Source organism: Capsicum annuum, chromosome 9 (assembly GCF_002878395.1).
Source record: "Capsicum annuum cultivar UCD-10X-F1 chromosome 9, UCD10Xv1.1, whole genome shotgun sequence".
NCBI lineage: Eukaryota > Viridiplantae > Streptophyta > Magnoliopsida > Solanales > Solanaceae > Capsicum > Capsicum annuum.
In genome coordinates, this window is record NC_061119.1 from 139,203,386 (window position 1) to 139,275,474 (window position 72,089).

The window sequence follows — 72,089 nt, forward strand, 5'->3', positions numbered from 1 at the left end:
TATGCCATATTCTTCAACTGATATGTAGCAAACTTCACACCATCAGAGTCAGAAGAATGTATCACCCAAAAAATCCTCTCAATCTTATCAATGAATCCTTGTAGATCCTCCTAAATCTTAGAGTCAGTAAAGGTTGGAGGATTGGGCCTCATAAATTACCCAACTCAAGTAACATTAGTAGAAATCACAATAGCACCAATAGGACCCAATTGACTTGACTAATGTCATAAACTAAGTCAATAGATAAATGTAATAGTGGAATTTACCATTAGTAATATCTCCTTGAGGTAACTGAGTAGGAGTGTTACCATCTGTAGAAGGATCAATAGAGTTCGGTGGAACTCCACAGGTACAAGCAGAAACAACGACCCTAGATCAGGTCTGTACCTTATAAGTAGGATGAGTTTTATCCACATTGTCCTTATAGGGATAGAAGAGTTTCCACAAGTATCAGATCTTCAGGAAGGCATGATCTAAAATGGGAACAAATGGGAATTAGAGGATATTCAAGGCCTTAGACTCTATAGCCCAAAAATAAAGCAACAAGAAAGAGAAACTTTACTAAATACCTTATAGAATCTCTCTTATAAGTGTGGCTTGCTACACACCCAAACAAGAGACTTTATTTGACACGATTTTGTGGATACCCAGTTGACCATATAAACCTAGACTCTCATACCAAGCTTGTCATGATCTGAACCAGGGCCTGGCCATGACGGGTATCTCAAGTCCACCATGGACCGATGACAACCCTCTTTGCCTAGCAAACTAGAACATAATATAATAATAGCATAAGCCGAACAGAAACTAAAATATATCAACAACCAATACCCAATCAAAAATACCCACAAAGCCTTCTAATAACCAAAATCAATATAGTTGGGACATGACCCTGATGATATCCAAAAATAAGTCTGAAACAAAGTCTATGACATTAGGAAACAAAACCATGAAATGAAGTTCTTTCAAAGGATGGAAGATCAGCACTTTAAGTCTACTCGCGATCAACTCGAAAGTAACCTAATCACTACACAAGAAAAGTAAGAGTGTCTCTAAACCCTACATCGTGTGGGGATATATCTTTTGAGGGCAGTTAGTAGGTTGAGTGCTAATATGTAACTAAGCGATAAGAGGAAAGTAATGCCATGATCAATGATTTAAAAGCAGTCAAAATCCAAATGCACACAAACATATGCATATATATATATAATATACTGGGGTAGGGAACAAGGTTTAGCACGCACTTTAAAATCTTAAACTGAGTTGTATAGCATAACTATCATGATAAGGCACTCATAGACTATATACCTTCAGCTTTCCCCTAGCTTAAAGAGGCCTCAGTGCATGTAGCCGTAAGAACCAAAGAATATTCATATATACATATGAACCATAGAAGACTCAAACCTCCTGGCACATATCAAAGATGACTTAAGCACCTAGATATTTTACATGGGTGTACCAAACCACCAAATTATATAATTAAAGGACTTGAATTACCCAAATATTTAGACCCTTGCATCGGCAATCGCAGTTTCTAGTATTGGTTCCTCAGGACTCCAATTTCATGGCCTGGCTACACAACCCTCTTTTAAGCTCAATTAAAATATTTAGAACACATTTCTATTAATCAAACCAATTAATTCATTATGGAATCCCATTGGTATCATCATACCAACCTCTCCTACAAGTTATTTATCAAGTCATGATAATTAATCATTCACATGGGGAAATTAAAAAACCCTTTTGCATCAATTATTCATTCATATGGGGAATCCACAAACCCCAAGGTTCAATAAAATCAATTAGTAGTTCATTAACCTTGTAAGACGATGCATTAGTACATGAGATCAAGTCAAACCATGTGACAAACTGTATTCAATATTAATTTCACATTTTGGGTTGAAGGAACACAATTTCCAAAGCCATATGTTAAGAAAATATCATCAATTTAGGGAAAACCATGACCCCTTAGTTTAATCATCATGCCCATGCACCCTATAAGTTCAAAACCATTTATAAATCATATACAATGCATAATAATTTATGGGAAAACAATTTGAGAACCAATCATGCCAAAATCCTCAACCTATATCAAAACCCAAGTTCAAACCTACATCTACAACCATATAATTTCATGCTTTAAGTAAAATAAGTTTGAGGATAGAGTCACATGCCTAAAATATTAAGAGTTATGGAGAGAATTCAACCCTTGAAGCTTTAGATGGCCAAGTATGAGAAACCCTAGCTTATTTTTCCTTAGGGATTTAAGAGAATTTAGCAGAATATTTTTTATGTCTTATGGATGAGAATAAAGTCCAAATTATGTTTTAAGGTCGTGGGTTATGCTTAGAGAAATAGGAAAATATCCAAAATTACCTTAGTAAAAAGACTAAAAATTATCTCACAGTCGCTACAGGTGACCTTACGACTCGTACGGTCAACCTATGTCTCATGACCTCTAGTCATAGGTTGGGCAGTACCCATGGGCACCTACACTATTCTGGTTACAACTGAGTCATACAACTCGTTAAGTGACCTTATCACTTGTAGGGTCTTAGTTGTAGTCAAGAAAGAATCCTTTGGGTAACACATTGGTCACCCTATGATTGGTACCTTACAACTAGTATACATTTCTTACTACTTGTTGGGTCTAGTTGGGATCAAGGAAGAAGCATTTGGGCATCACAAAAGTATAGCGATGGAAGGGACTATATGACTCGTATAGAGTTTTGATAACTCGTGACTTAAAATCATAACCAAGGCAATAACTCTAGAAAAACTCACTAGACACCCTATGATTTGGTTCCTACAACCCATCAAGACACCTTACAACTCGTATGGTGAATTCTAGATTGGACAGTGAGTTCAGAACTTAAAATTTTCCATGGGAAAAAATTTGGGGTATCACAGCCAATAGTGTACGGTGTTATTGACTCAGAAAATGATAATTCATGGATATGGTTTTTTAGCAGTTTAAAAGTATTTTTGGGGAGCGTGAAATATGTGTGTTTTATCTGATTATAACGAAATCATAGTGAAGTCTACTAGCATTTTGTATTCTAAAATTTTGTATCTAAAATGTGTTTGGCATCCAAAAACATATGGGCACACTTTAGAAAAATCAAAGACAAACTTAGCGATGTTTACTATGCAATGGCAAAGGCATACAAATAAGAAAATTTTAATTTTTTGACGAATCAAGTGTGGAAGGTGGATCATGGGTTGAAGGCTTACCTAGAGGATGTTGGATATGAAAAGTGAACACGAGTGTATGTACCAGTTAATCAAGGTATAATGATGACTTCAAATATAACTGAGTGTATAAATAGAAAACTAGTTGAGGCACGTGAATTGCATATCTTAGATTTTCTTGAACATGAAATAATCCTTTTTGGATCTTGGAATTTCAAACACAAAGAGAGAGCATCATATATAAAAGAAACCTTGGGCAAAAGATTTGAGATTATTCTGTAGCCTAATACGATGAAATTCTCTCAGTTATGGTTAGTTATGTCCTTTAAATTATCCTACATTATTATTGAATTCGTTATAATACCTATATTAGAGGTCATTATTTACTGACTATCTTTACATTAGATTTATATTTTTGATACATGAGATGTACTGCCAGTTGTAGTAAACATGAGATACATAACTCTATTATTAAGATATATATTTATGTGTTAATAAGAGATACCTAGCTAGTTTGATTAAAGAAATATTAGTTTTTTTACAAGTTAGGACATTGTCGCCTTATGTATACTCTGTTTATGATAAAGGAAGAAAATACGTTGTATGTCTAGATAGAAGAACTTACACTGGTGGAAGATTCTAGTTGAATGAGATAACATGTCAACAAGCGATAGTAGTTCTTAGAAATAAGCATGTAGGTAACATGAAGCCATTTTTCTATGATTATTACCATCTAGAGACTTTAGTGAAGACTTATGAAGTGTCAATGATTCTAATGCAAGATAAGAAATATTGGATTGTGCCACAGGAAATCAGAACGAAGATGTGTTCACCTCTAAAATAAAAAAGACAACTCAAAGGGATAAAGAAAGGGATCTACAAGAAATTAAGTGAAACTCTTACATCGAACAATAATTTTTGCGGTCGATGTGGTTATGAAGGTCACAATAGATGTACTTGTAATTTTTTTACGAAAGAGGAATGAGATTTCAGTCTGCATCAAAATTAAGATATATTTCTATTCAAAAAGTTTTTTATTTTTTTGTTGTTCTACAAAACAGTTATAATATACTTGTTACTTTTTGAAATTTGATGAATAATATTTGTTGGAATATTACTATTCTTTTTTATGCACATTGCATATCAGTTAATACCTTAATTTCATTTTGTATTAACATGATATTTCATTAACTTTATAAATTGGACAATGGGATCTTGAGATGAGACTCTAACTCTAAAATAGTCTCATTTAACAAGTCAATCACTTCTTGTCCGATAAAATCATTAAGGGAGGCGTGGTAATGTAACACCTCAGATTTTTGCCTCTGAAAAAATTTGGAGTTTTAAGCTCACTATCTAAGTTAAGACTTAGGTGACGGGTCGTGAAGACTCCTCACGAGTTGTATGTCTCTAATCGTTGTCTAGCTAGTAATTTGTCCATGGTTTTTAGTGAGATCATGACTTGAACCTCATGAGTCGTGAGGTGAGGTCACGAGTCATAGGGTGGGACTCATGACTAAACAGTAAGATAACCCAAGGTTGTTGTCTTGGTAACGACTCCATGAGTCATAGGGTCTAGTCACTAGTCATAGGATGACCATACCAGTTAGAATACCCTGAGTCACTGCCCAAATAACTAGTCTAGGAAACGACTCGCACCTAGTCATCACGAGCCATGATATGGCCTATAATGACTGGCGATAGCTTTTCGTATATTTTATTTAAGGGCACTTTGGTCATTTATATCTTTTTTGAATTGTAACCACGACCTAAAATACTCTATGGGACCCCCATAACTCCCTATTCTCAATCTTAAAATACTCTGAAACTCTCTCAAATTCCCAAGTCAAGAACAAGCTAGGGTTTCTAAGTATTTGACTTCTAGATCTCCAATTGGTGAATTTCCACCATAATTCTTAATACTTTCATGCATATATCTCTTCTCCTAAACTTGTTTTATTAATAAATTGTGTTTAAAATTATTTTTTATGTGATTAATTGATGGTTTTGAAATTCGGTTAAGGGCCTTTGAATGTTATTGATGGAATTGCGTTTACCATGGTTTTTGTGAATCATTCGTTTTTTAATTGATAGTTTTAAAGCTCATTGGGATCATGGGCATGGTAAATGAGAATGTGGTCATTAATTCCCCCAAGTAAATAGATTTGGAATTAAAATTGGTAATAACCTCAAGCCACCTTATGAAATTGTCTTTGAAACACGAGTATATGTATATTGTAATCGCTTTTGGAACTATCGCAATGCATAAAAGGCTACTGGAACATATATGGTTTTAAATTGAACATTGGGGGTTGTGGATTCCCCTAAGTTAATAGATAATTAATTTTGAAACTTGGGGATCGAGTATTCCTCCACGTGGATGAATAATTATAGCTTGTAGGGTCGTGGATCCCCCAAGTGATGATAATTGGAATGGCATGTTGATAATAGCTTGCAAGCGGAGTTGGTTTAAAGATACCAAAGGGTTATTCCTTAAAGGATGATTATTGGTTCAATGAATGGTAGTGTAAATGTTTTGAGTCGTGAAAAAAGAGGTCCAGAGGGACTAATACTGGGAACCCATGCTTGCCGGCGTGATGGTTGGTCTTGATAACCGTGTACTTGTGTCACACTTTATATATTCATATCCTAGATTGGTGAAGGGTCGTATATTCCCCGACCTTCTTTAGTACCCCAGTTCGTGTGGCTAACATGCACTGAGAAGCTTTTAGTAGGGTGTGAGATGGACCCATATAGCTCGTGGGTGTTTAGATGACGCTTTGAGCTACACAATCCAGGTTTATGTTTTAACTCTCATGCTAAGCCTTGTTCCCCATTCCAGCATATTATTTATATCTATATAAATGTGTGCATATGGTTTTTGAATGATTTTGGATTGATTGATCATGGCATTATTTTATTCCTTCCCTGAGTTACATGCTAGCACTTACCCTGCTAACCGTCTCTAGAGATGTATCCCTACGTGATACAAGTTCCTAAGACACTATTACTTTCTTGCACAGTGGTGGGTGACTTCTGGATTATCTATAAGTTAGTTTTGAAGTGGTGAGCTTCCATTCTCTGAAAGGCTCTTATTTTATGGTCTTGTCTTTACTTACGTCCTAGACTATTAAGTTGGGTTTTTTACTACGGTCGGGGGCAAGTCCTGACTTTGGTTGATATTTGGTTTCATACAGGATTTTGTGGACAGGATGTTTATGGATTTGGTATTGTGGATTCTTAGATCCTATTCAGCTGATTTATCTATCTTGTTATATGTTCTCAGTTCAATCTTGTTATATGTTAGAAACTCATTTTTATTTTGTCATATGTTTGGAACTCAGTTCAATATTGTTATATGTTTGGAGATCAGTTCTATTTTGTTATATGTTTGGAATTTATTCGCTACTAGTTGTACTATGTTCTGGTTGGCTAGGTTAATAGGGGTGTTCTCATGTCCTTGGCAAACTTTAGATACTAATCACGACTAGGCCCTGGTTTGGGTCGTGACACTCCAAGACCTCAACACAACAATTTTCCCTTAATAATGTTGTCACTCAATCTATAATAGGGAGAGGATCGTCCAACATCACTATCAAAAAAGAAAATAAAAATTTTAAAATGAAAAATGACTAATCCACATAATCACTACAAAACATTGGAAATAAGGATACCCAATATATAAACCAAAGCATCAAAGCATTAAATCATCAAAATAATACAAATATCCCAAACATCCATAACAAATAAGAATAAAATCATCAAAATAATACAGACCAGATATTAAATATAGAATACAGACAAAAGGACTCCCCCCAACTAAAAACCTATAGTGTCCTCACTGCATATTATGAAAGCATAAAAAAGTAAAAAAGGCTCCCTAAAATCGCAACATGTGTTGCCATCAATCTCTGTCTCCTTCTTAACATCGTAAGAATCCATCTCTTCGTCCTTAGACTACCTAGCTGGAATCTTATCATCAGCATCTTCTCTTAGAGATGGAAGTCTCTTTCTTAGTTGTAGGGTTTTCCATAAGCCCTTCACCCCTTTCCACATCTTGGTGAAAAATTGTCTCACTTCTTTTCCCTCCTCTTTATTTTAGCATGAGATTTTTCATTTTGTAATGTGATTAGGACAAGGATGTGTAGGCCTTCTCTAGCCTAGATATGGTGGTTCCTTGCGCTTTTTGATCATCTAGGATCCTGTCATAGTCACTTTGAGAGACATAGGAGGAGCGACCTATGGAAGACTCACTGGACCCTGTAGGTAACTTGGAAACCAAGTCCCAGACTATCCACATCTGACTAGATAACTCCTCAAATGGCCCTACTGATTAAGGCCTACAAGAATCAAGATCATCATCCACTAAATTACCTAAATCAATCTTTATCTTCTTACTTTTTAAAGCTGTGCCTTCACCACGGATCTTCAATGGGTAAATCACTGTCTTCGGGGATATCCAGTTGTCCCCGAATATTCCTCAACTTCTAGCCTCTTGCATAGTTCAGAGATTAAAGATTGAAACATTAGCATAGGACTGCCTCAATTCTTGTAATTCCTCAAATCCATAATAACAAAGAGACAAGCATTCAAAGAAATATTGTCTAAGATATAAGCTATAATCTGGGCTCGCATGATAAAGATGTTTTTCATATTTATGCTCGAGGAGACACTACGTCAGATAATTGTCAACCAAATCTTTTCTTCAATCATGAACTCATTCAAGGTGATCCTTATTTCATAAAGGCCCATGGGACTTCTCTTGCTATGCACAGTTATGAGGCTAACTCACTCCCTAGGGCAAAATTTTTTGCCTCAAACTTCATCTAGTCGGCATCCGGCAACCCATATTGCTCATTGATCACCTCACATCCGAAGTTGACAACCTTGTCCTAAATCCTCATGATTGGGTTGAATAGACTTATGGCTTCGAGGTTTGCGTAAAACTCTTGCACCCATTGTTATTTGGTTTTGAATGGCTCTGGTGCAAAACATCTTCTACTCGTTGTCTATAATTTCTAATAGAAGGTTGAGATTTTCTTGGGCACTTTCTCTAATAAGATGCCCCGCTTAGTGAGTAGCTTTTTCCTGGATAGATCCTCAAAGTATACGATCTGGCACTAAACTGTGAGAAAGTTGGTTTGGTCAAATTTTGATAGGCTTATCATTTTTGGAAACCTGAAAACAACATACAAGCATTAACTATCAAGATCATTATATGAAAACAATGCTATGTGACTAAGTGAAGCTAAAGAAATGGCTCTAAGATCACATTAGGGCTTAAAAATAGGTGTCAGATTTTGGGCAAACCTACAAACAAGCCTCATGTGTTCCGATCACACTCTGCTGAGTCATGATTGTAGCATTCAAAGGATCTGCAGATAGGCCTCGAGTGATGCAATCGCGATCAGATAGGTCGCGATCACGATAACTGAGGACCCTATCAGACAGGTCTAAGGTGTTGTGACTGCAAACTATTGAGTCACGATTGCGAAACCTGAGACTTCATCGTCCCTAGGTTTTCCAACAATAAATTTGTAATTTTATACCCAAAATGTTTTCATACAAGATTTATAGCACTAATAACATAAACCATACTTCATAATTACTCAAAATTACCCCCTAAATCGTAGAAAACTATCACTGAACTCATTTAGGCATTTTATCAAACACTTAGTGTGCACTTCGAATTATCAATTGTTTTGAGGAAATTTTGGGTATGCAAGATTTCCACAATCAAGTGCACACCAAGATAAATACAAACATCATAAAATAGACCAACCTCAAACACCAATCACGCGTAGAAATCTCACACATAAGTTTAGGCCCTAATCATGCTACTAAGAATCAAATTTAAACATTAAAAAGGAGATTTAAAGGACATACCTGATGTTAAGATGCAAATACGAATAATTATCACTTTCAAAACCGCTTGTAAATAATAAGAATGAGTGAAATTGGATATTGAAATAGAAGAAATTAGAACCGATTTGGAGGTGTTTGAGGCTATTTATAATAGTTAGGATCGCGATCGCGAAAGGGTTACGTGAATGCAGTATCCCTATCATGGGATATCACAATCACGTCCACATCTCAATGATCGCAAGATTTGAGAAACATGTTACGCATGCTAAGCTTCACTACCGCGATTATGATCTGCACATCATGATCGCGGTAACTAAGGACCTCAGTTCCTCTATTTTTCAATTGTTTCGCCTCCAAACTCAATTCTAGTCAACTTATTGTCTCCGACATTACTTTAATTCACCTTCAAAGTGCCAAGATTTTATTGATTATTCAAAAAAAATGAAACTAAGCTAACAATCTAAAAAATTTAAAGGATATATGCCATATTCAAGGCAATGATGAGTTGCCTCCCATCTAGAGGATGATTTAACACCGGGGCTCGGCGTCCATTTCTCATTAATTTGGATTATTGAATCAAAGCAACCCAAGATCCAGCTCTATAGCATTGGTCACTTTCCCATCCGGTACATCAATATTGACGGCACTTGCAACCCTATCGGTTATTTCTTAGTCTTGCACACACTAAAGAGACCTCCTTATTGTTTACCTAGAACTTCACCTCTCAATATCTCATGATCAATTTCACAATCGAGAATGACAAAATCAGCTAGAAGGATAAACCGGTCAACCTTTACCAACATATCATATAACACGCCCACGGGATTCTTAATTGAATAGTCGATCATTAAATGCCTCATGGTGGTGGACATAGGAGCACACAATACCAACTTTTGAAACACAACATATGGCATCAAGTTAATACTTGCTCCAAGATCATACGTCTTTCCAAACTTGTACACCTCGATAGTGCAAGGAATGGTGAATGCACCCGGGTATTATTTCTTTACCGCCATTGTCTTTGAAATTATAACACTAAAACTATTAGCTACCTCGATAGTTTTTGTCATGACTCGAATTAGGGTCTGGCCGTGATGGGTATCTCAAGTCTCACGCGGATAGAAGATCACTCTCTTCACCTAACCTAGTCAGCTTAATAACCCCAATTGTCGGGTGAGTTCCAAACATATAACAATATATAGCAAACTAAGATAATATTTATTCATGAAATGTCTAAACCAAACACCGGTAATCAAACAACCATCCATCACCGAGCTGAACCAACAAACAACACACCCAAGTCCATAGTAATCCAACAAATCCTCTACAAATCTAAAGTCAATAAAATGTCGGAACATGCCTCGACAATAGACAAAACCAAAGTCCAAACAAAGTTTGAAACATAGAATATAAAGACTAAGAACTGAAGCCTTCCAAAGTATGGAATCTTAAAACTTCACTGTCAACTCACGAACCACTCGAACACTTGATCACTGCACAAAAAAAGTAGAAGAAGTTCTGAGGCCAACATCACGTAGGGATATACTGTCTAGAGATGGTTAGTGATTGGAGCTCTAGCATGTAACTTAGGATAACGGGAAAAAATAATGCTATCATTCGAAACTAATTCAAATCATCATATGCAATCACATGTATACATATATATAGAGAGCTGGGGAAGGTAACAAGGCTTAGCATGAACTTTTAAAACCTTAACCTGGGTTGTGTAGCATAACTTTCATATGACAAGGCACTCACGAACTAAATGGGCCCAGATCTCTCCTAGATAGAAGGGCCCCAGTACGTGTAGCCACATGAACTAGAGAATATCTATAACCGTATATGCCATTATGGGGGCCTCGAACCTTCTGACAAAATCAAGGTGACTTAAGCAATGTATACAATATGGGGACTTGAATATCCCATTCATATATCAATTCAGGGGACACAAACCTCCTGGACATATAGATACCCGTACCAGCTAGTGTGGTTTCCAGTGTTAGTCCTTTGGACTCTACTTTTAAGGCCTGGCTACACATCCCTCTTTGAAGCCCAATTAAAACATTCTTTACACATATGCACAACAATTAATCCAATTACTTACAAAAGGCATCCCATTGGTATCGTCATACCAACCCAACTTGTAAGCGTACAACATGCCACAATTATTATTAGTCAACGTTAGGACTCAAACCCATTGTCTAAACAAAGACCTCAATTCAATTCAACATGTAGGACTCGAACCCATTTAGTCAATTAAACCACCAATGTTATGATTTAAATCAAATTACGATAATCAATACCTTCATAAACTATTTACCAATCATCAACATTCATAGGACAATGCCATAGTTCAAAATATAATTCATATGTGACAAGATTGTTCTCATTGACATTTTCACAAAAAGGTTGAGGTCATACCATAATCAAACCATTGTTCAATTAAAAACCATCAAGTTAGGGTTAACCATGACTCCTTAGTTTAAATCACAATTTCCAAGCACCTACATGTGAAAAAAAATTATCAAAACATGTATAATCAGAATTTAAGACATGAGAAAACAATAATAAATATTATGTATTCAAACCCTCAACCATGGCTTTCAAAACCACCGTTAATGAACCATAATCAATGTTTAAAACATATGATTTTTTGAACTAATAATGAAGGAAGAGTCACATGCCTGAGTTATGAAGAATCACAGAGAGATTTCAATCTTTAAGCCTCTAGATGACCACCTTAAAGAAACCCTATCCCAATATTCTAGAGAGGTTTTTAAAGAGTGTTTCAATCTTCTAAAGTGTAGAATGATGGACCAAATAGTGCTATGAGACGTGGGGTCTTAAGGTCTTTGACCCCTCAGCTTCAAAGCTGTAAAAAGAATGCAAGAAGTTACAGTTGGACCCCTTAACTCATATCCATATCATACTAGTGGTACCCTCAACTCGTAACTTGATCAAAAAGTTGGACACCACATTCTATCAACTATATGACTCCTTAGCCTAACTCGTACCATCACCATTCGACTAGTACCTTTTAAGTCGTACCCTAAGTAGAACATTAAAGGCTAGATACTAGAAAACAAATGGATGCTCTCTATACTTCTCATATCATGAACATACGAATCATATCGAGTCTTCTTGTACTTTGAATAGAACTTAGACAATATGACACTGACCAACATATGACTAGGGTCCTAGACCCGTATCCACACCATACGAGTGATGGTGAAAGTCGTTTGATGATTATAAGGTTTAAAAGCTAAGGAATTTATTTAGGGCAAAAGTTTGGGGTATTTCAGTTTCACAGTCCAGAAGTCGCTTCTTTAAGACTAAGTTTTTCATGAATTTAGCATACCCTAGTATCTCTTGAAGATCTTCTAACAATGGAATATTTTTTGACAAGTTGCTAAATTTTTCAAGAAACTTCTTGAACTTTGTATTGTCTTCTTTCTTTTTAAGACTTTGGGGGAATTGTGGAGGAATCTTGATTTTTTCCAATAGAACAATTGGAGGTTCATTCACTTTTGGCACATCACCATTGATAACTTTAGGAGTTTTCTCATTTTCTTTTTTTTGTTCAACTACTATCAGTTTCTTCACAATTACTTCATTGGATCTTGGGAGCATCATTACTTGTTTTTTCTAGCCGCTTTCTCTTTGTATTTGCTTGTTTATCATGTGTCTTTTCATTTGGACTATTATCCATCTCAACCACTTTCTCACTAATATTTTAGCCATTTCTAGTGATGATGGTCATGGCATGAGCATCATTCTTGGGGTTGACTAATATTTCACTAGGTAGACCTACTTTTGGCCTAGCATTGAGTTGAGTTGAGATTTGTCCTATTTTTATTTCTAATTGCTTGATGGAGGCTGAATGGGATGCCACTATTTGGCTTAGTTGACAGAAGTCACTTATCATCTCTATCTCCATTTTTTGGTCCCTTCTATACGCATTAGAATCTAGGCTAAGACATCTTCATTATTGAATTTTTTTTGGATCAATTAAGCTTGACTTCTTCTCCTTAAGCTTAGAATTAGGGGGTATTTACTGGTTATAGCCTCTTATTTTGACTCTCCACTCTCTGTCTCTATCACGATCTCTATCCCTCCAATCTCTATATCAGACTTGATCCTTCTAACCTTCTATCCCACCTTGCCTTTGATAGGTAGGGCGAGAACCCCCAAAATGATTCGACAAGAACTGAATCTTCTCATCAAGATTCTCTGCTTCTTCTTCATCATAATCCCTATTACTCTTGGAGTCAATGGCACTGACTTCCTTAGGAGGAGCCCTCATTACATGTTTTGTAAGAAGGTCAAGTTGGATCATCACCTTAGCCATATTCTTCCCCCTTTCCTCATCCTTATTTTTTTGCTCTTTTCTTACAAACGATGTCGCGGGGGACCTCGCGTCCACCTCGGTGTCCCTTGTATGTCATCCTCTATTTTATTTTGTCACTTGATCTAACAAAGTCACAGCAATACCATAACATAACTTTACAAGAGAAACACCGTTCGCCTTACCAACTACCATTTTGTTCAATTGATGCAATGCCCTATAGAAAATTTGAAAAAGCATTTTCTTCGAAACATCATGATTTGGGCATTGTATTAACTTATCATTGAAATAATGCCAAACTTCATACAATGGTTCGCCATTAAGTTGGCTAAAGTGTGTGATTTTATCCATTAGTTGGAAAGCACTTATCCAAGAATACATCTGTGAGCTCAACCCATGAAGTGATAGATCCCGCAGGCAAAGACCGCAACTATAAGACTGCTTCTCCCATCAAAGAGAATGGGAAAAGCCGTAACCAAATTAATTATTAAAAAATGTGGGCTATGTCAAATGGAGTGCACGCATCAATAAAATTCTTCAAGTAAATATTTACATCCTCATGTGTTTGGCCTCCAAATAACTCTTTCATTTGAATTAAATGAAGCATCACACTAGTAACGTGAAATGCTCCATTTCTTTTCACCGGTGGAATACGAATAGCACTAGCTTGACCCGCAACTTCAAGATAATCCATCTCATCAAAAGAGACATCATTACTACCATGTTGGCTTATGGTATCGTGTATGCAATGATCATCACCTGAGAAAAAACAAAAAAAATAATGTAAACAAAACTCTGCGACTAACCCAAGTCCACTAACAACACCACAATATTGAAAACTATGTTTCACCCACCGGCAATGGCACCATTATTTTTAGAACGCTCAAATTTACACTCAAATTATGGTGTAAAGATATCATCGTCAATATATTTACCCAACTTTGAGTCTAGGTCAAATCCACAAGGAGTGAAGCCATAGAATTCAAAAACTATGAGTGTTGGTAGTTAACTAGATGTTAACTCGTAGTGCGAAATTAAACAGCAAATAAAAGTAAATAGAGGGTTTGGTTTGAGTAAATTTGTAACAACAATGTTTGAACACTAGTATGAGATTGAAATATCAAAGAGTGTAACCAAATGGAGAGAAGCCTTAGGGTTATGCAATTCTAAGTGAGAGTCATGTATGACTTGTAAATTATTCATTCAACTTTAGGCAAGGGTTTGGGTAGGCTAGATTTAGGGGTATTGATGTTAATCTTTCAATAAAACCCCAAATCTCGCAAGTGGGCTCTTTTAAACACCTCATAAGTGTATCAAATCTACCAATCTACTACCTATATTAACATTCTTATTTCTAATATATGCTATTAAATGAGCTAACTCAAGTTATTGTTCACAATTGTTCCTCACCCATAGACCCTCTTTCAAGGATGATATGGGTTCAGGGGTGATTGGGGCTTAAAACCCCCAAATCTCAATTAAAAATGGAACAAAAGCAAAACCCACCACCAACAACTAATTAATTGGATAAACAATCAATATCCATACATTAATCACCACCTAATCAAGCATAACCCCAAGAGGTAAATTTAGCTACTCGTGGAAATGAAGAAAAGAGATATAAAAATTAGAATCTAATTCATCCATGAAAGACAAAATTAATATACTCTCCAAGCTTCAAATTCAATAAAATAGATAAACTCTCTTTTGGGAATCACTCACAATTGTTTTGCATTGACAATAGTATTCTTCACTCTCAAGAACTGGAAAATAGATTTTGGAATTATGAAGGGTTGGGCCTTTTATATTTTGGGATTGATCCTTATGAATTTCCATCATTGCCCTTGAAAATAGCTTAAAATTCACGATCGCATTCTTCTAATGCAGAAGCAACACTGCGATTGGATGGTAGTACTTCTGCCTTCTTGGATCTATCGCGATCACCTTGGGACCTGTCTTTAGCCTTTGTTCATTTTGATCCCTTTTCTTCCTTTCCAACTTTGCCTTTACATTTTTCTCATCAAATTTTCCTGTAAGATCACAAATACTGGAAATTAGTGCATTTCATTAATGAACTAGTCTAGAATATTCAATTTAATCACCATAGCATGGAATAAATGAGATACAAATGGATGAAAAATTTGCCACTCATCAGTTGGTACATAAGGTAAAATCAATTCTTTAACTTCAAAAATTCAGTTACAAAATCAAGCTAGCGAAATCCAATACTTAAACACATAACTTTATAGTGGTCATCCCTGTCTTTCGTGGAAAAATGGAAAAATGAATGTTACAATTGACATCATTAATTTTATTTTATGAAATAAATTGAAGACTTACTTATGTGTATGTTGCTGGTAAAGACCCTCTATTATCCATTCCTTAAATATTGATGTTGATATTAGTTGGACAGAAGCCTGCGATGTTATAAATTTTGAATGGATAAACATTCCGTACATGTGAAAAATCTTTCTCCTTCCCTTTCGAACTAGAGCCAAACACTATCCAGCATGGGGACTGGCAAATCTTTGACGATTGTCTAGTCTGATGTGCCAATATCTTTTTATCACCAATTATAGGTTTGTTTGGACTAGGAAATACTTCAAGTATAGTTGTATCACTAATCATAAATTGACTCAGATTGAACAATGAAGGTGTGTAAACTACCAATGGTAGAGTCAAAATTGGAGCGGCAACACTTAAGATGGGTAATTCGCTTCCTTCTACAACATTGCTTGGCAGCAGATCGGTGTGGGAGTCCTGGGTAGAATCTTAGACAATTTGGTGAAAATAGGATACAAAAAACTAATCAATGAAGAAGCTAATCTTAACAGATACCAAAAATTACAAATAACAGATATTACTTTAAAAGATACATAGAAACAAAACTTATACATATGTCTGAAATTCTCAATTAATCAGCATAATCAAACACTTCATTGAAAGAGATACATAATGATACAACAATCTACTCTATGAGATACATACTATAATAAAGAGACACATATTATTATAAAGAGATACATATATGAAGAATCTATACAATATCATACTAAGGCAATTGTTACTCTATGAGATACATTTTAACAAAAAGAGATACAAGAATTTGAATCAGCACATACATCTATAACAATTTATGAGATACATAATTCAATTACTATGAGACCACAAAGAATGTCATAAGAGATAAACTGAAATAACCTCCTGAGATTTATCACTTTGGCTTGTGGTCGTCGGTTCTAGGTTGACATTGATCTGGATGCCCTTTGAACTCTCAGTTTTAACATGATGTTTAGATACACCATGTCCATCATAAGGCTGATCTCCAATTAGGCTCTCTTTTACTTGTTCATCTTAAATTTAGTACATAGAGATTTTATTATGATATACGCAAAACGTTTCTTATATTTCAGAAATTATTTAAATAAGGTTAATTTTTCTACTTTAAATACAATAATTTTGGTGAACTAACATTTGGTCCTAAGTAATTATATATTTTCAAAAAATAGCACGACTTACAACTGAGTCATTAACTTACATTGAAGTGTTAACGTTATAATAGTATGACTCAACTTCTCTAAGCGTACTTAATGCTACGAAATACAATGCACTAACTGAAAGTCACTATTGTAACACTATAACTATTAATGATATATCAGAAGCATCATAATGTACAATCAAATTATAGAAAACACAATAAGATTATTAATCATGTCACTCACTTAAATATGACAGTAAGTACCTTTTCTGACACAGGTTCGTGAATGATAACTATTTGTGATTGAAAAACGTTAATATGGTCATATTATCATGCTGAACTTGATGTACCAGGGATACCGACCTAGTATCTGATTTAGTAGTTCATTCAGAATCACCTCATCCATCTATATAGTTGACACAACCCGACCCTAGGCCTTATCATAAAGGGCATCCCAAGTCCAACAAAAATTGGGGATCGCCCCCTTTTGCCCAACCCAACCATCTATATCCAGCCTTAGATGGGTTGAATTTCAAATATATAACAAAATAACATTATTGTTTGCATTAAGACTCTATGATAGGGTCACAATCATGACTGACACAACCGAGTCCAACCATACCCCACCAACCGAACAACCATACCAAACCAAACCATAGACCATAAACCAAAGAAAATACCAAAACATGATATGAAAATCAATCCCAAAATGTAAATGGTAGAACAGCGGGATATTTTGTCTGATGATGCCAACCTTAATATCAATACCAATGCTAAGGCTGACACCTCTATCGATGCCGCCCATACTAACCTTAGAAGTACCATAAAGCCTGTATCCAAAAGAGTAAATAAATCTTGTTGGGACATGCCCCCAACCATGGCTAAAACCAATATCCAGAATAAAAGAAAAGGGTATAAAGAAAATCCACAACATTAAATAATGCCTTTCAAAAGGATAAAAGATCACCACATCAGTCCAAATGTTGATACCGAATCTGCGTGCTAAATAAGAGGAGTAAAAAGGTCAGTTGCTGCATAGCATGGTTATACAGCCGCTAGTAGACGGGGTTAGCGAATGACTCTAGCATGAATCATGAGATAAGGATAAAATAATGCCAATCATAAGACCAAGTAAAACCATCCATAATGCATACAACCATACATATATATATAGGTGTTAGAAAAAGAGACTGGGTATAGCATGCACTTAAAACCTTTACCTGGGATGTGTAGCTTTTTCATCCTAACTACCTGAGGGCAATATGGGTTCAGCTCCCCTGCTGAAAGGGCCTTGGTGCATGTAGTCACACGACCAGGGAATATCCCATGTGATGACTAGTACATGCCTCTAATATAAAATGTGACACTCGCACGTGGTCATCAAGACCCCTCATATTGGCAAATATGAGTTTCCAATTTTGACCCCTGGGACCGCCACCTTCCACAGATTAGCTAGATACCCTACCATTAACGCCCAATTAAAAACATGTCCAAACAATCCATTTACCATTTATTAACCAAGGCCAATATTTTTGGTATCATCATACTACCCCTTACTTGCAGTAATATCCATAGCCAAACTATTTATGTTAAGGGGATATTTGGTTCCCTTTCCATATACCATATTAAATCCACTTGGGATACTTCCATGTTCTCCACAAGCAAAACTATTTAGCCTAAAGCCTTTTCAAACAATTTAAACCATGCATAAATCCTGTATCCAGTTTAAAACATGCAAGAGTTCCATTAAAAGAAGTCAATGCAATGAACATATCTTCAAAAACATTTCATCAAACACATTGTGGGTGTATAACTAAAACCAATTCCAAAGACCATTAAACCATTACTGTGCAATTCAATTGGCCAAAACCACTGCTAATGCATATAAAATCATAATTAAAATCATAGAAAATCATAACCAAGCATTCAATATCAAAACCCCCAATAATAGTTGAAAAAACATAATCATAAAATAGTAAAACCATGAAATTAATAATATAAACCATGCCTTTAGTTACAAATACAATGAGGGTAGAGAATCATGCATTATACCAAAGAATTGATGGAAGGAAATCACCAAAGCAAGCCCCTAGTTGAAATACTAGCTTCCTTGCCCCAAAAGCTCTTGAGAGAATTATGAGATGTTTTGAAATAGTTTCTAAGTGTTAATAAATAGAATAATAGGGTAAATAACCTCCTAAGTGTATTAAAAGTCATAGGTCCTAATTATGGTAAGTAGGGAAATGTCCAGAATAACCTCACTTAAGTCCCTTAAAACTAGTCACAAGGATACTATTGAACCATACGAGTCATACCTACCTATACGATCGGTATCCACCACTCGTATCCAAGCCGTAACCCTTGGATCAAACACTGTCTATTATACGCTCCAACTAAGTCATAACCATAGTATACGATCCATACCCATAACCCATATCCGTGGCATAATTAAATACTAGGAGGATCAAACATTGTCTGCTGTATGAGTCCTTAATATGACTCGTACCCCTAAGTAGTAATTATTCCAATGATCAAAACCATCCCACCAACTAACACTGGCCAGTATACGATAGGACTATACCACTCGTACCCCAGAATACGGCTCATACCCCTGAGTCTTATTGGATCCAGAGAACGGATTTCTAGGAAATTTTCTAAGGGTCAAAACCCAGGATGTTTCAGTACCCCGTACTAAGAACATTCCTCCTCAAATGAAGAACAAGGTAGGGGTAACCACACACAGATTAATTTGAATTATCAAACATCCCTTTAACAATGTTTGAAAATCAAAAGGCAAAGATATTAATCTTTCTCTTAAAAAATCAGAAAATAAAGGTGTGTTCAAGACACATATCTTTCGCACGAATACCAAGAGCAAAAAACAAATGCGGATACTTGGACTTTATTTTCTTTTCCATTTCCTAAGTAGTTTCTTCCATATTATAATTCCGCTATCGAACCTTAACCGAAGCCATATATTTGGTCCGCAACCGATGAACTTGCCTATCTAATATCTTAACTGGGATCTCTTCATAAGACATAGAACCAAAAGAACCAATCCTTCCAATGGAACAGCAGAAGAAGGATCACCAAGACACTTCCTCAACATAGAAACATGAAAGACCAGATAAACCAAACTTAAGCTAGATGGAAACTCCAACTCATAAGCAACATTGCAAATACTCCGCAAAATCTAGTAAGGACCAATGAATTGAGGATTGAGCTTCTCTTTTGGTAAACCACACCACTCCCTTCATGGGAGACACCTTGAGGAATACCCTATCCCCAACCTCAAACTCTAAGTATCTATGCCTAACATCCGCATAGGACTTTTGGCGACTTTGGGCAACTTTAAGCCTATCCCAAATCACCTTGACCATTTCCATTGCGTGATAAACCAAATCAGGACCAAACATATCCGCCTGACAAAGCTTAAACTACCCAATAGGAGATCTACACCTCCTACTATATAAATCCTCGAAAGAAGCCATACTAATACTCGAATGATACTTATTGTTGTAAGAAAACTCCACCAAAGTTATATGATCAACCCAATTGCCACCATAGTCAATCACACAGGCTTCAAGTATATCTTCTAATGTATGAATAGTTCTCTCTGCTTGCCCATCAGACTATGGATGAAAAGTAGTACTTAGACTAACCTTAGCCCCCAACCCTTTCTAGAAAGACCGCTTGAAATGAGACGTAAACTACATACCATGATCAGAAATAATCAAAACAGGTACCCCATGCAGCTTCACAAACTCCTAAAGATACAACTTCGTATAATCCTACGTTGAAAAGGTAGTCCACATTGGAAAGAAATGCACAGACTTGGTCATCCTATCAACGATGACCCAAATAGAATCATACAGATTCCAAGACCTAGGAAAACCAGTAATGAAGTCCATATAGATCACTTTCCACTTCTATTCAAGAAAATTAATTTCTTGATACAACCCTTATGGCCTTATGTGCTTAACCTTAACCTATTGACACACTAGGCACTTGGCCACAAAATTAGCCACATCCCTCTTTATGTCATTCCACCATAGATCTTCTTGAGATAATGATACATCTTAGTTGAGCCAGGATGCAACATAGTGTGACTTATGTGCCATACCCAAAACCCCTTTGCTGCAGCCCGTTGACATCAGGAACACACAATATTCCTTGGCACCATAAGTACCATCACCACTAATCTCAAAAACTACTACATTTTGCCGACCAACATCACCCTTGATTTTCAACAAGATAGGATCTAGCACTTGTTTCTCCTTAATCTTCGCACCAAGATATAATCGAACCACTTCTTGTACTGTTACACCACCATCCTTAGAGTCCAAGAGAAAAACTCCAAGAATAGCCAAGCGATGAATATCCTTCACTAATTTCCACCTTTCCTCCTCTACATGAGCCAAACTCCCTATGGATAACCTGCTAAGAGCATCAGCAACCATATTAGCCTTACCCTGGTGTTAGTGAAGACTCATATCATAATCCTTGAAAAGCTCAACCCACCTCCTCTGCCTGAGATTAAACTCTTTTTGATTAAACGTATACTGAAGACTCTTTAGGGTAGAAAAGATATCCATATGAACACAATACAAACAATGCCGCCATAATTTTAAAGCAAACATAACCGCCGACAACTCCAAATCATGAGTAGGAAAATTTCTCTCATATACCTTCAACTGCCTAGGAGCATAGGCAATCACCTTCCCATGCTGTATCAAAACATAACCAAGCCCTATCCAAGAGGCATCACAATAAACCACAAACCCATAATTTCCTTTTGGAAAGGTCAGGATTGGAGCCGAAGTTAAATTATCCTTCAACTTCTCAAAACTTCCTTCACAAGCATCCGACCAAGAAAAATTAACCTTCGTATGAGTCAACTTAGTCAAGTAGCTATCGGAGAAAAGCTTTTCACAACCCGCTTATAATACCTGACTAAATCAAAGAAGCTCAAGATATCAAATGGAGTCGTGGTCCTAGGCCACCTTTTCACCACAGCAATCTTCTGTGGATCCACCATGATCCCTTCACTAGAAATAACATAACCCAAAAAAGTCACAGTGTTCAACCAAAACTCACACTTAGAGAACTTGGCATACAACTGTTGCTTCTTTAAGGTCTGCAACACCATATGGAGGTGATTAGCATGATCCACCTCACTCTTTGAATAAACCAAAATGTCATTAATAAATACAATGAAGAAGAGATCCAAATACTGCCTAAACACCCTGTTCATCAAGTCCATAAATGCTGCTGGAGCATTAGTCAACCCAAATGACATCACCAAGAACTCAAAATGCCCAGACCGAGTATGAAAACCCATCTTAGGGATATCTACCTTCTTAATCTTAAACTGATAGTACCCAGACTAAAGATTTATCTTAGATAAGAACTTGGCACCCTGTAATTGATTAAATAGATCATTTATTCGAGGAAGAGAATACTTGTTCTTGATCGTCACCTTGTTCAACTGCCTGTAGTCAATGCACATTTGAAGGAAACCATTCTTCTTGCACATAAATAACACTGGTACACCCTATAGAGAAATACTTAGACAAATAAACCCCTTATCCAGAAGATCTTAAAGTTGCTCCTTGAGTTCCTTCAACTCAGTCGAAGCCATTCTGTATGGAGAAATAAAAATTGGATGAGTGTACAAAAGTAAATCAATACCATACATTATTTTTCTATCCAAAAGAATATCGGAGAGATCATCCAGAAAGACCTCTAGAAGCTCATTAACCACAGGAATTGAAAACAAAGAAGGACCTTCTAAGTTAGAAATCTTTAACCCAGACCAAGTGATAAAGATAACCATTAGAGATTAACCTTTGAGCTCTAAGATAAGAAATAAACCTCCCCCTATGAGCTAAGGAACTACCTTCACATTCTATAACTGGTTCACAAGGGAACATATAAATAACCGTACGGGTCTGATGATCCACAAACGCATAATATAATGCAACCAATCCATACCTAGGATTACATCAAAATCTACCATATCTAACTCAAACATATCCACCAAGGTCTTCTTACCACCAACAGCTACCATACATCCCTTATAGACTCTCTTAGCAATAACTGAGTCACCTACCGGGGTAAAGATAAAAAAAAGATCCGAGATAACTTTTAGATCGAAACCAAAAGACACAGCCACATATGGAGTCACATAAGAGAGAATGGACCCCAAATCAAGGAAACAATATATGTCCCAAGAGAAATGATGTAACATACCAGTAAGAACATTAGGCGATGCCTCAAATTCCTGTTAGGATGCCAAAGCATACAACCTATTCCGACCAACACTAGAACAAGGAATATTAACAGAAATGGATGCCACACCACTAAGTACAGGATCAGAAGATAAAGCCACAAAAATCTTATTAGCCTTCGTCGTAACCTTATTGACCAAATAATCCCTAAGCCGATGGCATACCTGGACATACTTAGAGCACTTATCCCTTCCTTCCACGTAATAACCCTGGTGAGGATGACTACAAAATCGATAAGGAGTACATGAAGAAACTGACTGACCTCTACTCACCTGATATTGGGCAACCTATGCTCGAGAATTGTAACCACCTTGATGATACCTGTTTCTCGACTGTTGTGGTTAATGATCATAAGCAGAAAAGGATCTCAAACTCCCTCACTTATTTTTTATCCATTTGCCACCATCTCTATGACCCTGAGACTAAGCACCTCCCTAATTAAAAAACCTGTTCTGCTTTCCCTGCCTATCCCCAAACTCTGCCTGTTTCTTCTTTCCATTCTCAAACTGATGCACATGAAAAGTCAACCTTTAAAAGCCCATGTTTTTAATCAGTAACGCAGTCTTGCTCTCCAGAATCAAATCTCTATTCAACCCAAAAGTGAACTTCCTCATTCTTGACCTTATATCGGCTACCAAATCAGGAGAATACTTTGATAGTTGATGGAACTTCAAAGAATATTCCTTTATAGACATCCTTCCCTACATAAAGTTCACAAACTCCTCCATCTTTGCCTCCCTCAAATCTTGAGGAAAGAACCGATCTATGAAGGTATTAGAAAAAGGCTCCCACAATACTTCCTCTTCTATATAACCTCTATCCCTATCCCACTCCTCATATCACTGACAAGCAACATCCTTGAGCCGATAAGCTACAAAATTAACCCCTTCTACATTAGTATCCTGCATCACTCAAAAGATATTTTCTATCTTATCCAAGAAGACTTGTGGATCCTTCTTTACCTTCACCCTAATAAAAGTTATAGGACCCATCTTCATAAATTGACCAACCCTTAGAGCCTCAGCAGACAAAGCACCAGTCGCACCCTGCTCAGTTTGAGCAGAAACTAATTAGGCAATAACATGAATAGACTGACAAAATTTTGCGTTTGTTATGTTGCCCTGAGGGACCTGAAGAGAACTATCCAGAATAAGAGGAACTCCAGAACCATCATAAATAGGACCATGAGATCAAAGATGTATTCCAAACACAGGTCGTACCCTTTCAGCATTATCCCCAGCTGGGATAGAAGAATTTTCTCGTGTTCCATATCTAGGAGGCATGATCTAAAATATGAACAAACAAGGACTAGAGGAGATTCTAGGATTGAGAACTCAAGCTTGAAAATAAATACTAAGAAAGTGAAATATTCCTAAATATCTTGCAGCCTCTCTTTTATATGTATGGCGTGCTTTACGCCCCTAAAAGATACTCTACTCGACATGGCTTTGTGAAATTCTTAGTTGACCATGAACCTAAACCTCTAATACCAACTTGATACAACCTAACCCTGTGCCTTGTCGTAATGGGCATCCAAAGTCCAACCACGATCGGGGACCGCCCCCTATTGCCCAAACCAACCACCTATACCTAGCCGTAGATGATCTGAATTTTGAATATTTAACAAAATAGTGTTATTGTTCACATTAAGACTCTAGGATAGGGTCACAACTGTGACAGACCCAACCGTGTCTAACCGTACCCACCAGCCGTCCAATCATACCAAACTAAACTATAGACCATAAACTAAATGGAATATCAAAGCGTAATGTAAAAATCAATCCCAGAATATAATATGATGGAACAGTGAGAAATTTGTCTGATGATGCTAGCCTCAATATCAATACCAATGCTAAGGCTGACACCACTACCGATCCCGCCCATACCAACCCCTAGAAGTACCACAAAGGCACAATCCAAAATAGTAAACAAATTCAGTTAGGATATGCCCCCAACCATGTCTAAAACCAATATCTAGAATAAAAGAAAAGGGTCTAAAGAAAATTGATAACATGAAATAATACCTTCCGAAAGGATAGAGGCTCACCACTTTAGTCCAAATATTGATACCAAAACCGCATGCCAAATGGGGGAAGTAGAATGGTCGATTGCTGCACAGCATGGGTATACAGCCACCAGTAGACGAGGTTAGCGAATGACCACTAGCATGAATCTCAGAATAAGTATAAAATAATGACAGTCATAAAACCAAGTAAAACTATCCATAATGCATACAACCATACATATATTTAGGTGTTCGAAAAGGGGACCAGATATAGCATGCACTTAAAACCTTTACCTGGGATATGTAGCTTTTCTGTCCTAACCACCCACAGGCGATATGGGTTCAGCCCCCTTGCTGAAAGGGCCCTAGTGCATGTAGCCGTACGACCATAGAATATCCCATGGGATGACAAAAACATCCCTCCAATATAAAATATGATATACACACGTGGTCATCAAGACCCCTCATATTGACAAATATGAGTTTCCAATTTTGGTCCCCCTTGACCTTCCACGGCTTAGCTATATACACCGCCATTAATGCCCAATTAAAATCATGTCCAAACAATCTATTTACCATTTATTAACCAAGGCCAATATTTTTGGCATCATCATACTACCTCTTACAAGTAATATCCATAGTCAAACCATTTAGGTTAAGTGGACCTTAGGTGCCCTTTCCATATACCATATTAAATCCACTTGGATTACTTCCATGTTCTCTACAAGTATAACTATTTATCCTTTAACTTTTCAAACCATTTAAACCATGCGAAAATTCTTTATTCATTTTGAAACATGCAAGAGTTTCATTAAAAGAAGTCAATGCAATGAACTTATTTTTATAAGCATTTTATCAAACACCTTAGGGGTATTATATAATCAAAACCAATTCCAAAGACCATTAAACTATTATCATGTAATCCAATTGTCTAAAACCACCATTAAACATATAAAAAAAACTAAAACCATAATCAAGCATTTAATATCAAAATCCTCAATAATAGTTGAAAAACCATAATCATGAAATAGTAAAACCATAAAATTAATCATATAAATTATGCCATTGGTTGCAATTACAATGAGGGGATATAATCATGCCTTGTATAAAATAATTGATGGAAGAAAATCACCAAAGCAAGCCCCTAGTTGAAACCCTTGCTTCCTTGCCCCAAAAGCTCTTGAGAGAATTATGAGATGTTTTGGAATAGTTTATAAGCGTTAATGAATAGAATAATAGGTAAATAACATCCTAATTATATTAGAATTCATGGGTCCTAATTAGGGTAAATAGGAAAATATCCATAATACCCTCATTTAAGTCCTTTAAAACCCGTCATAGGGATACGACTGACTTATACGAGTTGTACCCTCTTATACAAATGGTATCCACCACTCGTATCCAAGCATCAACCCTTGGATCAAATACTTTTCAGTATACAACTCATCCAACCAATTCATAACCATAGACTACGATCTGTACCCATAACCCGTATCCCATGCAGAGTGAAATACCAGTAGGATCAAACACTGTCCACCATACAAGTCCCTGATATAACTCATACCAATCCCCATGACTTGTAACCCTAAGTCATGACCATTCCAGTAACCAAAACCATCCCCCCAACTAACACTAGTCAGCATATAAAAGGACCATACCACTTGTACCCCAGCATACAGCTCATACCCCTGAGTCATATTAGTTCCGGAGAATAGATTTCCAAAAAATTTTCTAAGGATGAAAACCCAGGATGTTTCAATAGTGGTCTTCATGTGGACTCTCCATCCCAAGATCAACCTAAAATTTAAATATATTATCCCATATAGTAAAATATAATTGATACAAATTCAATAAATTGAAAATCAAGTTACCTTCTCCACATGAAAATGCTTCACCTTCAATGATTTCATAGTCTCTATTTATTGATCAACGACTATTGTCTAAAGGTCATTTAATTTTTTATCGACCTGGGAATGTGAAATAGGTGGATCTATAAGTGTATGTGGGTACTGTAATTAAATCAAATGATAACATTAAATTGATACTTACATATGTCTTAATAAATTACTTCATCTTTGAATCAAATAATTCTAAATCTAACTTTAACAATGGTTGATTCAAAGGTCTCATGGTATATTCTTCAACCCTTTTATCTTATCGATATGGTGATGTTCGTTGACCTTGAAACTGATCTACTGAAGTATCCAAATCATAGTAGAAAATGGGATCAATCAGAGATTTAGATGTCCTATCCGACTGATTAACTTTTAAAGCATTTGTATCATATTCTACTTTCTTTGGCACCTTTTTTGGACTGTAATAATTTTCCTTTATCCGAATGGGCAGATGCCATAATCGATACATGATGTATTTTCTTCAGCAAATGCTCGAGAGATTTAGTATTGAAATTTTCAAAATAATTATGATCCATGCTAACTTTCAACTTCATTCGCTTTTTTAAACTGAATAATGTTGATGGTATACTCTCTGTTGCGAGATCAAATCAAGCAAAACTAATAGTGGAAAAGTCTAGTTTATCAAGTTCCTCCACAGTAGGAAGTGGTTCGAATATGAATACTATGCAAAAAAATTTAACACAAAAAGAAAAGAAAAATTAAAACTAATATAATTCATTGCAACGTGTAAAATATATACCATCACTATTGTACCTTGCTAAACATTTCAGCAATAAATTGATTTTATTGTGGCCTGACCGCCACAACCTTTCATTTCAAAATTCATAGTATGAGGTTACCTTGTCGGACAGCAATGGAATTTTTAACTTATGAGCAACTTTTGAACATCCACACATTAAGCACATGAGGCACTCCACATAGCCTATATAACTATTTTTGAACAAAAAACTCTTGTCTAAGTGAGGTCATCTACTTGGAGAAAGAAACTTTACTCCAAGGAATACCTTCGTACTAGTCATCCTCCACCATCTTAATATCTGACTAAGAATTAGGATCCTCTTTTAACTGGAAAAAAAATTGTGGATGAAGTATGAAATGGTCATTTGGAGAACATCTTGTCCGTTTTAAAAATTTTATGAGAAAATATTATACCAACGTTTTCTCATCAACACCATTTGTTGATTGAGGAAAATATTTTGGCATCAGTATTCTTGGAGATGAATTGTGACATAAGAAATCTTATACATTGTCGGTGCATTTCAAATCAGTGATTAAAGGCAAATTCAAAGATAGAAAACCTAAGAATGTTGCCCTAGACGAAGACATACATCTCATCGTGAATGTTTTGCTGGATCTCAAGCATAAGTAAACATTTTATAATTTGTCCAATGTAATTAGACAGTGAAATTTTGAGACAACACCCAAAAATTGCCTCAGCAAACAAGTCGTACTTTTTGTCTGATAATCTCTTTTAATTCATCTTTGAATTTGGCATTACAGTAGCTTCCAAATCTTAAAGGATATATTGGTATCACTTTTATAATATAAATCATATCCTAAAAAATAACACACAAAAATTATTAATTTTGAAAAACATACATACTTTAACTGAACTTAGAAAATACATAATACTACCATGTACTCTTTTAAGAGATACAAACTCTTATAAAAGATACATGTATCTATGTAACAGATACATTTATAAAACCTTGTAAGAGATACATACTATATTTATACAACAAAACATGTATCTCTTACAGTTATTACACATATCTCTCAATACATATTACATTCTCCATATTTCTAACAAGAGATACATATAGTAAAAGTGATAATAGGCAGAGATACAAATTAACAAAATTATTAGATGAATATAAATATGTATCTCGACCTAATTATTTCCTACTAAAAACATGCAATACCTTTGGAAAGGTGTCTCTATTTGTAACTTGGACAACTCTTCTTCTTTTTTCACAAACTATGCCTTCATAACTAGTAGATCCATTTTTCTTAGACTGATTCACTCTTTTTTTTCTTTGCCTTCTTTGCCATTTTATGATTTTATTTCTTCATCACAGCAGAATCATTTCGATATTTAAATCTATTTTTATAAAAAAACATCAAAATCTTTGTCAAATACACTAGGAACAAAATTAATGACATCTTCATTTTGTTTAATGTTGTCTAACTAAGAGATTCCAAGATTAAAAGATGATCCTATATCTAGATCCATTATATTCATTGAAGCGATAAGAGCTAAAAATTTATGTATATTAAGCCTTTATTCAACAATGTTAACGGACAAGACTTAAAAAAATTTAAGATGAATATTTATTTAATTTTTGAATTAAGTTGTTAAAGTTGATAAGATGAGAGTGGGGATGAAATTATGGGAAAATACCTCATTTGAAAATTCTAAAGAAGTTGAGAAAATAATGGCAATAAACTGCACCTTCAAAAATGTCATTAATTGAGGAGGAAATAGTCACTTAACTCCGCTAAGTTGTATCTGGAAAAAAATGAGGCACTTCTATTTTGTATCTGTAACTTCTAATTAAAATAGAGAAATAGAAATTCTTATAATTTATAAAAAAATGAATATTTTTAATATTTTTGATATCTTAAGTTGCATGTTAATGAAATTTTTTCAAAAAAATATGAGGATGGAAAAGCGTGATGGTGTTGTTATGAGACAATTATAGGCAATTGATGTTTCACTTTCCTAACAGTGTTGGACCGAAAATGACCACACACTTCCTCAACCAAATAACTCCCTTCTCCTAATAACCTAAAATAAAATTACTTCTTTTTTCTCTTTACAAATTTTTTATTTTAAAGAAAGAAGGCTTATCATTAATTAGGTGGGATTTTACATGTCATATATACCTAATTTTTGTAGATAATTTATTTCTTTGAAAAATGAAAAATGATAAATGAAGTTTTCACAAGGACATAGTTAACTGGTTGGTATGTGGATCTTCCATGTGGAAGACATGGATAGAATTCATCTTCCATCTCTGGTTCAGTCATGAATTCGTCGTAAGGAGCTTGCCTAGTTCAGTTTACATCTTTGTGATTTGCGAGCTATAGCACAGTGAATAGTTGGATCCCTTAACTTGTATCCACATCATACCAGTGTACCCTCAACTCATAACTTGATCAGAAAGTTGGACACCACATTCTGTCCAATTATAACTCCTTAGCCTAACTCGTACCATCGCCATACAACTAGTACCTTTCAAGTCATACTCTAAGTAGAACATCAAAAGCTTGATAATGGACAACATATGGTTGGGCACTATACTTCTCGTATCATGAACATACGACTCATATGGAGTCTTCTCATATCTTAAAAAAAACTTGGATAGTATGACACTGATAAACATATGACTAGGTTCCTAGACCCGTATCCACACCATACAAGTCATGGTGCGAGTCGTTTGATGATCATAAGGTTCAAAACTCAAGAAATTTGGCAAGGGCCAAAGTTCAGGGTATTTCAGTTTCATAGTCCAGAAGTTGCTTCTTTAATACCAAGTTTTTCTTGAATTTAGTATACCAGGTATCACTTGAAGAGCTTCTAACAATGGAATATTTATCGACAAGTTGCTAAATTTCTCAAGAAACTTCTTGAACTTGGTATTGTCTTATTTCTTCTCAAGCCTTCGTGGGAATGGTAAAGGAATATTGATTTGTCTCAATGGGATAATTAAAGGTTCATTCACTTTTGGCACATCACCGCTGATCATTTTAGGAGTTTTCTCATTTTCCTCCTTTTCTTCAACTACTATCGGTTTCTTAACAATCATTTCATTGGATCTTGGAAGCATCATCACTTGGCTTTTCTAGCCGTTTCCTCTTTGTATTTGTTTATTCATCAGGTGTCTTTTAATTTGGACTTTCATCCATCTCAACTACTTTCTTACCAAGGTTTCATCCATTTCTAGTGGTAATGGCAATGACATGAGCATCATTCTTGGGGTTAACCAATGTTTCACTAGGCAGACCTCCTTTTGTCCTAGCATTGAGTTGAGTGGAGATTTAGCCTATTTTCATTTATAATTTCTTGATGGAGGCTGAATGGTATGTCAATATTTGGCTTAGTTGAGAGAATTCACTTATGATTTCCCTCACCATTTTTCAATCCCTTTGACACGCATTAGAATCCAGGATAAGACATCTTCATTATTGAATTTTTCCAAATCAATTGAGCTTGACTCCTTCTCCTTGGGCTTATAATTAGGGGGTATGTACCGATCATAGTCTCTCATTTTTACTCTCCACTCTCTATCTTTATCATGGTCTCTATCCCTCGAATCTTTATCTCAGTCTCGATCCTTCCAACCTTGGCTCCCAGCTTGCCTTTGATAGGTAGGGAAAGAACCCCCCCCCCCCCCCAAATGATTCGACAAGAACTGAATCTCCTCATTAAGATTCTCTGCTTCTAAATTGTCATAATCCTTATTACTCTTGGAATCAATGGCACAGACTGCCTTAGAAGGACCCCTCATTACAGGTTTGGTAAGAAGGTCAAGTTGGGTCATCACTTTAGCCATATTTTCTTCCCTTTCCTCATCTTTTTCTTTTGCTTTTTGCTAACAAATAATGCCGCAGGGGACCCCGCGGCCACCTCAGTGTCCTTTGTATGTCATCCTCTATTTTATTTTGTCACTTGATCTAATAAAGTTGCAGCAACACCATAAGTTAACTTTACAAGATAAACCCTGGCCGCATTATCAACCACCATTTGGTTCAATTGATCATATGCCTTATAGAAATTTTGAAAAATCATTTTCTCTGAAACTTCATTATTTGGGCATTTCATTAATTTATCATTGAAACATTGCCAAACTACAAACAATGGTTCACCATTAAGTTGGAGGAAGTTGGAAATTTTATCCCATAGTTGCAATATCTGATAAGGAGGAAAGTACCTATCCAAGAATACATTCGTGAGCTCAACCCATGAAGTGACAGATCCCACGGAAAAAGACCAGAACCATAAGACTGCTTCTCCCATCAAAGAGAATGGAAAAAGCTGTAACTAAATTGATTCGTAAGAAATGTGGGATATGTCAAATGGAGTGCACACATCAATTAAATTCTTCAAGTATAGATTTTCATCATCATATGTTTGGCCTCCAAATAACTCTTTCATTAAGTGAAGCATCACACTAGTAATGGGAAATTCTCCATTTCTTTCCATTGGTAGAATAGGAATAGCACTAGCTAGGCCCACATGTCCAAGATGATCCATCTCCACAAGCCCATCAAAAGAGCCATCATTACTACCATGTTGGATCATGGTATCGTGCATGCTATGATCTCCACCTGAGAAAAGATAAAAATAATAAATAATGTAAACTAAAACTCTATGGCTAACCCAAGCTCACTAACAACATCACAATAGTGAAAACAATGTTTTACCCATCGGCAATGGCACTACTATTTTTAGAACACTCAAATTAGGGTGTAAAGATATCGTCGTCAATATATTTACCCAACTTAAATTCTAGGTCAAATTCATGAAGAGTGAAGCCATAGAAATCAAAACCTATGAGTGTTGGTAGTTAACTACATGTTAACTCGTAGTGCAAAATTAAACAACAAATAAAAGTAAATAGAGGGTTTGGTTTGAGTAAATTTGTAACAACAATGTTTGAACAGGAGTATGAGATTGAAATATCAAAGAGTGTAATCAAATGGAGAAAAGCCTTGGGGTTATACAATTCTAAGTGAGAGTCATGCATGAGTTGTAAATTATTCATTCAAGTTTAGTCAAGGGTTTTGGGTAGGCTAGATTTAGGGGTATTTATGTTAATCTTTCAATAAAACCACAAGTCTCACAAATGGGTTCTTTCAAACACATCATAAGTGTATCAAATCTACCAATCTACTACCTCAATTGACATCCTTATTTCCAATATATGTTATTAAATGAGCTAACTCAAGTTATTGTTCACAATTGTTCCTCACCCATATACCCTCTTTCAAGGATGATATGGGTTTAGGGGTAATTGGGGTTTGCAACCCTCAAATCTCAATTAAGAATGGAACAAAAGAAAAACCTATCACCAATAACTAATTAATTGGACAAATAATCAACACCCATACATTAATCACCACCCAATCAAGCATAACCCCAAGAGGTAAATTTAGCTACTCATGGAAATAAAAGAAAGAGATATATAAAAATTAGCATTCAATTCATCCATGAAAGGCAAAATTAAAATAATCTCCTAGCTTCAAATTAAATAAAATTGATACTCTCCTTTGGGAATCAGTCACAATTGTTTTGCACTCACAATAGTGTTCTTTACTCACAAAAACAAGAAAACAAATTTGGAATTATGAAGGGTTAAGCCTTTTATATTTTGGGATTAATCCTTCAGAATTTCCATCATTGCCCTTAAAAAATAGCTCGAAATTCGCGATCGCATTCTTCTAATGCATAAGCGATACTGCGATTGCGAGGCATTGGCTCGCGATCGTAGTACTTCTGCCTTCTTGGATCTATCACGATCGCGACCCTCAGAATGCGATAGCAGCATCTAAGGGTCATATCTAGGACCTGTCTTTAGCCTTTGTTCATTTTTTATCGCTTTCCTTCCTTTCTATCTTTGCCTTTACTTTTTTCTCATCAAATTTTCCTGTAAGATCACAAATACTGGAAATTAGTGCATTTCATTAATGAACTAGTCTAGAATATTCAATTTAATCACCATAGCATGGAATAAATGAGATATAAATGAATGAAAAATTTGCCACTCATCAGTTGGTACATAAGGTAAAATCAATTCATCAACTTCAAAAATGCAATTACAAAATCAAGCTGACGAAATCCAATACTTAAACATATAACTTTATAGTGGCCATCCCTATCTTTCATGCAAAAATGGAAAAACGAATGTTACAATTGAACGTCATTAATTAAATTTTATGAAACAAATTGAAGACTTACTTATGTGCATGTTGTTGGTAAAGACCCACAATTATCCATTCCTCAAACATTGACGCTGATATTAGTTAGACTTACGCCTGTGATGTCATAACCTTTGAATGGATAAACTTTACGCACATGTGAAATAGCTTTCCCCTCCCTTTAGAACTAGAGCCAAATATTGTCAAGCATGGAGACTGGTAAATCTTTGACGATTATCTAGTCTGATGTGTCATTGTATTTATCATCAGCTATGGGCTTATCTGGACTAGAAAATGCTTCTAGTATAGCTGTATCACTAATCATAAATTGACTCGGAGTGAACAATGAAGGTGTGTAAACCACCAACGGTAGTGTCGAAATTAGAGTGGCAACTCTTAAGACGAGTAATTCGCCTCCTTCTACAACATTGCTTAGCAGCGGATCAGTATGGGAGTATTGAGTAGAATCATAGACAATTTGGTGAAAATAGGATACAAAAAACTAATCAATGAAGAAGCTAATCTTAACAGATACCAAAAATTACAAATAACAGATATTTCTGTAAAATATACATAGAAATAAAACTTATACATGTGTCTGAAATTCTCAATTAATCGGCATAATCAAACACTTCATTGAAAGAGATACATAATGATACAACAATCTATTCTTTGAGATACATACTATCATAAAGAGACACATATTACCATAAAGAGATACATATATGAAGAATATGTACAATATCATACTAAGGCAATTGTTACTCTATGAGATACATTTTAACAAAAAGAGATACAAGAATTTGAATCAGCATATACATTTACAATAATTTATGAGATATATAATTCAATTACTATGACACCACAAAGCATGTTATAAAAGATAAACTGAAATAACCTCCTAAGTTTTTTCACTGTGGCTTGTGGTCGTCGGTTCTAGGTTGACATTGATCAGGATGCCCTTTGAACTCTTAGTTTTAACATGATGTTTAGATACACCATGTCCATCATAAGGATGGTCTCCAATTAGTCTCTCTTTTACTTGTTCATCCTAAATTTAGTACATAGAGATGTTATTATGATATAAGCAAAACGTTCCTTATATTTCAAAAATTATTTAAATAAGGTTAATTTTTCTACTATAAATACAATAATTTTGGTGAGCTAACATTTGGTCCTAAGTAATTATATATTTTCATAAAACAACACCATTTACATTTGGGTCATTAACTTACATTGAAGTGTTACCGTTACAACAGTATGACTCATCTTCTCTAAGCATACTTAATGCCATGAAATACAATGCACTAACTGAAAGTTACTATTGTAACGCTATAACTATTGATGATATATCAAAAGTATCATAATGTACAATCAAATTATAGAAAACACAATAAGATTATTAATCATGTAACTCCCTTAAATGTGACATTAGGTACCTTTTCCAACTCAGGTTCATGAATGATAATTATTTATGATTGAAAAACTTTAATCTGTTCATATCGGCATGCTGAACTTGATGTACCAGGGATACCGACCTAGTATCTTATTTAGTAGTTCGTTCAGAATCACCTTATCCATTTAAATGGTTGACAAGACCCAACCCTGGGCTTTATCGTTAAGGGAATTCTAAGTCCAACCAAAATTGGGGTCGTCCCCTATTTCCTACCCAACCATCTATATCAAGCCTTAGATGGGCTGAATTTTGAACATATAACAAGATAGTATTATTGTTTGCATTAAGACTGCGGGATAGGGTCACAACCATGACTGACCCAACTTAGTTCAACCGTACCCCACCAACCGACCAACCATACCAAATCAAACCATAGACCATAAACCAAATAGAACACCAAAACATAATATGAAAATCAATTCCAAAATATAATATGGTGGAACAGTGAGAAATTATGTCCGATAATGCCAGCCTCTATATCAATACCAATGCTAAGGTTGATACCTCTACCGATCCTGCCCATACCAACCCCAGAAGTACCACAAAGCCTCTATCCAAAAAAATAAATAAATTTGGTTTTGACATGCTCCCAACCATGGCTAAAACCAATATCCAAAATAAAATAAATGGGTCTAAAGAAAATCCATAATATGAAATGATGCCTTTTGAAAGAATGGAATCTCACAACTTCAGTCCAAATGTTGATACCGAATTTGCATGCTAAATAAGAATAGTATAAAGGCTGGTTCCTGCATAACATGGGTATACAGCCGCCAATAGACGGGGTTAGAGAATGACTTTAGCATGAATCTCAGGATAAGGATAAAATAATATTAATCATAATACCAAGTAAAACCATCCATAATGCATACAACCATACATATTTATGTAAATGTTGGGAAAAGGGACCGGGTATAGCATGCACTTAAAACCTTTACCTGGGTTGTGTAGCTTTTTTGTCCTAACCACCAACGGGCAATATGGGTTCAGCTGCCCTGCTGAAAAGGCCCCAGTGCGTGTAGTCACACGACCAGGGAATAACCCATAGAATGACTAGTACATCCCTCCAATATAAAACATGAAACTCACACGTGGTCATCAAGACCCCTCATATCGGCAAATATGAGTTTCTGGTTTTGGTCCCCTTAGGAACACCACCTTCCACGACTTAGTTACATACCCTGCCATAAATGCCCAATTAAAACCATGTCTAAACAATCTATTTACCATTTATTAATCAAGGTCAATATTGTTGGTATCATCTAATATCCATAGCCAAACCATTTAGGTTAAGGGGACCTTAGGTTCCCTTTCTATATACCAAACTAAATCTGCTTGGGATACTTCTATGTTCTCCACAAGCATAACCATTTATCCTTTAGCCTTTTCAAACCATTTAAACCATGCATAAATCCTTTATCTAGTTTAAAACATACAAGAGTTCCATTAAAAGAAGTCAATACGATGAACCTATCTTTAAAAGCATTTCATCAAACACCTTGGGGCATAATATAACCAAAACCAATTCCAAAGACCATTAAACCATTAACATGCAATCCAATTGTCCAAAACCACAACTAATGCATATAAAAGCATAATTAAAACCATAACCAAGAATTCAATATCAAAACTCCAAATAATACGTGATAAACCATAATCATGAAATAGTAAAACCATGAAATTAATTATACAAATCATGCCATTAGTTTCAATTACAATGAGGAAAGAGAATTATACCTTATACCGAAGAATTAATAGAAGGAAATCACCAAAGCAAGCCCCATAGCAAGCCCCTAGTTGAAACCCTAGCTTTTTTTCCCCAAAAGCTCTTGAGAGAATTATGAGATGTTTTGAAATAGTTTCTCAGTGAACATGAATTAAATAATAGGGTAAATAATCTCCTAAGTGTATTAGAAGTCATGGGTCCTAAATAGTAGGGAATTGTCCAGAATACCCTGACTTAAGTCCCTTAAAACCTGTCACAAGGATACGACTGAACCATACGGATCGTACCCTTCTATACGATCGTTATCCACCACTCGTATCCAAGCCTCAACCCTTGGATCAAACACTCTCTAGTATATGACTCATCCAACTAAGTCGTTACCATAGTATACGATCTGTGCCCATAACCCATATTCCTGGCATAATTAAATACCAGAAGGATCAAACACTGTCCACCATACTAGTCCTGGATATGACTCGTACCAAGCCCTACGAATTATACCTCTAAGTCGTAAACATTCTGTGACCAAAACCATCCCACCAACTAACACTGGTTAGTATACGATAAGACCATACCACTCGTACCCCCAAAATATGGCTCGTACCCCAGAGTTATATTGGGTCCGGAGAATGGATTTCCAGGAAATTTTCTAAGGGTCAAAACCCAGTATGTTTCAGTGACCCCCACTAGGAACATTCATCCCCGAATGACGAACAAGGTAGGGGAAACCATACATAAATTTATTTGCATTATCAAACATCTTTTTTACAAAAGTTTGAAAACAAAGAGGCAAAGATGTTAATCCATCCTTTAACAAGCTAAGAAAATAAAGATGTGTTCAAGACACATCACAAAGAGGCAAAGATGTTAATATATCCTTTAACAAACTCAGAAAATAAAGATGTGTTCAAGACACATACCTTCCACACAAATCCCAAGAGCAGAAAACAAATGTGGATACTTGGACTTCGTGTCCTTTTCCATTTCCCAAGTAGCTTCTTCCACCACATGGTTCCACCATAGAACCTTAACCAAAGCCATATCATTGGTCCGCAACTGATGAACTTGCCTATCTAATATCTCAACTGGGACCTCTTCACAAGACATAAAACCAAAAAAACCAATCCTTCCAATAGAACAATCGAAGAAGGATCACCAAGACACTTCCTCAACATAGAAACATGAAAGACTGGATGAACCAAACTTAAGCTAGATGGCAACTCCAACTCATAAGCAACATTGCCAATTCTCCATAAAATCACACAAGGACCAATGAACTGAGGATTGTGTTTTCCCATTTTGCGAAACCACACCACTTCCTTCATGGTAGATACGTTAAGGAACACTCTATCCCTAACCTCAAACTCTAAGTCTCTATGTCTAACATCCCCATAGGACTTTTGGCGACTTTGGGCAGCTTTAAGCCTATCCTGAATCACCTTGACTTTTTCTATCGCCTGATAAACTAAATCAGGACCAAAAATATCCGCCTCACAAAAATCAATCCATCCCATAGGAGAGCTACACCTCCTACTATACAAAGCCTTGAAAGGAGTCATTCCAATACTCGAATGATAGTTATTGTTGTAAGCAAACTCCACCAAAGGTATATGCTCAACCCAATTGCCACCATAGTTAATCACACAGGCTCAAAGTATATCTTCTAATGTCTGAATAGTTCTCTTTGCCTTTCCATCCGACTGTGGATGAAAAACAGTACTCAATCTAACCTTAGTCCCCAACCCTTTCTAGAACGACCACCAGAAATGAGATATAAACTGCGTACCACGATCAAAAATAATCAAAACAAGTACCCCATACAGCTTCACAATCTCCTGAAGATACAACCTATCATAATCCTCCGCCAAAAAGGTAGTTCGCACTGGCAAGAAATATGCATACTTGGAAATCCTACCAACGATGACCTAAATAAAATCATACTGATTTCGAGATCGAAGAAAACCAATAATCAAGTTTATATTGAAGCTTCCCACTTCCATTTGAGCAAATCAATTTCTTGATATAACTCTCCTGGCCTTATGTGCTCATCCTTAACTCGATGACACACCAAGTACTTAGCCATAAAATCAGCCACATCCCTCTTCATGCCATTCTACTAATAGATCTCCTAAAGATCATGATACATCTTAGTTGAGCCAGGATGACCTACATTGTGTGACTTATGCGCCTTAGCCAAAACCTCTTTTCCACAGCCCATCGACATCAGGAACACACAACCTTTCTTGGTACCAAAAGTACCATCACCACTTATCTCAAATCCTATTACCTTTTGCCCACTAATATTACCCTCGATTTTCATCAAGATAGGATCTAGCACTTGTTTTTTCTTAATATTCGCACCAAAAGATGATCGAACCACTTTTTGCACCATCATACCACCATCTTTAGAGTCTAAGAGACAAACTTCAAAATTAGCCAAGCGGTGAATATCCTTTACTAATTCCCATTTTTTCTCTACTACATAAGCCAAACTCCTCAGGATAACCTGCTAAGAGCATCAACAACCACATTAGCCATACTTGGGTGTTAGTGAAGACTCATATCATAATCCTTGAAAAGCTTAAGCCACCTACTCTGCCTGAGATTAAGATCTTTCTGAGTTAACACGTACTGAAGACTCTTATGATGAGAAAAGATATCCCCATGAACACCATACAAATAATGTCTCCATAATTTCAAAGCAAACATAACCTCCAATAACTCCAAATCATGAGTAGGATAATTCCTCTCATGTACCTTCAACTGCCTGGAAGCATAAGTAATCATCTTCCCATATTGTATCAGGACATAACCTTGCTCTACCCGAAATGATTCACAATAAACTACAAACCCATTACTGCCTTCTGGCAAGGTCAGGATTTGAGCCAAAGTTGACTTATCCTTCAACTTCTCAAAACTCCCTTCACAAGTATCTGATAAAGAAAACTTAACCTTTTTCTGAGTCAACATAGTCTAAAGAGCAACTATTAAAGAAAAGCTTTCCACAACCTGCTTATAATACCCGGATAAACCCAAGAAGCCTAAGATATCATATGGAGTCATGGGCCTAGGCCACCTTTTCACCACAACAACCTTCTGCAGATCCACTATGATCCCTTCACTATAAAGAAAGTCACAGCGTTCAATCAAAACTCACACTTAGAGAACTTGGCATACAACTGTTGCTTGTCTAAGGTCTGCAACACCACAACGAGGTGATTAGCATAATCCACCTTACTCTTTAAATAAACCAAAATGTCATTAATAAATACAATGATGAAGAGAACCAAATACTTCCTGAACACCCTATTCATCAAGTCCATAAATGTTGCTAGGGCATTAGTCAACCCAAATAACATCACCAAGAACTCAAAATGCCGATATCGAGTACGAAAAGCTATCTTAGGGATATACACCTCCCTAATCTTAAGCTGATGGTACCCAGATCAAAGATATATCTTAGAGAAAATTTTGGCACCCTGTAACTAATCAAATCGATCACCTATCTGAGGAAGAGGATACTTGTAACGACCTGATTTTCTGGAATTGAAATGTCACACAGTGCTCATTATCTCGAAGGACCACAAGCCAAACCTCTACTGATATTTGTACCTGAACACTTCATAATATAGATAATAAATGCAGAAACTGGCCATAAGGTTCAAAACATCTAAAACTACTCAAAAATTAAAAACTAAATACTGAAACATCTATTCGAAAAGCATCTAAACTGTCTGAACTGTGGAGTTGATGGGACATGTCCCCAAAAAACTCCATCTACTAAAAATAACTAAATTCGATGCGATAATAAAATAAAGATCATCCTCGACTGAAGAGGACTCACTGCTATGTCTACTGTTGTTGATTGGGACTGAGCTTCTAAGGGTTCTCTGGATCTCATGCCTCTAAACCTATGGTGTCAAATAAAACACCATAGCACAAATGCGTCAGTATAGGAATATACCGAGTATGAAGATGAGGTAAGGCTAAATACAAGAGCTTATGCATGAATAATTACTTAACTGCATAATCATAAGAGTACTGAATGAGAACATATGCATGAATGCACGCACCATAACAAAAATCATCTTGACTCAAAATATTGAAATTGATTAACTAAATCTACTCAAATCAATGATTGAATTTTGAGATTTCTACTCTCGACTAACTGCATCAGAGATCAAACCTCTCTAACGAATAATTCTGAAATCTACTATAAATAATAAGAAATGATTATGTTTGAATCTGACAACAAGAATACTCAACTAAATCTGAGACTAGGATCAAGCCTATCTGACGGATAATCTCTAGATCTGATAACAAGAATACTCAACTAAATTTGAGACTGAGATCAAGCCTATCTGACGGGTGATCTCTAGATCTGATAACAAGAATACTCAACTGAATTTGAGACTGAGATCAAGCCTATCTGATGGGTGATTTCAAGATCTGATAATGAGATTACTCAACTGAATATGAGACTAAGATCAAGCCTATCTAACAGGTGATCTCGGGATCTGATAATGAGATTACTCAACTGAATATAAGACTGAGATCAAGCCTATCTGAAGGGTAATCTCGAGATCTAATAATTAGATTACTTAACTGAATATGAGACTGAGATCAAGCCTATCTGACAGGTGATCTCGGGATTTGATAATGAGATTACTCAACTAAAACTGTAATTATGGGATGTAGTTACTTAACTGACATGCTTCGAATCTCAACTGGTGGGGTCCAACCTGTAACCCCAGCTAGAAGGGTATCAATACCGTGCCACAGATGAAGACCTTTCTGGTTAAGCCTATCTGATGGGTGACCCTTGCATGAAGTCAAGCCTAAGGCATATAATAGTCAAGCCTATCTGATGGGTAACCAGCCTTTCCTAATGGGTGACTCTTGCATCCTGTGCTGGCTACGCAGTTCTGGAGTTCAGCGATTACTCCTAATGACTCTACCTCTCTGAAGGGGAGCGACCATCCCTGCCCTCGCTCGATGCTAGCTCCTACTCCCAACTGAAAGACTCTGAACTAATTCTTAACTGAACACAAACTAAGTTGAATCTGATACTGATCATGTTTCTCGAATGATCTGACTGAGTTAAAGTGAATTTACTTGGCTTCGTATCTGACGGAATACTACTGAATCTCGTTATCTGATTGAAAGACACTGAGTTTTGAATAGAGTACTCAATTACTACAGAGGTCAGAACTAAATACTTGAATACTACTAGATCTGAGCTGGGTACAGAATTGAGGCTAGATTACTAGTGATACTGAGATTACGATGATTACAGAGATTACTAAGATTTCTTAAATTATGTATCTGTCTGAGAATACAGAGTTCTATAACTCACTGAGTTCTAAGAATCATGACTCGACTGGAATTATAATGAAAACTGACATGGGCTCTAGACAGAAGCTAAATTATCGGGTATAAATACCACCAGGACTCGATAACATAAAAGTAAAACATAACCATTCTTGAATAATCAAGACCATGGACAATCATTCACCATCATAATCACTAAGACATCATTTCAAGCATTTAGGAATCCTAAATATGTAATAACATAGGGGGACATGCTATTGAAATCATACTCTATTCAACAAGGTCTTGCATCAAATACTTGGCATGTATTAAAGTCTTAACATGTATCAAAGAGCACATAATTGGGGAATTTCATGCTATCATGCCAAAATTCATTCACTAAGGCTTTTCAACAAATACTTGGCATGCATGGGCTTGCACACAATTGGGGGTTTATAGTCAACATGCTATAATGGCTCTAATTCATTCACATAAGCATTTTATCAAACATATGGGGAGCATGCTTTTCTTATTCAACAATTTTTTTTACTTAATTGACATGAACAAATCACTTAACAAGCAACTTGAAGAGGGTTTATCATAAACATCACATGAATATCACATACTAGGGTCAAAGCTTAAAAACCTTGCAAACAAACATGAATCAAACTCAATAATAGCATGAACATCAATTTCAACCCACATGAATCATGAAAACCCACAAACAAAAGATCTTTTAATTTTAGAAAAGGGTTCTTGAGCTTCTCGGAAGAAAGGGACCCAAGAATCAACATCTACATACCTTAGAGAAACTCTTTCTTGAAAGCCCTTGGACAGATTCTTGATTTCTTGATTTCTCTTGAAGAAGATGGAAGGGTTTTGATTTAGTAGAAACCTTAGCTCTTTTTCTCGAACAACTTTGAGAGAAAACTAGTATTTATATGTTAAAATGAGGCCAAATCCCGTGTTAAGGAGTATATATAGGGGTAGCAAAATGACCTTTTTTGCCTCTGGAATTAAACTGAAAAATCTCAATTTCACATGCTGGCGCGACGCGCCATAATCGCACCAGTTTACTAGAAATTGGACAATTAGAAAACTACTTGATGGCGCGATGTGGTAGAAATCGCATTGCCACCTTGGTTGCAAACTAAAAAGGCACTGCGACACAGTGGAATCGTGTTGGTGCACTGGAAATTGACAATACTGAAATTAATCCTTGGCGCGATGCGACATAATCGAGGAGGCCCACTAGATTTTGATGATTGCTATTTTGGCTGGCTCTGCAATGCGCTAGAGTGCCAGGTGGCACACTATCTCACTAAAATAGCTCTAACTTTATGCCCGAGTGTCGGATTTGAGCGAATTTCATATCGATGGAAAGCTTATTCAATTTTCTACATAAAAAAAAGTTGATATTAGGGAAATTCTACATGGTTTAAAATACTTCTCACTTGGGAAGATACTTCTCAACCTTTTAGGGTCGGATTAACACTTTACTGAACACGCTCTAAGACTCAAACTATGAGAGAATTTTACAGGGTCTTACAATACTTGTTCTTGATCGTCACCTTGTTTAAGTGCTTGTAGTTAATGCACATTCGAAGGAAACTATCCTTCTTGCGCACAAACAACACCGGTGCACCTTACGGAGAAACACTAGGACAAATAAACCCCTTATCCAGAAGATCCTTAAGTTTCTCTTTGAGTTCCGTCAACTCAGCCAGAGCTATTCTATATAGAGGAATAGAAATTGGATGAGTGTCTCGAAAAACATCAATACCATACTTTATTCCCCTATCTGAAGGAACACCAGGAAGATTATCCGAAAAAACCTCTAGAAACTCATTAACCACAGTGACCAAAGATAAAGAAGTACCTTCTAGGTTAGAATTTTCAACCCAGATCAAGTTATAAAGACAACCCTTAGAGATTAACCTCTGAGCTCTAAGATAAAAAAAAAAAAAAATAAACCTCCCCTTATGAGTTAAGGAACTACCTTCCTATTCTATAACCGGTTCACTAGAGAACTTAAAGATAACCCTACGAGTCTGATTATCCACAGATACAAAACAAGAATACAACCAATCCATACCTAGGATTACATCAAAATCTACCATATCCAACTCAAACAAATCCACCAAGGTCTTCTTACCACCAACAGCTACCACACACCCCCTATTGAGTCTCTTAGCAATAATTGAGTCACCTATCAGGGTAGAAATAAAAAAATGATCCGAGATAACTTCCATATCAAAACCAAAAGACACAGCCACATATAGAGTCATATAAGAAAGAGTGGACCCCAGATCAAGCAAATAATATACATCACGAGCAAAAAGCTGTAACGTACCGGTAAAGATATCAGGTGATGCCTCAGATTCCTGTCGGGATGCCAAAGTATACAACCTATTCTGACCAACACTAGAACCAGGATCAGTAAAAGAAGCAGATGCCAGACCACAAAGTACAGGAGTAAAAGATGAAGTCAAAGGAATCTTATTCGCCTACATAGAAACCTTATTGATCGGACAATCCCTATGCCGATGGCCTACCTGGCCACACTTAAAGAACTTATCCCTTCCTTCCTCACAATAACCCCGATGAGGACGACTACAGTATCAATAAGAAGTACAAAAAGAAACTGACTAAACTCTGCTCACCTGAGATTGAGCAACCTGTGCTCGAGAATTGAAACCACCTTAATGATGCCTGTTTCTTGACTATTGTGGTAAGGAGCACTAGAAAAAAATAAACCCAAACTCCCCCACTTCTTGTTCTTCCATTTGCCACTATCTCTACCACCCTTAGACTGAGTACCTGCCTAATCAAAATACATGCTCTGTTTTTTCTACCTATCCCCAAACTCTGCTTGTTTCCTTTTCTTATCCTTAGCCTACTGCATATGAACAGTCAACCTTGAGATGCGCATATTTTTAATCAGCAAGGCAATCTTGCTCTCCATAATCAAATCTTTATTCATCCCAGAAGCGAACTTCTCATTCTCGACCTCATATCAGCCACCAAATTAGGAGCATACCTTGATAGTTGATCAAACTTCAAAGCATATTCATTTACAGACATTCTCCCCTGCATAATGTTCACAAGCTCCTCCATCTTTGTTTTCCACAACTATTCCTCTTCTATATCACCTCTATCCCTGTCCCAACTTCACATACCACTAATAAGCAACATCCTTGAGCTGATAAGCTACAAATTTAACCCCTTCTACATTAGTAGCCTGCAATACTCGAAAGATCTTTTCCATCTCATCTAAGAAGCCCTGTGGATCCTCCTTCACCTTTACCCCAATAAAAGTTGGAGAACCCATCTTCATAAATTGATCAACCCTTATGGCCTCAATAGACAAAGCACTAGTCGCACCCCGCTCAGCCTCCGCTGCAACCAATTAGGGAATAACATGAATAGACTGACAAAATTCTATATTCATCACGTTGCCTAGATGGACGTAAGGAGAACTAGCCAAAATAGGAGGAACTCCAGCACTATCAGAAATAGGACCATGAGATCGAATATATACTTGAGACACAGGACGTACCCCTTCAGCATTATCCTAAAATGGGATAGAAGAATTTCCTTGTGTTCCAGATCTATGAGGCATGATATAAAAGATGAACAAACAAGGATTAGAGGAGATTCTAGAATTGATAACTCAAGCTTGATGATAGAATACCAAGAAATTAAAACATTCCTAAATATTTTGAAGCCTCTCTCTTATGAGTATGGCACATTTCACACTCCCACAAGAGACTCTACTCGACACGGCTTTGTGGACTTCTTAGTTTACCATGAAACTAAATCTCTGATGCCAACTTAACATGACCCAACCGTAGGCCTTGTCGTAATGGGCATACCAAATCCAACCAGGAATGGGGACTGCCTCTTATTGCCCAACCCAACCACCTATACCTAGCCTTAGATGGGCTGAATTTCAAACATATAACAAGATAGTATTATTTTTTGCATTAAGACTCTAAGATAAGGTCACGATCATGACAGACCCAACTGAGTCCAACCGTACCCCACCAACCGACCAACCGTACCAAACCAAACCATAGACCATAAATCAAAAGAAATACCAAAAATATAATATGAAAATCAATCCCAAAATGTAAATATGATAAAATAGTGAGAAATTATGTTCGATGATGCTAGCCTCAATATCAATACCATTGCTAAGGCTGATACCTCTACCGATACTTCACATACCAACCCCTAGAAGTACCATAAAGCCTCTATCCAAAAGAGTAAACAAATTTGGTTGGGACATGCCCCCAACCATGTCCAAAACCAAAATCTAGAATAAAAGGAAAGGGTCTAAAGAAAGTACATAACATGAAATGATGCCTTCCAAAAGGATAGAAGCTTACCACTTCAGCCCAAATATTGATACCAAATTCGCATGCTAAATGGGAGAAAAAGAATGGTTGGTTCCTGCATAACGTGGGTATACAGCCGCCATTAGACAAGGTTAGCAAATGACCACTAGCATGAATCTCAAGATAAGGATAAAATAATGTCAGTCATAAAACCAAGTAAAACCATCCATAGTGCATACAACCATACATATATATATAAGTGTCGGGAAAAGGGACCGAGTATAGAATAAAATTTAAACCTTTACCTGGGCTATGTAGCTTTTCCGTCCTAACCACCCATGGGCGATATGGGTTCAGCTTCCCCTGCTGAAAGGGCCTAGTGCATGTAGTCGCACGATTATGAAATATTCCATGGTATGAATAGTTCATCCCTCTAATATAAATGTGACACTCGCGCGTGGTCATCAAGACCCCTCATATCGACAAATATGAGTTTTCGGTTTTGCCCCCCCCCCTCCGAGACTGCCACCTTCCACAGCTTAGGTATATGTCCCACCATTAATGTCCAATTAAAACTATGTCCAAACAATCTATTTACCATTTTTAACCAAGGACAATATTTTTGGTTTCATTAAACCACCCTTTACTTGCAAGTAATATCCATAGTCAAACTATTTAGGTTAAGGGACCTTAGGTGCCCTTTCCATATACCATATTAAATCCACTTGGAATACTTCCATGTTCTCTACAAGAATAACCATTTAGCCTTTATCCTTTTCAACCCATTTAAACCATGCATAAATATTTTATCCAGTTTAAAACATGCAAGAGTTTCATCAAACACCTTGGGGGCATTATATAACCAAAATGAATTCCAAAGACCATTAAACCATTACCATGAAATCCAATCATCTAAAACCATAATTAATGCATATAAAAGCATAATTAAAACCATAGAAAACCAAAACCAAGCATTCAATATGAAAATCCCCAATAATAGTTGAAAAACCATAATCATGAAATAGTAAAACCATGAAATTAATCATATAAATCATGCCTTTAGTTGCAATTACAATGAGGGAATATAATCATGCCTTATATCGAATAATTGATGGAAGGAAATCACCAAAGCAAGCCCCTAGTTGAAACCCTAGCTTCATTGCCCCAAAAGCTCTTGAGAGAATCATGAGATGTTTTGGAATAGTTTCTAAGTGTTAATAAATAGAATAATAGGGTAAATAACCTCCTAAGTATATTAGAAGTCGTGGGTCCTAATCAGGGTGTGTTGGGAAATATCTAGAATATCTTTACTTAAGTCCCTTAAAACCCGCCACAGGGATACGACTGACTCATGTGAGTCGTACCCTACTATACGATTGGTAACCACTACTCGCATCCAAGCCTCAACCCTTAGATCAAACACTTTTCAGTATACGACTCATCCAACCAAGTCGTAACCACAGTATACGATCCATACCCATAACTCGTATAATATGCAGAATGAAATACCAGAAGAATCAAACACTATCCACCATATGAGTCCCTGATACGAATCATACCAAGCCCTACAATTCATACCTCTAAGTCGTAACCATTCCAGTGATCAAAACCATCCCACCAACTAACACTGGTTAGCCTATGAAAGGACCATATCACGCGTACCCCTGAGTCAATTAGTTTAGGAGAACAGAATTTCAGAAAATTTTCTAAGGGTGAAAACTCAGGATGTTTTAATGGTGGTCTTCATGTGAACTCTCTATCCTAAGATCAACCTAAAATTTAAATATATTGTCCCACATAGTAAAATATAATTGATACAAATTCAATAAATTAAAAATCAAGTTACCTTCTCCTCATGAAAGTGTTTCACCTTCAATGATTTCATAGTCTTTATTTATTGATAGCAACTATTGTCTAAAGTTCATTGAATTTTTTATCGACCTAGTAATATGAAAGAGGTAGAATCTGTAAGTATATGTGGGTACTGTAATTAAAGCGAATGATAACGCTAAATTTATACTTACATATCTTAATAAATGACTTCATCTCCGAGTCAAATGATTGTAAGTATGACTTTAACAATTGTTGATTCAGAGGTCTCTTGGTAGATTTTTCAATCACTTTCTCTGATATATGGTGATGTTCGTTGACCTTGAAACCTATTTGTTGAAGTATCCAAATCATAGTAGAAAATGGGATCAATCGGAGATTTAGGTGTCCTATCCAACTAATTAACTTTTAAAGCATTTGTATCATATTATACTTCCTTTGGCACCTTTTTTGGACTACAATAATTTTTTATTATTCGAATGGGCAGATGCCATAACTGATGCATGATGTGTTTTCTTCATCAGATGCTCGGGAGATTTAGTATTGAAATTTTCAAAATCATCATGATATATGCTAAATTTCAGCTTCATTCACCTTTTCAAACCGAATGATGTTGATGGTATACTCTTTGTTGCAAGATCAAACGAAGCAAAACTAATAGGAGAAAAGTCTAGTTTATCAAGCTCCTCCACGGTAGGAACGACGTTCAAATATGAATACTGTGCAAAAAAATTTAACATTAAAAAAAGAAAAATTAAAAATAATATAATTCATCACAACGTGTAAAATACATACCATCACTATTGTACCTTGCTAAATATTCCGACAATAAATTGATTTTATTGTGGCCTGACTGCCACAATCTTTTAGTTCAAAATTCGTCTACCGGACAACAAGGAATTTTTTAACTTACGAGCAACTTTTAAACATCCACACATTAAGCACATGAGGCATTCCACATAACTTATATAACTTCTTTTCAACGAAAAACTCTTGTCTAAGTGAGGTCATCAACTTGGAGAAAGCAACTTTACTCCAAAGAATACCTTCATACTTTTCATCCTTCACCATCTTAATATATGACAAAGAAACAAGATCATCTTTTATCTGGAAAAAAAATGTGTGGATGAAGTATAAAATAGTCATTTGAAGAGCATCTTGACTATTTTAAATTTTTTTATGAGTAAATATTGTACCAATATTTTCTCATCAACATCATTTGTGGATTGAGGAAAATACTTTTGCATCAGTATTCTTGGAGATGAATTGTGATATAAGAATTCTTCTATATTGTCGGTGCATTTCAAATCAGTGATTAAAGGCAAATTCAAAGATAGAAAATTTAAGAATATTGCCCTTGACGAAGACATACATCTCCTCTTGATTGTTTTATTAGATCTCAAGCATAAGTAAACATTTTATAATTTGTCAAATGTAATTAGACAGTAAATTTTAAGATAACATCCAAAAATTATCTCAGCAAACAGTCGTACTTCTTGTCTGATAATTTCTTTTAATTCATCTTTGAATTTGGCATTATAGGAGTTTCCAAATCTTAAAGAATGTATTGAGATCTCTTTTATAATATAACTCATACCCTGAAAAATGACACACAAAAAATAGTTAATTTTGAAAAAGATACATACTTTAGCTGAAATTAGAAAATACATAATACTATCTTGTACTTTTGTAAGAGATATAAACTCTTATGAAAGGTACATGTATCTACATAACAGATACATTTATAAAATCTTGTAAGATATACATACTATATTTGTACATCAAAGCGTGTATATCTTACAGTTATTACATGTATCTCTCAATACATATTACATTCTCCATATTTCTAACAAGATATACGTATAATAAAAGTGATAAATAGTTAGAGATACAAATTAAAAAAATTATCAGATGAATATAAATATGTATCTCGACCTAAATTATTGCTAGTAAAAACATACAATACCTTTGGAAGGGTGTCTCTATTTGTGACTTGAACGACTCTTTTTCTTTTTTCACGAACTATGCCTCCAGAACTGGTAGATCCTCTTTCTTAGACTAATTCGCTCTTTTTTTTTCTTTTTCATTTTATGATGTAATTTCTTCATCACAGAGGAATCATTTCGATATTTGAATTTATTTTTATGAAAATCATCAAAGTCTTTGTCAAATACTCTAGGAACAAAATTAATATCTCCATTTTGTTTAATGTTGTCTAACTGAGAGATTCCAAGATTAAAAGATGATCCTATATCTAGATCCATCATGTTCATTGAAGTGATAAGAGCTAAAAATTTCTATATATTAAGCCTTTATTCAACAATGTTAATGGACAAGACCTAAAAAAATTTAAGATGAATATTTATTTAGTTTTTGAATTAAGTTGTTGAAGTTGATAAGATGGGAGTGAAGATGAAATTAGGGGAAAATACCTCATTTGAAAATTCTAAAGAAATTGAGACAATAATGGCAAGAAACTGCACCCTCAAAAATGTCATTAATGGAGAAGGAAATCGTCACTTCAATCCACTAAGTTGTATCTGAAAAGAAAATGAGGCACTTCTATTTTCTATTTGTAACTTCTAATTAAAATAGAGAAATAGAAATTCTTAGAATTTATAAAAAAAAATGAAGATATTTTTAATATTTTTATATCTTAAGTTCCATTTTAATGAAATTTAAAAAAAAAAAATGAGGATGGAAGAGGGAGATGGTGTTGTTATGAGACAATCATTGGCAATTGATGTTTCACTTTCCTAATTGTGTTGGACTGACAATGACCACGCACTTCCTCAACCAAGTAACTCCCTTCTCCTAATAACCTAAAATAAAATTACTTCTTTTTTTCTCTTTACAGATTTTTTTGTTTTAAAAAAGAAGGCTTATCATTAATTTAGTGGGATTTTGCATGTCAGCTATACCTAATTTTGGCAGATAATTAATTTCTTTGAAAAAAGAAAAATGAAATCTTCACAAGGACATAGTTGAGGGGTTGGGAGGTGGATCTTCCATGTGGAAGACCTGGATCGAATTTAGCTTTCATCTCTTGCTCAGTCATGAATTCGTCGCAAGGGGCTTGCATAGTGCAGTTTATATCTGTGTAATTAGTGAGCTATTCTACAGTGAACAGATTACCACAAAGTGCTTACAAGAGAGTATTCACCCGAAGGACAGAGGTTGTAGCAGAAATTATAAATTTCTTGGAGGGGGTTTCAAAAAAAAAATGTCGAGTGATCATCTAAAAAACATTAACAAGTAAAGGGCGAATGGAGGCCATAGTTGATCTACTTAGTATGAATTTAAATTAATCGAGTAATCCCACTAAGTGGGATCTTGAGAGGGTAGAATTTATAAGCTCTTACTGTGGATAATTGGCCCGATTATATCTTTCTGAAAGTAACAACAAATTAAGTAATAGGAATAGTAGAAAATTGGTGGTGGCCTGCTTCGTCTGATCTGAGCTTATGAACACAGCTTAGAAAACATGTGCACCTTGCTTCCAACTTAAACAATGATAAGGCCCTACTGCTATGTATTGTAAATTTCATAACTTTAATGCTGTAAAGTTGTTTATCTTCATTAAATTACGATTTACAGGTGCTTAATATTTATTATTACAATAACCTTTGCTAAATTATACTTCATGCATTTTATTTTACTTAGATCTTACATTAAAAAAAAATTTTTTTACTCGTTTATTTTAGCAAAATCAAAAGAAATTGATTGCTTTTTTTTTATATTACCCCTATATATTAAAATTAAATAACATCGAGTGCTAGTAATTAAATTAAAATTTTCAAAATTATAATTAATAAAAGTAACTTAATAAAATAAACTGGTATAAATATTTTTTAAGAAAAAATATCAAGTCAACATGGACTTGTAAATTATCACCACCATTGTGAATTCTACGACGAGCTTTTTTCAATAAAGTTGCAACCTCAACAATAATATTTAAAAAAGATATTAGTAGAGAACTACCAGCGACTTTATTAGGAAGATTAATAATTTTCTTTGACCTTATTTGGACGCCAAATTTAACGGCTGCAGTTACACCATGCCATAAAAATTTTGTTAGGTACATCATACCTATGGCGTTAGTTCTAACTACAACTAGAAAACATCCCCGTACCATCTTTCTTTTAGGTTTACCCAAATGTAAGGCAAAGAAAAAAGGGTGAAATTAGCATCATTAGTACAGTTTTTAGCTTTTGGTTTGGGACGGGGACACGGGGAGGAGGGTGAAGAAAAATGTTTTTTGTGGAAAAAAAAAAAAAAGTGAATTTTTATTTGTTTCTTTGTGTTTGACGTGCAAGCAAAAATATTATTTAAAAAATATTTATATAGAACCTATATAAATATTATAAATGATTGGTTTGGTGTTTGGTTTGGGTGGGAATTAGGGTGTCAAGTGGGTCGGGTCAGGCGAATCTGGAACCTGCCCGTTTTGTTTATTCGAGTTGTGGGCTGGTTTCGGTCCGGGTTGGGGTTAGGTGGGCTGGGCCGGTTCGGGGTTCAACAGTAAAAATGTTGAAAATAACCCTGAATCGGTCCACTTAATCCAACCCGATTAAACCCACCTAAATTCGGTCAAACCCGGTTAAAAATCAGTCAAATCTGTTTTTAAAAAATGAAAAATCCAATATACACTATATACACTACAATTATATACACTATATACACTACAATTATACAATATATATTTTTTAAAAAATATATAAACAATTACACATATATACGTACCATTCAATATATAATTATATATGACTATACGTACTACTTTAAATAAAACATATACTACAATAGTACAATATATATATACACTACAATATATATATATATAGTTATATACTAATTTATAAAACATATACACATTTATACGTTAAATATATACGCTTATAGAAGATATATACATATACATATACGCATCATTCAATATTTATGTATTACTTGTCTACTTTAAATAAAACATATACTACAATATATATATATAGTTATATATTAATTTATAAAACATATACACATGTATTGTATACGTTAAATATATACTACTTTAGAAGAAATATACACATATATACACATCATTCAATATATATGTACTGCTTTAAATAAAATATATACTACAATATACATATATATACAACAATATGTATATATATATAGTTACATACTAATTTATAGAACATATACACTTGTATGCGTTAAAGATATATGTCTATAAAAGATATATACACATGTATATGCACCGTTTAGTATATATGTACTACTACTTTAAATAAAGTATATACTACAATATATATATATATATATATATATATATATATATATGTACATATATATATATTTACTACTATATATATATACTTATATACTAATATATAAAATATATGCACTAGTATACGTTAAATATATAAGTCTATAGAAGATATAATATATACACATATATACGCTTCATTCAATATATATATATACTTACATACTAATTTATAAAACATATACACATGTATACGTTAAATATACACGTGTATAGAAGAGATATACATACCATTCAATATATATGTACTACTTTAAAATTAAATAAACTATATACTACAATATATATGTATTACAATATATAGATATTTATATTATACTAATATATAAAACATATACACATTTATACGTTAAATATATATGTCTATAGAAGATATATACACACCATTCAATATATATGCACTACTTTAAATAAAATATATACTATTCTACAATAAACATTTATATATACTACAATATGTGTATATATATATATATAGTTATATATATATATATATATATATATATATAGTTATATAGTTATATAGTTATATAGTTATATAGTTATATACTAATTTGTAAAACATGTACACTTGGATACATTAAATATATACATTAAATATACATGTGTATAGAAGATTTATACAATAATATACAAAACATGTACTACTTAATATAATAAATTAATAATACTTAATAGTTAATTAATGAATGTTGAATTTTATTGATTGCAAAATGATCCAAAATTTATAATTTACATGAATAAAAAATCTACAAATTATGCATCCTTTTTTCCAACTCTTCCATGTTAATATTAACGAAAACTTGCATAGGATAGTCAAAGTCAACGGGGGCTAACCAATGCATTGGACTTGATTCTGCTGAGTTCTCCCGCGAAGTCATAATTTCTTCAAGTTTCTGCTCGTTACTCGGCTCCAGTTCCATTCCTTGATTTCTTCTTTCTTCTCTAATCCAATCTTTGAGGCAAACTAGAACATTCATTGCATTGCTTCCCAATGAGTGTCGGTTGTCTCCAAGTTGCTGTCGTCCCTGACTAAAGGCGCTCTCTGATGCAACGGTTAACATTGGAACGTTCAAGATATCTTTAGTTAATCTTGAAAGTACAGAATATTATGATTCATTATTTCTTCACCAATTCAATGTGTTGATCCGTCGTCTGTGATCCTCTGGCGGCGACCAAAGATAATACTTAAGCTCTTCCCGATAAGTTGATGTTTAAGCTCCCTCGTCAACACTGTTCCAACAGGGTAAATAATAAAAGGAATCAGTAAAACCACAATGTGCCAGCCTTTTAGAAAATAATGGCACATCGGGAGGATGAGGAGCGACAGTTGGACTGATATGTGTCGGTATAGCTAAACCAACTAAATCAGCATAGTGGTTATATAATTTATCTATGTAAGCATTTGCATCAGACGTAGCCGTCCATAAATCAGGTTGTACTTGATCAGAATCATTGTTAGTATTTATTTCTAAGTTACGATAAATAAGAGTAGTAAAGTGGCACATAGTATGGTATTTAATGCACGGATTTAGCATAGCACCAACCAAGAAAATAGGAGGAATCGGAAAAAAATATTTTTTAAATTTAGTAAACATGACACCAACAATATTTTCATAACCTTCTTTATTTTTATATTCTTTGAGCAAACCAGAAATATCGGTTATATATCCCAAAATATTACAAACAGTAGGATAATAAGCACCGAAAAATTCAACTGTAGCTACATAAAAATTTTCCAAAAACTTACAACCCAATCAGAATCAAGTAGCATGCAATCGGCAGAATCAGCAAATGAACCACAATGTTGGTTAAAAGCTAATGTAATAGGAACTCTATATTTATAACAAGTTTTTAAAAAATCATACGTAGAATTTCATCTAATATCAATTTCCTCAGGCATCAATATCGGTGCAAGTCCATTTTCTTGACATTTAACTTTAAATTCTTTAATTCTCGATGTACGATTATTTCCTTGTATAAAATCAATAGCAAGACAGATTTTTTCAATATAAATCACAAAAAACTCAAGACCATCTTTTACAATTAAATTATATATATGACATGCACACTTGATATGAAAAATTTCAGGTAACAGCGATGATAGCTTAGATTTCAACTTTGTTATAACAGTCTTGTTGTTAGAAGCGTTATCAAAAACGATACATAATATTTTATTTTCGATACCATAAAATGTTACAACTTTATGTATCGAGTCAGCAATAAATTATCCAGTATGTTTACGATCTTTATCATATAAAAAAATAAGAATACGTTTTTGCATCACAAAAAAACTATCTATCCACTGACAAGTAACGGTTAAATAATAATTTTTATTTACAGCACGACCAAGATCAGAAGTTAGGGATATTCTACATTGAATATTTTTTTAATAATGTAGATAAATAAAAATAATATTGTGAATAAAGTCTAAAAATATCAGACCGACAAGTACTTCTATGAATACCATTAAACATAGGATTATAAATTACTTGAATATAATGAATAAAAGCACCAGAAGAAGGAAAACTAAAAGGCAAACAACCTACAACTATCATTTTTGCTATTTTTTCTCGGTCCCTCAATTTATTTACTTCTTCGTTACATGACCGGTTGTTGGGTCCATTTTAATTTGTGTGGGCCACCAACAGCCTCACCACCTTGTGCAATTTTTAACTCTATTTCGTGGTCTTCAGCTAAATGTCTCATAACGTACCCGTACCCCCTTGCTTGCCTCCTGTTTTATGCTTATATATTTTTTGACAAATATTGCATTGCACCTCAGTATTTGATATACGTTCAAAAATTTTCATGCAACACTAGTTTGTTTACGAGCTCTTGGGGCACGGGGAGGGAGATTAACCTATTCGGATCTAACATTAGCATTTCCTACTTCGGGTGTCTCATTAATATTTTTTTCATCTTCATCTAAATCAACCGCATCTACTTCATTTTCTTCTTCTATACTGTAATTTTTCTGAACTTCTAAATAATCTATATCGTGAGCACCTACACCTATTTCTTCCTCAAAAGGTTGACTAAGTGGTACCGGAGGCGAAGGAACACGGGTATATCTAGTACTTGAAGTACCTCTACCACTAGTAATTCGCTTTTTGCTACCACTACCACTTCCGGAACAAAATTTTTTGACACTTTTACCGATGTTTCTTAATTTATCCATAGTATAAATCAAACTAAAAAAATACACAAAAAGTAATAAAAATAAATATTCAACAATTAATACACTAATTAAAAATTAAAAGTAAGAGATGGAACGACAATACCAAATTTTGGAAGTATTCGAAGGTTGTGACTTTAGAAACTTCCACTCGTACTTAGTAATCGCAAAATTTAAAAAAGTAAAGTGAGCACTTAGAAATTAAATATATAGAATATTTGAGAATTGAGAATTGAGAATTGAGAAATGAGATTTGAGAGAGAATGAGATTTGAGAATTGAGAGAATGAAAAATTATGTGGAAAATGATTTGAAAGTGTAGGGTATATAGAAATTTTTTTGGGGTTAAAAAATGATTTTCAATAATTTTTTTTTTTTTTTAATATTTGGGCCCAAACTCGCCGTTATAGTCGTTTATAGCCATTGCACCAATGGCTAGTTTGGCCCAATTTACCAAAATTTTAAAAAAATAAAATTAATAAGCTTATCCAGGCCGGGCCAGGCCGGTTAATTGGAGGGCCCTAACCGGATTAGGTCCGATATGGGTTAATTGGGCCCAAATCCAAAATCCAACCGGACCGAAATTCGGGCCCTTAAAGCCCTTGGGCTTACCGATCCGGGTCAAACTGGTCCGATTTCCTTTAGTGGGTCGGTTCGGGCCGGTTAAAACTGACCCGTTTGACATCCTTAGGTGGGAAGAAGATGAGGTGTATTGAAAGAAGAACACAATTAATATACAATATGTATCACTAATAAAATTTGTTTTTTCGTATTTTCATTAGGCTACCATTTAGTCATGAATTCCTCAATATTTAAAATCATGTCTGGATTGAAGTTATAAATGTGTCGGCCATAGTTTTTGAAAATATATTTCACTTTGTTTTTCAAAAAATACATAACTTGTATCCATAACTTTTTAAAATTATCAAAAATATCCGTAAGTTTGGAACAAAACTGCCATTTTTATAATGAAATCGATAATATACATTACCTCTAATCATAACACGATAGTTTAGTAAAACCTACTAATAAAATAATTGACTAGTTACTACACTTCTTCAAATTTTCAATTGATTACAAACAGCCGCCACAAAAAATAAATAAAGATATTTTTTAATTGTTGTAAATTGAGAAAGAAAACAAACAATATTTTTAGACTGTGTGAGAAAGTCCTAATCAACACAAATCACAAGTAAACTTCATTTAATTATGGGCAGGTAATCCACACCCTAACTTTTACGACATCTTATCTTAAAGTATATGTATATATTTGCCCCATTTCCCCACTCATCTCTCTACTTTTAAGCTTCACCTCACTCTACTATTTACCCAACCAATTTTCTTCCTAATTAGCCTTCCCCATTTCCCTCATTACATCTCTCAAACAACCAAACTGTCAAACAATATGCCCAGAAATACACTTGGAACAAACCTAAATCTTTGTTTCACTAAACTCAAACGTCCATTGCCCCCACAATCTGCCAACCATAATAGTAATGAGCATCATTCTAGTTTGCATTTTTGCAATTCCATTACAAATTTCAACTCCCTTTATAACTTATCATTAGATTGCAACTCCAATATTCCTACATCTTCTTCATCCACTAATTATTCCACCACTATCTCAGAAGAATCAGACTATATTTATGAGTTAGCAACTACCCCTGATTTAGCCACGGTTTACGCCTCGCAACGTTTCTTTTTTTCGTCCCCGGGGCATTCCAACTCTATCATCGACTCCTCATCATCGTCTATGTCTTCTTCTTTGACATCCACCTTATCTTCCGTAGAACCGCGGGAATCGGATGCACTCGTTGTAGACGGGAGCATCGCCATCCCCACGTATTCCCCTGACCCGTATTTGGATTTCCGAATATCAATGCAAGAAATGGTGGAGGCACGTGGTTTAACTGACATAAGAGGCAATTGGGATTTGTTACATGAACTTCTCATGTGTTATCTTACATTAAATCCGAAGAGCACACACAAGTACATAGTTGATGCATTTGCTGACCTTATCGTCTGCCTCATGACATCAAAATCATCGCAACATTTAGATCCATGTGCTGGCAGCACAAGTAAGTGTTCACAAAAGTGCATTCTTGATTACAAGAATCCAAGTTAATAATTTATTTCCTTCTCATCTGTTTTATTTTTTAGCGAACGGATTTATCTGATAATGTATTTGAGAAAATGTCCATGATGAAATAGTCCAGATCAATGATATTGTTATAAATACTTATATTATTAGCAGTTGCATAATTTTGGGCAGTTGATATTAAATATGTACTCTCTTTATTTTAAAATGAATGACAATTTTTCTTTTTGATTTATTTCAAAAAGAATAACCTTTTTATTTTTTTTAACGGAAAAGAATAAATAATAGTCCTAAATTATCTGAAATGGATCAAAAATATTCCTCGTTAGTTTTTTGGCTCAAAAATATCCCTCCGTTAAATATTTGGCTCAAAAATATCCCTCTCTTTAACGGAATTCCTCAAAGCATGCCACCTAGGTAAAGAAAAAATCACGTGGCTATGCCACGTCACCATCCACATGTAAAATTTTATTTTTCAGAAAATGGTCAAAAATACCCCTGAACTATCTGAAATGGATTAAAATATCGCTCGTTAGTTTTTTGGCTTAAAAATATCCTTACGTTAAATATTTGGCTAAAAAATACTCCTACTCTTGACGGAATTCCACCAAGTATGCCATCTAGGTAAAAAAGTCACGTGGCTATGCCACATCGCCATTCACATGTAAAATTTTATTTTTTAATTATATGTTATTCCTTTCTTCTTGATGAAGGAATTAAATAAAACGATTATATTCAGTGATGTTGATTTATTTTTCTGGGCTCAATGAATGTAGATAGTTTTTCTAATTTTATGTTTAAACGTCAAGGTATTCTTAGAATTTTTGAAAATATCACTTTCAGAAAAGTAAATGACATTTAATATATTTTAATCATTAGAAAAATATGAATATAATTTTCTTTAATAATCTAAGTGAAAAGTTTATCATATAATGAAAAAAATTGATAATTTGCACTCCTTTAATAAAATTTATTTAGTATTTTTCCAATGTCGAGAAATTCCAAAAACGTTAAACTAAATTGAGTAAAAACACTGATTTGTTTCATTTTATTTAATATTTTTAGAATTTTTTAATTTTGCTGATCATATTATTTTTCAAATTGATAAAACTGCTTTGCAAAAAAATAAAAATAAAAATAAAGAAGAAAGGAATGTCATATAATTAAAAAATAATATTTTACATGTGGATGGTGATGTGGCATATTCACGTGGTTTCTTTTTTATCTAGGTGGCATGCTTGGTGGAATTCCGTTAATGGAAGGAGTATTTTTGAGCTAAATATTTAACGGAGAGGTATTTTTGAGCCAAAAAACTAACGAGGTACATTTTTGATCAATTTCAGATAGTTCAGGGGTATTTTTGACTTTTTTTCGAAAAATAAAATTTTACATGTGGATGGTGAGGTGGCATAGCCACGTGACTCTTTTACCTAGGTGGCATGCTTGGTGAAATTCCGTTAAGGGGAGGGGTATTTTTGGATCAAATATTTAACAGAGGAGTATTTTTGAACCAACAAACTAACGATGGGTATTTTTTATCTATTTCAGATAGTTCAGGGATATTTTTGACTCTTTTCTATTTTTTTAATAATACTTTAATTTTAAATTTTTACATGTTATTTTTAAGATTATAAGATTAAATGATATTTTAGTACATTGACATAATTTTAATTTAAAATTATAAAATTTAAATTTAAATTTTATTTTTTTAAACACCGTATCAAATCAAAATCGATCATTTTAAAAAAAAACAGAGAAATATATTATATTACGGTGGAGAGATTCAATTTGGTCCCGGGCTCCTAAATAGCTGTTGTCTTGAATAGTACGAATCGAAGCTTTTTATCATCCTTTTACAGTATTTTGTCTTTGGTAATTGTTTTTTAAGCTTTTCCAGATCTAATGCCAAAACTAAATTTGCTACGAAAAAACATTCCAGGAATACCCCTGTGGTTTTTGTACTATTTTAAGGGGTTGTTTGGTTGGTTGATAAGTATTATAATTTTGGGATAAATTGTGAAATTATTAACAATTCTGGTATAAAATAAAAAAAGTGAATAATTTGCTTGTCCAAAAAATTTAAGAAAATTAAGGTTATAATTGAAAATAAACAATTCAGGGATAGAATGATAAAGTGTATCATGTGCTCTCTCCTAAGGGTCGTTTGGTTGGAAAAGAGTTATTCCAGGATAATTAATTTCGAGATTAGTTATCCCATCATGTATATGTGATAACTTATCTCATCACTATGATGTAAATAGTGGGATAAGTAATTCGGATACTAATTAATACCTCACACTAAACATAGAATAAAATAGTTCTTTATTTTAATCCAACACTATTTATTCCTAATATCTCACACCAAAAGATCCCTAAGGGGTTGGTTGGTAGAAGGGATAAGAATAACTAATTACGAAATTAATTTGAAGATTAACTTATTCTATATTTGATTGGAATAAAATTTATGGAATAACTCATACTGAAATTAGTTATCTTGGAATTGTAGTGTTATGTTTATCCCTTGAATGGAATAATCAATCTCAAAATTAGTAATTCCGTGAGAACTTGCTTTCCAACCAAACGACCCTAAAGCTTTTCTCCCAAAAGTTTTACGAAAAATAAATTTAATATTAAAAAATATTCTTTTTTCAATTTACATTAAATATATATTTTATATTATCTTGAGCCAATGATCTATCGAAAACAACCTATAGTGATACAGATCGAGTGCATTATATCCTCTGCAGATCTCATTGTGTAAAAATATATTGGGTATATTATTGTACATATTTATATTATATCTTATGTATATTTCAATTATAGTTTAATAACCCAAATATTTATTAATAAAAAATATATTTATTAAATAATTTTATTATTATTTAATTTTTTATTTTTTTTTAATTTTTCATCCGGTGTTCGGTGTCTGCATTGGAGCCCCGATTAATCTAAATCGCGCGTTGTAGGGCCCATTAAGGTGACAACGCTCCCAACAGAGTTTTCTCCATATCCAAAGTCGAATCCTCGACCTCTGGTTAAGGATGGAGTAGCATCATCCACTGCACCATAACCAATGTTGGTATTTTTACTTGTTACTATTGACGTCTTTTCCATCTGTTTTCTGTCTAATGTTTATCAAAATCAACCTATTTACTTAAAGTAAGAGTATGATCTGCGTAAGCTCTCTCCTTCTCAAACTCCATTTATGAAATTATGTTGAGTTTGATATTATTTCCTTCATTTTAATTTGTATATTTTCTTTCTTTGTTAGCATTTTTACAAAAATGTTTGTTTCTTTTGTAATAATTTTTTAATTTCAATATTTCACGTAACATGTTTAAAATTAAAAAATAAATATATATATATTATTATTATTATTATTATTATTTTCATTTGTGTTTTATATCATATCAAAATCAAACAAATAAATTGAAATGAACGAGTTTCAGGTATAAGTACTTTTACCAGCCAGACGATCCTTTACATGAAGTGTTGTGGAAATGGGAGAGGCCTAGGTTGAGTAGCCGCTGGTAGGGTGGAGCCTTTACTAGCTTCTTTATAGCAGACTCGCAGACGAAGACTCCCTAAAAGCCTGCCTACTTTTCATTTTTGGGTATCGCGATGTTGAAGTGGTACCCCCCACATGCAAAATCAACAATTAACGAATATTAGTTGTAATATTTATTTATATTATTTATAATTAAATGTTCATATTATATCTTATACTAATTTATTATAATTATACGATTTAATGAAATGAGTCATGACATTACTAGTCGGTTGGGAATATTTAGTGGGTGTTTGAACATAAAAATTAAAAAAAATAATATTTAAAAATAAATTTCAAAGAAGTGTTTGAAAGTTGAAATTGTGCTTTACACATGTTAATCATTTAAAATACATCATCATTTTTAATTATATGCATTAGCCTCAATAAGCCGGAAATTCACATTCATGTTCAGTTGATGTTGATATGCAAAGCTAATAAAGGAGACATATTTTATGTTATAGCTTATTTACATAATGGGCGATTATAATACTTTTTCTAAAATATGAGAAGTGTCTAACAAAAATACTTTATAAATATTTTGATCATAAATTCTATATATTTTTTACTATATTCGAGATTTATAATTTAGGGTGAAAATAGAGTTACCTTTTTACAAGAAGAAAAAAAGAGAGTCTAAAACTAAAATGACAACTAATTGAAAGTTAAAAAGTAAAATAAAACATAATGCAACATAAAAGATGACAAAATATAGAAACAACTCACTAATTTAATGCGCTATATCATAATGTATGTTATCCATTATGAATTGTGTACTGAATTAATTTAGTGCTCTATATGAGGTTTTATTTTAGGTCAAGTTTCAAACATTTTGTAGGCTTCTTTTCATATGTTTTTGAAACATTTTGTGCTTAACTAACATTTTTATGACGGAGAAAAACAGTGTGCTCCAAAACTTTGTACATCAATTTTTCCTCCAAAGCTCTTCAAAACTCTATTTAAAAAGCACAAAAATTTTCTAGTGAATCGGCTTAAAATCTATTCGTCTCTCACTAATATCTCAATATTTTTCTTTATTTGAATCCAAAAAAATGTCTAGTGAGTTAACTACTAGAGTTTTTATTATTTTGAAATGATAAAATTATTCATGATTGTAACAATGTATGTTATAGTTGTCCACTTAGTGCAACGCCAAGTTTTTAATTTAACTGAGTATAAAAAATTTCACTGCAATTTATAGAAAGTCTGTCTACTCATCTTGACGTCTCTGTAGCTCAGGCTGGTAGTTTTCCTAGCATAAATATTTTTCAAGATATTCTTATGGATAATATGTAAATAAAATCATTAAAACCTGATCTGAACAAAAGTTTTCAAGAAAAAGATTAATAATGTACGTTATTATTATTGTTATAACGGGTCGAGGCAAACACATCCGACTTCATCTAAAGATGATTAGGAAATAAAATTTAATGGGAATGAGATCGAGGCTAAGAATTTTCGGTGACATTGTTACTAATTATTGAGATGACATTTATGAAATTGATTCTTTTTAATAAAACAGTCTCTGCGACATCAGCTATTGCTAATATAAAGAATTTCATAATAAGTTAGACATCATAGAATTCGCATCATTTGCAGATGCTAAGAAAAGGAATCCATCTTTTGATACCTCCGCAATAAGCAAGTCATTACTATGTCTAAAGTTGAGCCATAATTTGGCTGATCAATATTATCGATATTAGCTGGTAGAACATATTCATCTTGTGTTATATTTTTCCTATTCAAAAAATTTACAATTATTTAATTTATCAAGTAAATATATATAAACTAATCTCCATATGATAGATCTACCAATAGAGTCATCAGCACCAAAACTCAAGAAAGAAGCAACGTTTAAGGATGTTCCAAACATAATTCATTCATTCAAATTAGAAAGATGACCAAAATTATAATCTTATTCTTAATTTCTAGCATTGCTCACCTCATAATGAGATAAACCCTTAAAAATATAAAATAATCATTAAAACAAAAAAATATACTGATAATAGTGAAACATACTATTAATAATAATAGTAGTGTAATTATAATAACAATAATAACAACAATAACAACAATAATAACAATAACAACAACAATAATGATAATAACAATAATAACAACGACAAGAATAACAATAACAATAATAACAATAACAATAATAATAACAATAACAATAATAAGAACAACAACAACAAAGAAGAGCAACAACAATAAAGGAGAAGAAGAAGACGAACAACAACAACAATCATAATGGTAGACATTACCAGCCTCTTTCTTGAAAAGTTTGGTTCATATCCGATTTTGATAATTTCATTAGTATATTACCCATAAGAATATTTTGATAAACATTCATGTAAGGAAAACTACTAACCTAAGTTAAAGGGACTTCAACATAAGTAGATGAAAAGTTTTGGTCTGAATATAGACTTCAGTTTGAGAAGGAGAACCTTACGACAAGCCCAAGGCTCCCTCCTGACATATCCTTGAAGCGTAGCTAGCTTGATATGATCTATATATTTAATTGAAGCCATAAAAAATTAGTTAAAAATTCATCATCATAGATATTAAACTCCGGATAATTTACTAAATCTTGTGGTGAAAAAGAGATTGGATATTGCCCTTTAACAATTAATTTATAATCTTGATTAATAATAACTATTCTTCTATAAATTATAAAAGAAAGTTTTGTAGTCAAGTAAAATTAAAAACTTAATATCCTACTGGAGTGGACAACTATAATGTACATTATTACTGTCATAAATAGTTTCACTATCTCAACATAATGTAACCCTAATAATTGATTCACTAGACATTTTTCGAATCCAAATAAAAAAGAAAGAAAAATTGATTAGAGATGAATGAATTCTAAGATAGTTCACCAGATATATTTTTGTGGTTTTTAAAGAGAGTTTTAAAAAGCTGTGTTGGGGGGTAGGATGTTGTAACTTGTAATGAATAAAGCGTTAAAACGCAAAGATTATCATATCAAGTACAAAAGTGTTCCACAAATCTACAAACAACCTGAAATTTGACCTAAAATAAAGGCTAATATAATGTGCTAATTAGTGTGCTATAGGGGTCCTTAATGGCTAATAGGCATTAACTGTTGTTTAAATAGAAGGTATACGCCACTAATTTAGTGTGTTGTTCCTATAAGTTTTTCTATCTTTTATGTTACATTCTATTTTGATTTTTTTTTAATCTTTACTTATCATTCAATTCTGGAACACTTTATTTAAAAAAAAAATAAAATTAGATATAGCTTAAAAACAAGATTGGGGCACTTCTTCAAATTTAAACTCTAACTCTAAATTGAATTTAATTTGAATATTTTCTAACCAAAAATTTATTTGGAGATAAAGTGAAAATTATTTATAATAAATAAATAAATATAAATAATTTTCATGGCTAAATAATTTCATTATGTATTTTATATGGGGTAAAATAGGGTTCGCAAACATGTATCATCTTGGATCTAACATTGAGAATCTGTTCTACGATTGGGTCACCTCGGGGATGATATTAAGACAAGTTATAAAGAAAAATGCCCTCTCGATCTAAGCATAGGTAATATAGGGCCACTATTTGTAGCAATGATGCATTAAGAACAAATAAGGATTAATGTGACAGGTCTCTCAGGTGAGTGGGTGATCATTGGCAAGCCTGTACCAGATGCAAAATATTTGGCTGACACTCCCCAATCTTTGGCATATGGCGCATAATGATTGGTCACCTTACCATAGAACTCTTGTGGCATTCACCTATTAATTATAGATCAGTCTTGTATATTATAAATAAATGTTAATCCCCCATTGTAAAGGATCATCTAATCTTCTCTCTACTTCTAAGCAATAGAATTTTTTAGCTTTATTTTGAAATTTTCACAATTTTTCTTGTTTAAGTTTTCTTAGTTTAGTTTTACTTTCTAACGACGCCAGTCAAGGCTAGCTCGTGGCTAGTTAATCATGATTATACGCCCTCTGTTGTGCTTCATATTCATTCTCTAACTTTAACTTATTTGTTGCTTGTGTCGATTTCATTATTCATTATTTTGTAAAATTTTCACAGCTAACTCAAAATTAAGTCGTAATGTGTTCTCTTGCCCACCTATAAATTTAACTATCTCAAATTGATGTTAAATAATTTGAGATCCACCATGGGACCAGAGCAACTGTGTTGGTTTAGCTTGTTCTTTTTGCCAGTTTTTCTCTATATTTTTCTTTGGAGGATAACCTATCATAGCAAAATGGTGATTATGTAGAGAATCCTATTCTCCTGGATATATTAGGGACTCAGTCGGTGGATCCACAGGCTTGAAAGGATGGACGATCCTTGAAGATAGAGACTCGCCCCTCACTGTTAACAAAACAAATGCAAACATACTGAGAAGGTAAAAAAGTTTATCGATCTTGAAGATGATGAGGTGGAAGTAAATGACATAGAGGGCTGAAGGGACTCTTGAGGGATTTTTGGCATTCCACAATAAATTGATGGCCAAAATAGAAGTGCAGTGTAAAATAATGGATAAACTCCAATGAGGCGTGGCTCAAGCTACCCCAAGCGTCTCAAAAAAAAAAGAAAGAGATGACCTGACAAAAAAATAGCACGAAGATAGCATAAAAAGAGTAGTGACGGCAGATAATAAAACCAGGCTGAGAGATGTCTTGTGGCCATAATGAAATTGTTGATGAAGGAGATGAAAGTGCAGTACTCTAAACTCCAATCTTGAATATCATAAGCCCCGCCAGTGATAAAGGAGCCTAATTCCATGAGTTATATCAAGGTGCCTTACATGGCCAAGGTAGTAATGAGACTCATCCCAAAGAGGTTCAAGATGCCGAGCATCCTGAAAAATCATGGGAACTCAAACTCCCAGAATACTTGTTTTTCTTCACCATAGTAGTGAACGACTTTGACTTAACCAAGGAAGTGACTTAGTTGGCCATTGTAGAAAAGTTTGGTGAGATTCTTTTGGGAGGAGCTTTAGTGTGGTACTCACTTCTGCTGGAGAATTCTTGTCACGATCTGAACCAAGGCCTACTCATAACGGGTTTCTCAAGTTCACCGTAGGCCAGAGACGACCCCCTTAGCCTAACCTTCATAGCACAATATAACAAACAACAAAAGTCAACCAAAATAGTAAATAAGATAGATAAATCAAATGAAATCTAAGAGTCTGAAAATGACAATCAATTATCACAATACTATCCACAAAAGCCTTAAAAATCAGAAATACCAAACTAGGTCGGGACATGCCCCCAACCATGACCAAAAAGTATTTATATTTCTCAAAATATGAAAAGAAACCTAATGAAATGGCAGGGCTTTCCGAAAGATGGAGGCTCACCACTTCACAATAACTCAACCAACATACCACACTACCTGACGTTGTATAGGAGTAATAGAAAAGACCTTGAACCCTACATCATAAAATGATGTAGCGTCTAAGGATGGTCAGTGGGGTGAGCACTAACATGCAACTCAAGGGAAAGAGATAAAATAATGCCATTGCCAAAAATCAGTCAAAACCTCATGCACAATATTTATATACATATATATAGGTTGTTGGGATAGGGAAAAGGGCCACGAACATAAGATTTTAAAATATTAATATCATAACTCAAACCAAGTCCTGGCTTTGACGGACATCCTAAATTCGTCGAGGATTGGACCACCCCCTTTGCCTAACCATATAGAACATACACAAACATATGACCGTGGATGAGTTCCGAACATATAACAAGATAGAGTAAAAAGTGAATCAAAAGTCTATGAAAGTTAATAACCAAAACCGTCTATTGTAATTCACAAAGCCTCTATACCATCAAAATAACCTACGTCGGAAAATGCCCCGACTCTAACAATGACAGTGACAATGATAATGTTAATGTGAAGTATTTAATTCTAATTCATGGAAAGAAACCGGTGGAATGATCAAGTCTTTCAGAGAATGAAAGCTTACCACTTCACCCAAACGACTGATGAACCGAACCGATCCACCTAACACTGTGTAGGAAAAGTAGGATTGTCTTCGGACCCTGTATCGCATGGGAATATAGCATCCAAAGACATTTAGTGGGTTGAACACTAGAATGTAACTTAGGGATAAGGGGTAAAATAATGCTATGATCAACAGTTCAAAATTCATCAAAATCTAATGCACACGATCACATGCATATACATACATACATGCATATACATATATATATATATATGTATATATGTATATCATTCCAGATTAATGATTTGAAAGTGCATGCTAAGCCTTGTATTCTATCCCGGCACCCACGGGCTATATAGGTCCAGCTCTTCCCTAATTGAAAGGTCCCAATGTGTGTGGCCACACTAACCATAAAATAATCACATATGTGTTGACACCTAATTTTTGCCCTCCACGACTAAGTTTAATTTTGAGTGTCTTCGATTTTAAATAAAATTACAACATTTACTTTATCTAGATAAAAAAATTTTCAAAATATTTATCGAGGTAGTTTTTCATTCTAAGTAGCAATTATATGTTTTCGTATCCACATATATGAGATTGTATAATTTCGTTACTTAAATAATTATTTTATGAAAATTAAATTTTAATCAAGTATTATCTCAAAAATTAATTTAAATAGATAAAATATTGATTTAAATCTAATTTGTTCTTTAAAATAATATATTTAAAAAATATTTATTTGATTTTATTAAATTCAAAAGCTCGAGATTAAAATTGTTATTAGTTTGTTCAAATTTTGATTAAATTTAGTCAATTTATTAAATTTGACCTTAATTGAAATCAACTTGGCCACTATTGCAATGCAATTGGCCAATTGATTTTCAATTAGGTTAATATTTAAATCCTATTGACTAAAACCCTAACAATCAAGCTATTTGTTAAATAGCCTAAAACTAATTTACCCAATCCTTTCCCATTTTAAAACTTTTGGGCCTGCCCCTAGCAGTTCAATCAGCCATCGCCCCCAGCCTACTTCAATTTATCGACCTGGTCCACACTCTATATTCCTCTTCTCCCTTCCCCAGTCTTTAGCAACAATATATATAAATAAATAACCCATCGTACCATTGTGAATTCAACTTCAACAGAACAAACACCGACCAACAGCTTCAACCTCCAACCCTTCCCCAGCCCAAAATCATCGACCAACTAATTCCACAACATCAAATACGTAACAACTCAGTGAACGTACGAAAATCCCTTTTCCTGCCTTTATTTTTTTTTCTCTCAAAAATACTTGAATTTTCTAGAGAGTGCCGAGGTGGCTTCCCCAACAGCTATTTCGTATGAATTCGTACTAGTGTGGGTGAATTCCATTGGCTCTTGGGGAATTTTTTCTTTCCCCAATCTCTATTGGTTGAACCAATTTGAATTCTTCAAAATATCCAAAATTCAGTATAAGGGAAAAGTTACAATCCTATTCTTATCCAAAAATTTGAATTTTCCTATTGCTGAAAATTCTCAAAACGCCCTGAAAATTTTTTTCCACATTGGTGGAACTTAAAAAATTTACCCTATTTTGTTTTCTATAAAAGCTCACTTTCGAGCATAATTGGGAGGTCTTGAAGGTTGGAAAAGAAAAATTTTGAGCAAAAAATTCTCATTTTTCTAATAAAATTTTTTTCATGAAAAGTCGTTGACTACTCAAAGTTTCGAAGTCACATTGAAGCTTTTCGATGATGGTCAAGATTCCATCTAAGGATCGAGTCCCATTTTGCTGTCCCAAAATAGGTAATACTTTATCCCTTTTAGTTTAAGTATTTTCTTCTTCTTCTCATCAATTTTTTAGGTATGTTTGTCATACCATTGTTATCGTTAGTAGTGGTAGGAATGCTGGGAATTATTTGCTGTAGAAATCCTTAAAAGCTATAGGTTGTTTTTTTGTAAATGATATTTGTTTGAGCAGATTTATTCATGGTTTTACTTCATAATTCTAGTTTTAGTTTTCTTTTGAAGCCCACCACATCATCTTAATTTTTGTGTGATAATCCTCAGCATATTGTTTCGCACTTAAGTATTATGCTCTGGTTTGATGTTTCTTTCATTCGAATGTTCCTATTTTAGTATTGATTCATTATCTTTGCATAAGTGTTGTTTAAATTTCTTTCTTTAAAGTAAAAGAAAAAAAAAGATATAATTTTAGTTCTATGCTACTTGTTGCATTTAGTTCACGATTTTCGTTTAATGAGGACTGCCTCTCCGATTCTCTTTGACCTACAAAGTCGATAAGAATGGTAGGTGTATCTCCATGGTAAAACATCAATCTTGGAAATACCCAAAGACCATCTTGACTCTCAAAAATTCATTTTTATTTTTATCAAGAAAGGACGTGGATTAGATGTCGTGTATCATTGTATTTCTTCTTGTGGTCTAATTTTTGTGGTTATGTGTTTTTTTTATGTTTATCTCATCTCAGGTCCATCTCTATTCTCTATGTCAAATGAAAACTATTTCTAAAACTTCCTTTGACTCTTAATGTCAAGAAGGAACTTAGGTCATGTCAATTAAGTTTTAATAATCTCAGAATCCTTGTACGATGTGTTTTAGAATCAAAGTCCTTTAAACTAGATAAGAGAAGAAAAGTAGGAATATGAGTGACTCAAGATAGTATGCTTCTTCTGTATTTGCTAAGTGTCGATAAGGAAGATTGTCTGAATTGGAATTTCTTCTCTTGTCATCTTATTTGTTATTAAGAATCAATTTTTTCTCTCATAGTTATTTCTTTGTACAGTGTTTTGATCGCTTATAATACCTTGTGGGTTACTTAATTTGTTGTCTCTTTTGGTTCTTCAAAATACACCTATCGAGCTTAACAAATAGGGGTAAGAGTTGAAATTAACACAAAGACCATGCAATGCTTGTGTCCCCCTGAAAATGTTGAAAACTACATGCCCAAAGTATGTTAACACTTCATAGGATAAGTCTTTGTTAGAAATAATAGTTTGTTCCTTAAAAGACCCCTCCTCTTTTCCCTTTTCTCTGTATTTATATTTGGAGAAAATAAGTCTATGTTACTAAAACATCTTGGGTTAGGTATATTTGGTTTGTTTACGATGTCCCTATGCTCAAGTCTCTTATCTCCCTACTTGCATTGAAACTTCTTAAGTTGATTTATTCGCACCTCTGTTTTTTTATTTGCGTTCTTTTGTTTGTTATTTTTCTCTCATTAGAAATCAGTGAAATTTTGCACTAGTCTAAAATACCCCACTTGTTATACGTGCTTCTTTTGTCAAACTATATAAATCTACTTCCTTTTATTCAGTGTACATAAACAT

The 72,089-nt window shown here is 34.3% G+C and overlaps 1 protein-coding gene and 2 non-coding genes across 6 annotated transcripts; all 3 read left to right on the forward strand.

The window, feature by feature from the left end:
• The first annotated feature begins 13,653 nt into the window (after positions 1-13,653).
• On the forward strand, positions 13,654-13,759 carry LOC124887504. Its single transcript, XR_007045277.1, has one exon. It is a non-coding gene; the product is annotated as a small nucleolar RNA R71 (small nucleolar RNA).
• An 18,135-nt stretch (positions 13,760-31,894) lies between these two features.
• On the forward strand, positions 31,895-32,000 carry LOC124887540. Its single transcript, XR_007045309.1, has one exon. It is a non-coding gene; the product is annotated as a small nucleolar RNA R71 (small nucleolar RNA).
• Positions 32,001-58,455: 26,455 nt separating this feature from the next.
• Positions 58,456-62,978, forward strand: LOC107842037 (transcription repressor OFP12). Of its 4 annotated transcripts, none has more exons than XM_016685845.2 (3): positions 58,456-59,243; positions 60,493-60,584; positions 62,713-62,978. In XM_016685845.2, the coding sequence occupies exons 1-2, from the start codon at positions 58,571-58,573 to the stop codon at positions 60,540-60,542; spliced, it is 723 nt and encodes a 240-aa protein (XP_016541331.1). In that variant the 5' UTR covers positions 58,456-58,570; the 3' UTR covers positions 60,543-60,584; positions 62,713-62,978. The 4 variants fall into 4 exon arrangements, with proteins under 4 accessions (XP_016541331.1, XP_016541329.1, XP_047252961.1 ...); XM_016685843.2 differs by lacking the exon at positions 60,493-60,584 and adding an exon at positions 62,230-62,338; XM_047397005.1 differs by lacking the exon at positions 62,713-62,978 and adding an exon at positions 62,230-62,338.
• Positions 62,979-72,089: the final 9,111 nt, after the last annotated feature.

What these genes read in the sequence shown, in the direction of transcription:
- LOC107842037 (XM_016685843.2), top strand. Translation starts at nt 58,571, where the DNA reads ATGCCCAGAAATACACTTGGAACAAACCTAAATCTTTGTTTCACTAAA. An exon ending in TCCATGTGCTGGCAGCACAA is followed by an intron (nt 59,244 to 62,229) that starts GTAAGTGTTCAC and finishes CGCGCGTTGTAG; the next exon opens with GGCCCATTAAGGTGACAACG.